This window comes from Arachis ipaensis, chromosome B7, assembly GCF_059453495.1.
Source record: "Arachis ipaensis isolate K30076 ecotype BB chromosome B7, ASM5945349v1, whole genome shotgun sequence".
NCBI lineage: Eukaryota > Viridiplantae > Streptophyta > Magnoliopsida > Fabales > Fabaceae > Arachis > Arachis ipaensis.
Window position 1 is genome coordinate 110,040,704 of NC_142442.1, and position 72,089 is coordinate 110,112,792.

The 72,089-nt window shown below is 40.6% G+C and overlaps 1 protein-coding gene and 1 non-coding gene across 2 annotated transcripts; both read left to right on the plus strand.

Annotated features, from left to right (window-relative positions):
* Positions 1-23,238: 23,238 nt before the first annotated feature.
* LOC148553713 (uncharacterized) lies at positions 23,239-45,907 on the plus strand. The gene is made up of 3 exons (XM_088494860.1): positions 23,239-23,615; positions 23,886-24,070; positions 45,807-45,907. The coding sequence occupies exons 1-3, from the start codon at positions 23,239-23,241 to the stop codon at positions 45,905-45,907; spliced, it is 663 nt and encodes a 220-aa protein (XP_088350986.1).
* Positions 38,383-38,490, plus strand: LOC148553714 (small nucleolar RNA R71). The gene has a single exon (XR_015892987.1). It is a non-coding gene; the product is annotated as a small nucleolar RNA R71 (small nucleolar RNA).
* Positions 45,908-72,089: the final 26,182 nt, after the last annotated feature.

Here is a 72,089-nt window from a genome sequence, read left to right on the forward strand (position 1 = left end):
CCCGAAAAATATGCAACTCATAACCAATAGCAAGGACACTTTATTGCAATTCCTAGGGAGAACGACCCGAGGTTTAAATACTTCGGTTTATAGAATTTAGGGGGTTGTTTTAGTGACAAACAAATTTTTGTATGAAAGGATTATTGATTGGTTTAGAAACTATATTGCAACGAGAATTCATTTGTGAAATTCTAAACCACACAAAAAGTCTAACTCATCACCTGCCTAAAGCCCGTACTGACTTAAGCATCGAAGTCTCTTGTAAGTACCTCCCCCCTCCGGGGATCGAGGACCAGCTGCATCTCAAGCTCCAACAAGTCAGGCATGGCAGCCTTGGCCAAACCAGAAGATCTCATCCGAGATCGACCTCCCTATTGAAACCCATGGAACATTGGCGCCATTGCCAGGAAATTTGGAAGTCATCCCATCACCATGGCAAACAACCCTACCAATGACCTCAACTCAGGATTAGAAGAAGGAACGCCACTTAAGAACACGAATGCCATTCGTGAACAGCAGGATCGACTCAAATAGCTCGAACAAGAAGCCGAACGTTAGCACAAAGCGGAGCAAGATCTCTGAAGAGAAACAAGACGACGTCGAGAGCTGGAAGACAAACTCTTGAAGCTCGAAATCGACCTCAAAACCAAAGCCGCTCGGTCCAACCGCGAAGATAGCCCCCACAAGGACCAAGACCCATTCACAAAAGAAATCATGAAGGCTAAAGTCTCGAAGGACTTCAAAACCCCTGACATGACCCCATATGATGGTACGTCCGACCCAAGTCATCACCTCAGCAACTTCAGAAGTCAGATGTACCTCATGGATGCCTCAGACGCAACCCGTTGCAAAGCTTTTCCGACCACCTTGACTAAAACGGCGATAAAGTGGTTCGACAGCTTGCCACCAAGGTCGATCACAAGCTTTGATGATCTCACCAAGAAGTTCTTAGCCAGGTTCCCCATCCAGAAAGACAAAACCAAGCACGCTCCAATCCTACTAGGGATTAAGTAAGGAGATCGGGAAAGCCTCCGCAATTATATGAAGAGATTTAATAAAGCATGCCTTGACAAACAGAATCTCCCTACAGAAGCAGCAATTATGGGACTCATCAATGGTCTACGGGAAGGACCCTTTAGCCACTCCATATCCAAAAAATACCCCACATCTCTGAACGAGGTACAAGAACGGGTGGAAAAGTACATCAATATAGAGGAGAACTCCTGATTAGGAGAAGCTTCAAAGGTCGGATTCTCCTACCCACCACGGGACAAGGATAAAGAGTCCAGGAAAAAAAAAGACCAACCCACTGAGAAACCTAGAAAGCACCATAACTACACCCCTCTTTGGGTGTCCCTTGTGGATGTCTACCAAGAGATATGTAACACTGAGAAGATCCCACCTCCTCAACCGATCAAACACAAAAGAGGAGGAAGTCGGACAGAGTATTGTGAATACCACCGAATCTACGGGCATCCTATGAACGAATGCTACGATCTGAAGAATGTCATAGAAAAATTGGCACGAGAAGGGAGACTAGATCAATTCTTAGCCAACAGAGCAGACGAACCAAAAAAGAGAAGAAGGGATGAAGAGGGCGAACAAGCTGAATGTCCCCCTCACACCCCTAAGAGACATATTCATATGATAAACGGAGGATTCGTAGGAGGAGGGATCTCTAAGTCTTCTCGTAAAAGACACCTTAAAGAGGTGTACCATGTCAGAGGAGGGGACAGGTCGGTTGACCTCCCCACTATTACCTTCACTCAAGAAGATGATGCAGGCATTATCCCGGGACATGATGACCCCGTGGTCATTACCATCATACTCGCCAATGCCAATCTCCACTGAACACTGGTAGACCAAGGGAGCTCTGCAGACATTCTATTCAAATTCGCCTTCGACAAACTCGGCCTACAAGAAAATGAGCTCAGATCATATCCTAATAGCCTATTCGGGCTCGGAGACACCCCAATCTAACCACTTGGGTACATCCAAATGCATACAACCTTCGAAAAAGGGACACGGTCTAGAATGCTAAGTATAGACTACATCGTAGTCGACGTGAGCTCTGCATAACATGCCCTCATAGGTCGGACAATGCTAAACCAGCTCGCTACAGTGGTCTCCACTCCACACCTATGAATGAAGTTCCCAACGCCAGAAGGAATCGCCACCGTAAGGGGAGACTAAAAACTCGCGCGACGCTATTATTACGAAAGTCTGAACCTTAAGGGTGATCCCAGGGGAAAAGAAGCCAACACTATTGAACTCGGGGGAACTCGAGCTCACGAAGAACTTCGGCCCCAACCAGAAGGAGAGACCGAAGAAGTTCAGATCAGAGAAACCCAAGACAAAACAACAAACATAGGGGTGAACCTAAAAGGAGACTTAAAGGAGCTGTTGATAAAGTTCTTAAGGGAAAATTCTGACCTATTCGCCTAGAAGGCCGCCGACATGTCCGGTATTGATCCTGGACTAATGTGCCATAAATTGGCAGTATACCCTAGATCTTGGCCAGTACAACAGAAACGCAGAAATCTTGACCCAGAGAGATCGCAAGCTGTGGAAGAATAGCTACAAGCCTTGTTAGAAGTAGGGTTCATAAGGGAGGTCAAGTACCCATTATGGCTGGCCAACATCGTACTGGTCAAAAAGTCAAATGGAAAGTGGCAGATGTGCACTGATTACATCGACCTCAACAAAGCTTGCCCAAAAGATCCCTATCCACTCCCGAATATAGACACCTTAGTCGACGTCTCATCGGGATACAAGTACCTTTCTTTCATGGACACCTACTCAAGGTATAACCAAATACTGATGCATCAACCCAACCAAGAGAAAACCTCATTCCTAACCCCAAAAGCAAACTACTGCTACGTAGTCATGCCATTCAAACTCAAGAACGCAGGGGCTACATACCAGAGGTTGATGAACAAAGTTTTTGCCAACCGTATTGGAAACCTGATGGAGGTCTACGTGGACGACATGTTGGTAAAGACAGAGAGAGAAGAAGCGTTACTACTTGACCTCGCCGAAGTTTTTGACACTATAAGAAAGCACAGGATGAGGCTAAATCCCACAAAGTGAACTTTCGCGGTAGAGGCCAGTAAATTCTTGGGCTTCATGCTCACCCAGAGAGGAATTGAGGCAAACCCAGATAAATGTCAAGCCATACTCAGCATGAAAAGCCCGACCTGTGTCATAGAGGTACAGTAGCTAAATGGAAGATTAGCGGCCCTATCTAGATTCCTAGCTGGATCAGCCTTAAGATCTCTTCCTTTCTACGCAAGAATGGACCCCAGAATGTGAACAAGCCTTCCATGACTTCAAGACATTTCTAGGACAGTCACTCATCCTAACTCGACCCCATCTAGGAGAGGAATTGATCTTTTACCTCACCGTGGAAAATCAGGCAATAGCCTCGGCCCTAGTCAGGGAGGACGAGAATGGACAACAGCCCATCTACTTCATTAGTAAGGCTTTACAAGGGGATGAACTAAACTACCAAAAGATAGAGAAGTTTGCCTACGTCCTCATACTCACCTCCCGACAGCCCCGACCATACTTTCAGGCCCACACCATCAGAATACAGACCAACCAACCCATAAAAGGTATCCTACAAGAAACTGACTTAGCTGGAAGAATCCTAGAATAGGCAGTGGAGTTGTCCGAATTTGACCTTAAATATGAAGCTCGGACTGCCATCAAGTCTCAATACTTGGCCGACTTCATCGCAGAATACATCGACACCCCAGGCCCCCCCACTAACTGGAACCTCTATGTCAATGGCTCATGAAACAAAGTTGGGAGCGAAGCGGGTGTTATCCTAGAAAGTAATCAGGGAACCCAGCTCGAGCTCTCCTTAAGGTTCGAGTTTCCCACTTCAAATAACCAAGCTGAATATGAAGCCCTACTAGCTGGTTTTGAAGCTGGCTAAAGAAGTCAGAACCCAAAAGCTCGCAAATTTCAGCGACTCACAAATAGTCACCTTGAAAATAGAAGGGAGCTATCAGGCCAAGGATCCCAACATGAAGAAATACCTGGAAAAGACTAAAGAACATCTCAGAAAATTCATGGGATATGAGATCCGACATATACCTCGGGAACAAAATGCCCGAGCTGATGCACTTTCAAAACTAGCCAGCACCAAACCAGGGGGCAATAATAGAAGCCTCATCCAAGAAACACTGCAAAATCCGTCAACCTCTGAGGAAGAGAAGGTCCTAACCATATTAGGCCAAGACCAAGGGTGATTGACTCTCATAATCAACTACCTCAAGTCTGAAACACTCCCAGCAGATAAAAAGGAAGCAAAAAGGCTCATAAAAGAGGCACAATACTACACCTTGGTAGACGACATCCTATACAGAAGAGGGATCTCAACACCCCTCCTCAAGTGCGTCCCGACCTCTGCCACAAAGGAGGTCCTGAAGGAAGTCCACAGTGGCATGTGCGGCAACCACCTTGGAGCACGAGCTCTTTCTAAGAAGGTGCTCCAAGCTGGTTTCTACTGGCCGACCTTACAAAAAGAAGCAACAGATTTTGTCAAGACGTGCCCCTCATGTTAGAAGCACGCCAACTTCCATTCAGCTCCGCCTGAAGAACTCATCTGCGTTACTTCACCCTGGCCATTTGCAAAGTGGGGGCTCGACCTCCTCGGACCATTCCCCCAGGGATCAGGGCAGGTCAAGTTCCTCATTGTAGGTATAGACTAATTCACAAAGTGGATTGAAGCAGAGCCATTAGCTACTGCCACCTCCCAAAGAAGTCGGAAGTTCCTGTATAGAAATATTGTCGCGAGGTTTGGAATCCCATGCTCCATCACCACAGACAATGGCACTCAGTTCACAGACACGGGCTTCAGAAACTTGGTAGCCGACCTGAAAATCAAGCACCAATTCACCTCTGTGAAACACCCGCAAGCCAATAGACAGGCGAAGGCCACCAACAAAGTTATATTGGCCGGGTTAAAACAGACGCTACAGAATGCAAAAGGAGCTTGGGCTGAAGTACTCCTGCAAGTCCTATGGGCATATCGGACGACGCCACATTCCACCACCAGGGAGTCACCTTTTCGACTTGCTTACAGAATGGAGGCAATGATCCCCATAGAGATAGAGGAAAGGTCCCCTAGGGTAACCCTCTACAATGAAGATACCAAATCCCAAACACAAAGGGAAGAGCTCGACCTACTTCCAGAACTCCGAGAAAGAGTTCGGATCAGAGAGGAAGAGCTAAAGCGTCGAATGACTTTAAGGTATAATCGGAAGGTAATCCGGCAAAGCTTTGCCACCAACGATCTCATCTTAATCTAAAATGATATCGGAGCAGGTCGGTCAGGGGAAGGGAAGCTAGCAGCCAACTGGAAAGGGCCATACCGAGTTACAGAAGTACTAGGTAAAGTTTACTACAAGGTGGCCGACCTAGAAGGGCGGGAGCTACCAAGGTCATGGCACGCCTGTAACCTAAGGTACTATAGCTGGAAAAAGGTAAAGATCTCAGGACAAGGTGCACTCTTTTTCCTAAAAAGGTTTTTTAATGAGGTGCCAGACCAAGATCTAAAAGCTTCCCGAAATGGAAGGGTAAGCACTTACTTGTACACACTCTTATTTATATTTTTATCTTACCATTTGAATAAAAGTTATCAATTCCCTAAAAAGTTTCCTACCAAGACGCATTAATTTATGCTAAAAAATGCAAAATTCATCGCCCAACCAAGAACAAAGAGGTCGGCAAGGTGAAGCCACAAAGCTCGAGTTAATGCAAGAAGTTATAAAAAGTAACCCATATAAAAGTGACCTAACGAGGTTAGACTAGAAATGGGATTGCTAAAAATAACTTGAAGAAAGCCCGACAGAGAAGTCGGCCGAATAAAAGGATCACTAAAAAGGGAACAACACTACAAAAAGGCCAAAAAAGGTTTAAAACCTAGGCCCGAAATGCTTAGCTAAAAGGTACTCATCTCGAAAAGAGACATTACTTAAAAAGTGAAAGAACAAATCGGATGAAGGCTAAAAATTCATCCAAACAAACTAAAAGAAAAAGGTTCCACACGAGAACACTACCTAAAAAGTTGTTTGGAATTCGACAAAAAAGCCCGGACGGCAAGTCGCAAAGACGACATAGCTAAGGATATCAATACGACCAAAGAAAAAGCATAATTTAAAAGGAAAAAAGGGGAAACCCATTGGGCAAACGCCACCTCAAAGGGTGTCGAACCAAGGAAACCCAAGCACCTACATAAGGGTTGAAGAGCAACCTCCAAATAAGGGTTAAAGAACAACCTCCAAATACAAGCACATCGACACAAGCAAAGTCAATACGTCATTCAATAAAATTAAAACATTAAAGGCTCAAAGGCTGCCTAACAGTAACCCAAGAGACCAAAGTGTTTTTTTTAAAAGGTTGCTAAAAAGCAACTAAGTGTCAAGAAAAGGTTATCAGAAACATTACAAAATCAGAAGTTCAAAAGGTCCACAAACCGGACCACAGCAAAATACCAAAGCAAGATATAAAGAGAATATTATAAAGGATCCAAGTTCGCTCCAGAAGCTACATCCTTAGGAGGAGGAGGCATGGTTGAGATCCGGGTGGCATTGAAAACTTCATCTGCCCCATTCAGAATCTCCATGTCAGGCTCAGGCACAGAAGGGACCACCTCGGCAGAAGGAGCTGCAGTAGCAGAAGCTGAGGAAGCCTTAGCTGGCGGCACAAGAGGAGGACCCTCATCATCATCATTTGGGGCAGGCATAATCTTTCCATCCTCCACCACATTGTCCATACTGAATAAAGAGAGGTCAACATCGGGAGCAAGAACCTGAACCTGTGCCTTCAGATTCTCAAACATGTCGGCCATGCTGCTCACTGTATGGCCTTAAAGCTTGGCCTAATCATCCTGAGCAGACTGAAGTCTCTCCCTAGTTTCCAAGAGCTCACCATATGTGCGAGTATAGCTCTCCTTGGACTTCTTGGCCATCTCCTCGGATAGATTGGCAGTCACTTCTGCAGTAGTAGCCCAAGCCTTCTCCTTCTCTACATCAATCTCCAATTTTGCAACCTTGGCGTCCAGCTCATCCTTCAGACCCTTCACCCTATTATATTCAACCTTGGCCGCCCCCAAAAAAGCCTTGGTAGCATGGACAGGGGACTCCCAGACAACCCGAGATAAGGCCACACTAAGATTGGCCATCCAAATACTGTTGCTTGATATAAAATCAAGATGATGCAGGATGGATATATCGTCCAGAGGAACTTTACCATGAGGAGCAATCAACTCGGTGGCAAAGTCCCACCAAGCTTTTGTCTTTTGGAAGGGGGACCAGCAAAAGTAGGGGAGGAGGCAGCACCCAAGGTTGACTGAGGCGGTTCAGAGGAAGCCGGCCAAACTCGTGGGTTCGGGATAATCTTCCTCGGCCCCTGAGAATCAGTTGCCGGTTTCTTTGGAGGCAACTGCTCCGAAGAACCCTCCCCCAAAGTCTTCTTTGACAAGTTCTGGGAAGCTACTGCCTTCTTTGCTTTGCGAAACATTTTCATTGAATTTGAGGAAGAAACCATCTCTGAAAAGAAGCCAGGAAAACAGTTACACAACAAAAGGACAAGATTGTAAATAGTAAAAGAAAACCTTTTCTATGAAAATGAAAGAGGTCGGATATTACCTAGTTCGGAACGGAGGAGGGAAGGATCTCCTAGAAATCTCTTTGTGTCCAGATGAGGAGGCTCCCTGATAAACCCCAATTTTGTGGTTTATATTGTGTAGAATTTGGGGGTTTTTGTCAATATTTCTCATACTTATTCACAAGAAATGCATGGTTTTGTGTTCCCTTCTCAATATTACTCCATGATGAAAAACATGCTTCTTTTGCCTTAAAATTGCCATATTTTAATCATCTTTTATTGTCATTCGATGTCGTGATGTATTTGTTGAGTGATTTCAGAAATTATAGGGTAGGAATGGCCTAGAAGAGAGAAAGAAAGCATGCACAAGAGGAAGGAACATGAAGATTTAGATTTTGGAAAATTCAGCATTGGCGCGCACGCGCACTCCACGCACACGCATGGATGAGGATAGCTAGAAGTGGTGCGCAAGGATGGACGCATCCGCGCAGATCAAAGAATTCCCACCAACGCGCACGCGCACCTGGCGTGCACGCGTGATCACAAAAGCAATCGGCGCGCACGCACGCATGGCGCGCGAGCGCAGAAAGCTGCACGTGACCTCATTAACGGAAATCGTGCCTGGCGATTTCTGAGGCTCATCAGGCCCAAATTCAAGCTGTTTCTGCATGGAAAAGACCCAAGGATACTAGGGGAAAAGGGGGGATTATTCATTTTACACTAAGACACAATTTTTAGTTAGTTTTTGGTTATTTGTTCTTCTAGAGAGAGAAACCCTTGTTCCTCTCTAGATCTAGCTTTAATTTGATCTTCCCTTGTTGAATTCTGAATTGGATCTTGTTGATTACTAGTTTTAATTATTTAAATTGAATTCCTTAGTATAATTTTGCTTAGATCTTGTGTTAGTTTTATGAATTCTTGTCAATTGTCATTTTATACCCATTTCATGAGTGTTGTGAATCTTGACTTGTTTGATGCTACATTGATGATTTCTATGATTAATTGTGTTGTTTGAGTGATTGTATGTTGATAATTGTTAGTGGGTACTTGTTAATTTCAATTTAATTGCAATTTGAACATGTCTTTTGATAATGCTTACCATGTGTTTGATGCATTGTTTACTTTCTGGTGCACGAAATTGGAAATCACAATTCTTCACAAATTCGCACAACTAACCAGCAAGTGCACTGGGTCGTCCAAGTAATACCTTACGTGAGTAAGGGTCGATCCCACGGAGATTGTTGGCTTGAAGCAATCTATGGTTATCTTGTAACTCTTAGTCAGGAAAATAATAAAATAATTCACTTATCAAATTTGATTGCAAGGAATAAAAGGGCAGAACACAAATTATACTTGTATGCAATGATGGAGAATATGTTGGAGTTTTGGAGATGCTTTGTCTTCTGAAATTCTGCTTTCCTCTATTTCTGATTCACGCATGCACGTCGTCCTATGGCAAGCTGTGTGTTGGTGGATCACCGTTGTCAATGGCTACCATCCATCCTTCCAGTGAAAAAGGGTCCAGGTGCGCTGTCACCGCACGGCTAATCATCTGCAGGTTCTCGATAGTACCGGAATAGGATTTACTATCCTTTTGCGTCTGTCACTACGCCCAGCACTCGCGAGTTTGAAGCTTGTCACAGTCATTCAATCCTTGAATCTTACTCGGAATACCACAGACAAGGTTTAGACTTTTCGGATTCTCTTGAATGCTGCCATCAATCTAGCTTATACCACAAAGATTCAGATTAAGAGATCCAAGAGATATTCATTCATTCTACGGTGAACGGAAGTGATTGTCAGGCACGCGTTCATGGGGGAATGATGATGATTGTCATGTTCATCACATTCATGTTGAAGTACGAATGGATATCTTAGATAGGAACACACATGTTTGAATAGAAACAGAAATGCTTACATTAATTCATCAGGACATAGCAGAGCTCCTCACCCCCAACAATGGAGTTTAAAGACTCATGCCGTCAGGGATTACAATGTTCAGATCTAAAAAATGTCATGAGAGATCCAAAATAAGTCTCTAAAAGTTGTTTAAATACTAGACTAGTAAACTAGGTTTACAGAAAATGAGTAAACTAAGATGGATAGTGCAGAAATCCACTTCTGGGGCCCACTTGGTGTGTGTTAGGGCTGAGACTTAAGCTAATAACGTGCATAGGGCTGTTTTGGGCGTTCAACGCCAGCTTTGGATCCTTTTCTGGCGTTGAACTCCAACTTGCAACTTGTTTTTGGCGTTGGACGCCAGACTGCAACATGGAACTGGCGTTGAATGCTAGTTTACGTCGTCTATCCTTGAGTAAGGTATAGACTATTATATATTTCTGGAAAGCCCTGGATGTCTACTTTCCAACGCAATTAGAAGCGTGCCATTTGGACTCCTGTAGCTCTAGAAATTCCATTCCGAGTACAGAGAGGTCAGAATCCAATAGCATCAGCAGTCCTTTTTCAGCCTGAATCAGATTTTTGCTCAGCTCCCTCAATTTCAGCCAGAAAATACCTGAAATTATAGAAAAACACACAAACTCATAGTAAAGTCCAGAAATATTAATTTTTCCTAGAAACTAATGAAAATAAACTAAAAACTAACTAAAACATACTAAAAACTATATGAAATTAACCCCAAAAAGCGTATAAAATATCCGCTCATCACAACACCAAACTTAAACTGTTGCTTGTCCCCAAGCAACTAGATAAATAAAATAGAATATTAATAATTCAAGAAGCAATAATGTCTCAGAGTTTTTGAGTGAAGCTCAGATTCTAATTAGATGAGCGGGACTAGTAGCTTTTTGCTTCCGAACATTTTTGGCACCTCACTTTATCCGTTGAAGCTCAGAGTGATTGGCATCTATAGGAACTTAGAATTCAGATAGTGTTATTGATTCTCCTATTTCAGTATGATGATTCTTGAACACAGCTACTTTATAAGTCTTGGCCGTGGCCCTAAGCACTTTGTTTTCCAGTATTACCACCGGATACATAAATGCCACAGACACATAATTGGGTGAACCTTTTTAGATTGTGACTCAGCTTTGCTAAAGTCCCCAATTAGAGGTGTCCAGAGTTCTTAATCACACTCTTCGTTTTGCTTTGGACCTTGACTTTAACCGCTCAGTCTCAAGTTTTCACTTGACACCTTCACGCCACAAGCACATGGTTAGGGACAGCTTAGTTTAGCCGCTTAGGCCATGATTTTATTCCTCTAGGCCTTCCTATCCACTGATGCTCAAAGACTTGGATCCTTTTCATTACCCTTGCCTTTTGGTTATAAAGGCTTTGGCTTTTTCTGCTTGCTTTCTCTTTTTCTTTCTCTATATTTTTTTTTCTGCAAGCTTTGTTCTTTGCTACTTTTCTTGCTTCAAGAATCATTTTTATGATTTTTCAGATTATCAATAACATGTCTCATGTTCATCATTCTTTCAAGAGCCAACATATTTAACAGTCTTAATCATCAAATTCAAAAGACATATGCACTGTTCAAGCATTCATTCAGAAGACAGAAAGCATTGCCACCACATGTAAATAATTAAAATTTTTTTCTTGTTAAAAACTCGAAATTTATTGCCTCTTATTCTAAAGATCTACTATTTTATTCATGTTTGCTGATGATGAGAAAAATAAATTATAACTTAATTGAAATTAAGATCAAAATAGGTATGCTGATTACTGCTACTTATATCTACTTTCTAAGGTAAACTCCTATGATGACAACTATCACAGAGTTAAAGCAAAAATTAGAATTTAACAACCTTTGTTCTGGGAAGTGGATGTTCCTCTAATCTGCGGGGTGCTTGGTCCTTCAAGAGATAATTTTTGGTGCTTCAATTCCCTTAAATCACGCCCTTGCTCCTCCTGTTCTTTAAGCAAATAGCAAAGAATGCTACTTTGTTCCTTCTGTTCTTTCTTTATTTGTTCCATAGCTTCTTGCATCTTGGTAATAGATGTTTCAAGATACTCCCAGTATTCAGATTGAGGGATTTCTGGGAGAAATTCCTGTGTTTTCTTCTTGATGGGGTCATCCTGTGCTTGTTGTTTTTCCATTGATGCTTTGGTGATTGACCGCTCAACTGAGATATACTCAGTTATTCCCATCCTTACTCCAGCGTCCTTGCAGAGTATAGAAATCAAGCTTGGATAAGCCAACCTGGCATCTTTGGAATTTTTGTTTGCAATTTTGTAGAATTCAGTTGAAATCAGTTGATGAACTTCCACTTCTTTTTCCATCATGATGCAATGGATCATCACTGCTCTTCTAATAGTGACTTCAGAATGGTTGCTAGTGGACAGCAGAGAATGCCCAATGAAGTCCAGCCATCCTCTGGCGACTGGTTTGAGATCTTCTCTTTTGAGTTGATTTGGGACACCCTTCGTGCTGGTGGTCCACCTGGCTCCAGGGATACATATATCCTCTAGAATCTTATCCAGGCCCTTGTCTGTTCTCATCATTCTCCTATTGAAGGAGTCTAGATCATCTTTCAGCTGAGGTAGCTTTAAGATCTCCCTGATCTTGTCAGGGTAGATATGAACAATCTTTCCTCTGACCAAGGTCCGATAGTCATAGATAGCAGATCCAGATAGTCTTTGCCTATCTGTTTGCCACATATTAGCATAGAACTCCTAGACCATATTCCTTCCCACTTTTGTTTCAGGATTAGCTAGGATCTCCCAGTTCCTGATTCGGATTTGTTCCTGGATCTCCGGATATTCGTCTTCTTTCAGATCGAATCTAACTTTCGGGATCATTGATCTTAGACCCATTATTTTGTAATAATGGTCTGAATGTTCTTTAGTTAAGAACTTTCCTTGATTCCAAAGTGGTTTTGGAACGCTCTCTTTCTTGTCTCTTGGAGTGGGTTGTTTTCCTTTAGGAGCCATGATCTTAGTGATCACGGATAGGCACACCAAACTTAGAGGTTTGCTTGTCCTCAAGCAAAAAGAAAAGAAAGGAGAGGGAGAGAAGGAGAGCTAGGTGCAATTGTGGATGGGAGGGGAGGGAGGCCGAACCCATATTTAAAGGGAGAGGGGGTGGGTTTTTTCGAAAATACAAAGAAAGATAAGATAGAAGATATGATTTAAAATTGAAAAGATATGAAAGATATTTGAAAAAGATAGATTTGGATTTTTGAAAAAGATAGTATGGAGATTTGAAAAAGATATTGATTAGTTGAAAAGATTTTTGAATGAAAAGAGATAGATTTGTTTTGAAAATTTTGAAAAAGAGTTGAATTGGATAAAAAAGAATTTGTGCTTATGGATTAAGATACATTTGATATTTTTAAAATAGGGTTTTTAGAAATTAGGGATTTTAGAAATCAGGGTTCTTAACATGTTTATGCAAGAAATCATGAATTGAAACATGAAAATTAAATTTAGAATGAAAAATATGAAGTAAAAATGAATTCACCTCCTCCCCACCATCCTGGGGTTTGAACGCCCAAACGCTGCATGTTTTGGGCGTTCAACGCCCAAATGCTGCCTTTCCTGGGCGTTCAACGCCCAACTGTTGCTTCTTTCTGGCGTTGAACGCCAGGAACTCCTTTGTCACTGGGCATTTTTCTGAACGCCTAGGACGCTGTAAATCTGGCGTTAAACGCCCAGAAGGAGCTTCTTTCTGGCGTTCAACGCCCAGAAGATGCTTCTTTCTGGCGTTTAATGCCCAGATGGCTATCCTTACTGGTGTTCAACGCCTAGTGGATGCTTCTTTTGGGCGTTGAACGCCCAAAACAGACTCTTACTGGCATTTTCTTGCCAGTGAGCTCTTTTTCTCTGTTTTGTGTGCAGAATCCTTCTGTAACCCTGTGAACTTATACAATTGACTCTTTACCTTAGTATCAGAGAACTTTATATAAACAAATAAAATCAAGAATAGGGCAAAATGCTTAGAGGAAGTGATGCCCCATGGCTGGGTTGCCTCCCAGCAAGCACTTCTTTATTGTCTTTAGCTGGACCTTGCTGAGCTTTTAATCTAGCTTCAGCCTTGAGCACTCTTGCTCAACATTGCCTTCAAGATAGTGCTTGATTCTCTGTCCATTAACAATGAACCTCTTGTCAGAATCAATATCTTGAAGCTCCACATAACCATATGGTGATACACTTGTAATCACATATGGTCCCCTCCACCGGGACTTCAGTTTCCCGGGGAATAGCCTGAGCCTAGAGTTAAACAACAGAACCTTTTGTCCTGGTTCAAAGATTCTAGATGACAGCTTTCTGTCATGCCACTTTTTTTATTTTTCTTTATAAAGCTTGGCATTTTCGAAAGCAGTGAATCTGAATTCCTCTAGCTCATTTAGCTGGAGCAATCTTTTTTCTCCAGCTAATTTGGCATCAAAGTTTAGGAATCTGGTTGCCCAGTAGGCTTTATGTTCCAGTTCCACGGGCAGGTGGCATGCCTTACCATACACAAGTTGGTATGGAGAGGTCCCTATAGGAGTCTTGAATGCTGTTCTGTAAGCCCACAGAGCATCATCCAAGCTTCGTGCCCAATCCTTTCTACGGGTACTTACAGTCCGTTCCAGGATTCTTTTTAGTTCTCTGTTAGAGACTTCAGCTTGCCCATTTGTCTATGGATGATATGGAGTCGCCACCTTGTGGCGAATCCCATACCGGACCATGGCAGAGTAAAGCTGTTTGTTGCAGAAGTGAGTGCCCCCATCACTGATTAGTATCCTGGGGACACCAAACCTGCTAAATATATGTTTCTGGAGGAATTTCAGCACTGTTTTAGTATCATTGGTGGGTCTGGCAATGGCCTCAACCCATTTTGATACATAGTCAACTGCCACCAGAATATAAGTGTTTGAGTATGATGGTGGGAAAGGCCCCATGAAATCAATACCCCATACATCAAACAACTCGATCTCCAAGATTCCTTGTTGAGGCATGGTGTAACTGTGAGGCAAATTACCAGCTCTCTGGCAATTGTCACAGTTACGTACAAACTCTCGGGAATCTCTGTAGAGTGTAGGCCAGTAGAAGCCACATTGGAGGACCTTAGTGGCCGTTCGCTCACCTCCGAAATGACCTCCATATTATGACTCATGGCAATGCCATAAGATCCTTTGTGCTTCTTCTTTAGGTACACACCTACGGATTATGCCGTCTGCACATCTCTTAAAGAGATAGGGTTCATCCCACAAGTAGTACTTTGCATCAGTAATTAATTTTTTCTTTTGTTGCCTGCTGTACTCCTTGGGAATGAACCTTGCAGCTTTGTAGTTTGCAATGTCTGTAAACCATGGTGTTTCCTGAATGGCAAACAAATGCTCATCCGGAAAGGTCTCAGAGATTTCAAGAGAGGGGAATGACGTTCCTTCTATTGGCTCTATCCGGGACAGATGATCAGCCACTTGGTTTTCTGTCCCTTTTCTGTCTCTTATTTCTATATCAAACTCTTGCAGAAGCAACGCCCATTTTATGAGCCTGGGTTTTGAATCCTGCTTTGTGAGTAGATATTTAAGAGCAGCATGGTCAGTATACACAATCACCTTTGATCCTACCAAGTATGATCTAAACTTGTCAATGGCATAAACCACTGCAAGCAATTCTTTTTCTGTGGTTGTGTAATTTTTCTGGGCATCATTTAAAACACGGCTAGCATAATAAATGACATGCAGAAGCTTGTCATGCCTCTGCTCCAGTACTGCACCAATGGTGTGATTACTGGCATCACACATTAGCTCAAATGGTAATGTCCAGTCTGGTGCAGAAATAACTGGTGCTATGACCAGCTTGGCTTTCAGCGTTTCAAACGCCTGCAGACACTCTGTGTCAAACACAAATGGCGTGTCAGCAGCTAGCAGATTGCTCAGAGGTTTTGCGATTTTTGAAAAATCCTTTATAAACCTCCTATAGAATCCTGCATGCCCCAGAAAGCTTCTGATTGCCTTAACATTAGCAGGTGGTGGTAATTTTTCAATTACATCTATTTTTGCTTGATCCACCTCTATTCCCTTGTTTGAAATTTTATGCCCAAGGACAATCCCTTCAGTCACCATAAAGTGACATTTTTCCCAGTTTAAAACCAGGTTGGTCTCTTGGCATCTTTTCAGAACTAGTTTCAGGTGATCAAGACAGGAGCTGAATGAGTCTCCATATACTGAGAAGTCATCCATGAAGACTTCCAGAAATTTTTCCACCATATCAGAGAAAATAGAGAGCATGCATCTCTGGAAGGTTGCAGGCGCATTACACAGCCCAAATGGCATCCTTCTATAAGCAAACACTCCAGATGGACATGTGAATGCTATTTTCTCTTGATCCTGGGGATCTACTGCAATCTGGTTATAGCTTGAGTAGCCATCCAAAAAGCAGTAATAATCATGACCTGCCAATCTTTCTAGCATCTGGTTTATGAATGGAAACGGAAAATGATCCTTTCTGGTGGCTGTATTGAGCCTTCTGTAGTCAATACACATGCGCCACCCTGTAACTGTTCTTGTAGGAACCAGTTCATTCTTTTCATTATGAACCACTGTCATGCCTCTCTTTTTGGGGACAACTTGAACAGGGCTCACCCAGGGGCTATCAGAAATAGGATAAATAATCCCAGCCTCCAGTAATTTGGTGACCTCTTTCTGCACCACTTCCTTCATGGCTGGATTTAGCTGCCTCTGTGGTTGAACCACTGGTTTAGCATTATGCTCCAATAAGATTTTGTGCATGCATCTAGCTGGGCTTATGCCCTTAAGGTCACCTATGGACCACCCAAGAGCTGTCTTGTGTGTCCTTAGCACTTGAATAAGTGCTTCCTCTTCCTGTGGATTTAAAGCAGAGCTTATGATCACTGGAAAAGTGTCACCTTCTCCCAGAAATGCATATTTCAGGGATGGTGGTAATGGTTTGAGCTCGGGTTTAGGAGGTTTTTCCTCTTCCAGAGGAAATTTCAGAGGCTCTTTCATTTCCTTTGAATCCTCCAAATCAGGCTGAACATCTTTAAAGATGTCTTCTGTCTTCTAACTCTGATTCGAGACTCACAGCCATGTTGATCTCTTCTACCAAAGAGTCAATAAGATCAACTTTCATGCAGTCTTTTGATGTGTCTGGATGCTGCATGGCTTTGACAGCATTCAATTTAAACTCATCATCATTGACTCTCAGAGGTTATTTCCCCCTGTTGGACATCAATGAGAGTTCGTCCAGTTGCTAGGAAGCGTCTTCCTAGAATGAGAGTGGCACTCTTGTGCTCCTCCATTTCCAGCATTACAAAGTCAGTGGGAAAGGCGAATGGCCCAACTCTGACAATCATGTCTTCAATCACGCCTGATGGGTATTTAATGGAGCCATCAGCAAGTTGGAGACATATCCGGGTTGGTTTAACTTCTTCAGTTAAACCAAGCTTTCTGATAGTGGATGCAGGTATTAGGTTGATGCTTGCCCCAAAATCACATAAAGCTGTCTTGATGTAATTACCTTCTAATGTGCATGGTATCAGAAAACTCCCAGGGTCTTTAAGCTTTTCAAGAAAGCTTTTCAGAATGACTGCACTGCATTCTTCAGTGAGGAGAACTCTTTCAGTTTCTCTCCAATCCTTCTTATGACTCAAGATCTCTTTCATGAACTTGGCATAAGAAGGTATTTGCTCAAGTGCCTCTGCAAATGGAATCTTTATTTCAAGAGTCCTGAGATAATCTGCAAAGCGAGCAAATTGCTTATCCTGCTCCTCTTGGCAGAGTTTTTGAGGATAAGGTATCTTGGCTTTATATTCCTCAACCTTAGTTGCTGTAAGTTTATTTCCTACAGAAGTGGTTGAAGAAGCCTTTTTAGATGGGTTGTCATCAGCACTTGTGTGTGTCTAATCCCTCACTGGCAATTGAGTGCCAGAGTTAGAAGCTGGAGTGACGTTAGACGCCAGCTCCTCATCTGTTTCTGGCGTTTGAACTCCAGAACTGTGCTTCTTTTGGGCGTTCAACGCCAGATCCTTGCTTGTTTCTGGCGTTGAACGCCAGTCCTGAGCATGGTCTGGGCGTTCAGCGCCAGCCTTCCACCCAACTTATGGCGTTTTAGCGCCAGAATTATTTTTCCCTGGGCTCTTACTGTCCTCAGATGGATTTTGGGTGGTTTGCTCATTTCTTGGTTTCCTGCTGCCTTGAAGTGGGGTATTTAGTACTTTTCCACTTCTTAATTGAACTGCTTGGCATTCTTCTGTTATTTGTTTTGACAGCTGCTTCTTTGTTTGCTTTAATTGTACTTCCATGTTTATATTAGCCATCCTTGTCTATTGTAGTTTATCCTTGAATTCAGCTAACTACTTTGTTAGAAAATCTAATTGCTGATTGAATTCAGCAGCTTGCTCTGCAGGACTGAGTTCAGCAGTTACTGTTTTAGCCTCTTCTTTCATGGAAGGTTCACTGCTTAGGTACAGATGCTGATTTCTAGCAACTGTATAAATGAGCTCTTGAGCTTCTTCATTTGTCTTTCTCATGTGGATAGATCCACCAGCTGAGTAATCTAGAGAGATCTGAGCTCTTTCTGTAAGCCCATAATAAAAGATGTCTAACTGAACCCACTCTGAAAACATTTCAGAGGGGCATTTTCGTAGCATCTCTCTGTATCTCTCCCAGGCATCATAAAGAGATTCATTATCTCCTTGTTTAAAGTCTTAGATGTCCAGCCTTAGCTGTGTCATCTGTTTTGGAGGAAAGTATTGATTCAGGAATTTTTCTGTCAGCTGTTTCCATGTCCTTATGCTAGCCTTAGGTTGGTTATTTAACCACCTCTGGGCTTGGTCTTTTACAGCAAATGAAAACAGTAATAATCTGTAGACATCCTGATCTACATCCTTATCATGTACTGTGTCAGCAATTTGTAAAAATTGTGCCAGAAACTCTGTAGGTTCTTCCTGTGGAAGACCGAAATACTGGCAGCTTTGCTGCACCATGATAATGAGCTGAGGATTTAACTCAAAGCTACTGACTCCAATGGAGGGTATGCAAATACTACTCCCATATGAAGCAGTAGAGGGGTTAGCATATGACCCCAGAGTCCTCCTGGACTGTTCATTTCCACTTAGATCCATGATGGAGAAAGGGAGATGATGTAAAATAAAAAATTTATTTTTATTTATTTATTTATTTATTTAATTATTTCGAAAATAAAATAAATTAAAATAAAATAAATAAAAATAGGTGAAGATTTTCGAAAAAATGAGGAGGGAGAAAGTGGTCAGGAAGTTTTGAAAAAGATATGATTTGAAAAAGATTTAAATTTTGAAAAAAAATCTGAATTTTAAAAATAAATTTTGAAAATTTGTTTTAAAATTAGAGAGAAAAGATATTTTTGAATTTAAAGAGGAAAGAGAGAAACAATAAGATAGCACAAGATTTAAAATTTTTAGATCTAATGCTCCTTGTTTTCGAAAATTTTGGAGGGAAAACACCAAGGAACACTAAACTTAAAAATTTTAAGATCAAGACACAAGGAAAACTCAAGAACAGTTTGAAGACTCACAAGAACACAAGAACATGAAGAAAGAACACCAAACTTAAAATTTGGCACGAGATTTAATAGAAAAAATATTTTTGAAAAATTTTTGAAAAAAAATAAAAGATTCTGATCCAAAAGACAAAAATTTCCTAATCTAAGCAACAAGATTCACCGTCAGTTGTTCAAACTCAAACAATCCTCGGCAACGGCGCCAAAAACTTGGTGCACAAAATTGGAAATCACAATTCTTCACAAATTCGCACAACTAACCAGCAAGTGCACTGGGTCGTCCAAGTAATACCTTACGTGAGTAAGGGTCGATCCCACGGAGATTGTTGGCTTGAAGCAATCTATGGTTATCTTGTAACTCTTAGTCAGGAAAATAATAAAATAATTCACTTATCAAATTTGATTACAAGGAATAAAAGGGCAGAACACAAATTATACTTGTATGCAAAGATGGAGAATATGTTGGAGTTTTGGAGATGCTTTGTCTTCTGAAATTCTTCTTTCCTCTGTTTCTGATTCACGCACGCACGTCCTCCTATGGCAAGCTGTGTGTTGGTGGATCACCGTTGTCAATGGCTACCATCCATCCTTCCAGTGAAAAAGGGTCCAGGTGCGCTGTCACCGCACGGCTAATCATCTGCAGGTTCTCGATAGTACCGGAATAGGATTTACTATCCTTTTGCGTCTGTCACTATGCCCAGCACTCGCGAGTTTGAAGCTTGTCACAGTCATTCAATCCTTGAATCCTACTCGGAATACCACAGACAAGGTTTAGACTTTTCGGATTCTCTTGAATGCTGCCATCAATCTAGCTTATACCACGAAGATTCTGATTAAGAGATCCAAGAGATATTCATTCATTCTACGGTGAACGGAAGTGATTGTCAGGCACGCGTTCATGGGGGAATGATGATGATTGTCACGTTCATCACATTCATGTTGAAGTACGAATGGATATCTTAGATAGGAACACACATGTTTGAATAGAAAACAAAAATACTTGCATTAATTCATCAGGACACAGCAGAGCTCCTCACCCCCAACAATGGAGTTTAGAGACTCATGCCGTCAGAGATTACAAAGTTCAGATCTAAAAAATGTCATGAGAGATCCAAAATAAGTCTCTAAAAGTTGTTTAAATACTAGACTAGTAAACTAGGTTTACAGAAAATGAGTAAACTAAGATGGATAGTGCAGAAATCTACTTCTGGGGCCCACTTGGTGTGTGCTGGGGCTGAGACTTAAGCTAATCACGTGCATAGGGCAGTTTTGGGCGTTCAACGCCAGCTTTGGATCCTTTTCTGGCGTTGAACTCCAACTTGCAACTTGTTTCTGGCGCTGGACGCCAGACTGCAACATGGAACTGGCATTGAACGCCAGTTTACATCATCTATCCTTGAGCAAAGTATGGACTATTATATATTTCTAGACAGCCCTGGATGTCTACTTTCCAACGCAATTGGAAGCGCGCCATTTGGACTCTTGTAGCTCCAGAAATTCCATTCCGAGTGCAGAGAGGTCAGAATCCAACAACATCAGCAGTCCTTTTTCAGCCTGAATCAGATTTTTGCTCAGCTCCCTCAATTTCAGCCAGAAAATACCTGAAATTACAGAAAAACACACAAACTCATAGTAAAGTCCAGAAATATGAATTTTTTCTAGAAACTAATGAAAATAAACTAAAAACTAACTAAAACATACTAAAAACTATATGAAATTAACCCCAAAAAGCGTATAAAATATCCGCTTATCACTTTGATTAAAGAGTAGTTCTCTTTACTCTTGGCCTAGGCTAAGGGGATTGGGTAAACTTGAGTCATTGGGTCTAATGAATTTGATGATTTGAGAACCCTTAGTTGTCAATTTGATAACCATTGACTCTAAGCTACTACTAAGTCGATTAGTAGTGAGGTTAGAACTTATGGGTTGATGTTGACCAAACCATTTGACGTACTTCAAGTATAGAAGTAGACTTAATGAGTTTGGTTCCTCATAATTGTCAAGATATGGTTATTAGACAAGGATGGTGACCCCAATTCCCATGCCTAGCCAAGAGTTGCTTTTATTATTCATATTTGAAAACCCAAATTCTTGATTACTTGTCTTAGTTATAGTTACTTGTTTAGTTTAGAATAGAATTATATTGGATGTTACTTTGTTAGTTAGGAATTGCTCACATCTTGCTTAGTCATTTGAATTAGTTTCTTGCAATTTAAGATTACTTGCTTGTAAAGATTCCTAATTTAAATTCTTGCTCATGACTCACAACCCCGGATTTCCAACCAATGTTAAAGCACATGTTTGCCCATTCCTTGTGAGACAACCCGAGGTTTGAATACTTCGGTTATTTCTATTAGGGTTGAACTTGTGACAACCAAATCCCTTCTAAATTTGATACTCAAGGATTGTTGTTGGTAGAGCTACAGTTACAACGCGACTTTATCGAGAAATTCTTTACCGACATAAACCTCAAGCGCATCAAATTTTTGGCGCCGTTGCCGGGGAATGGTTGCAACATATGTCTTGATATTGGTTATGTGAATATGTGAATATTGTAGATAGCTTACTTTCTTTCAGTACTTAGCTATAGTTTAGGTTTCTTTTGTATTTGTGCTATGACTCTCAAGTTTGATGACTCGGTCTCAACCAAATTCTAGCTTAGCCGATTTTGATCCCGAGATTGAAAGAACTTTGTTACATACTCGGAAAGCTAGACAGCGGCTGGATTATACGACTAGTACTTCAGCCTCTCTTGAGGAACATACCGAATCACTAGGCGGTACCAAGAGTGACTTGGAGTCCACTACTTCCTATTCTTCTGTTGGTACTAATAATACATCTTTGCATCCTACAGGTGAGCCACACATGGCGGAGCCACGACGGATCACTTTGCATGAGCAAGGAGCTCCGGATATCATACTTCAACCATTGCAAGCAAGGTATCCTAACCTTGATCAAAACTTTGAGTTGAAGAGTAGCTTGATACATCTACTTCCTAAATATCATGGGTTGCCGGGTCAAGACCCTATTCGACATCTAAAGGATTTTCAAGTTGCTTGTTCTACGGCTCGAAGGCATGGAGCCGATGAGGTGGCTATCATGGTTTTTGCCTTCCCTTTCTCTCTTGAAGGGCAAGCAAAAACATGGTTTTATTCGCTACCAGATGAGATTGTGACCAATTGGAATTTCTTGAGAAGAGAGTTTCTAGATTAATTCTTTCCACCGGAGAAGACCGACTACATCTGAAAAGAGATTTCGGGTATAATGCAAAAAGACCAAGAGAGTTTGTACGAGTATTTGTCTCGGTTCAAGAGGCTATTGGAATCTTGTCCACACCATGGAATGAACACTCACTTGCTCATTAGCTACTTCACCGGAGGTCTTTGTGTGGAAGATAGAAGATTGCTCACCGCTTCTAGTGGTGGTTCCCTTTTGAAAAACAAAACGGATGGAGAAGCTTGGAATTTGGTAAAGGATGTTGCTGAAGCTACACAACATACAAGGGTGAGAAGTAATCCTCTCAAGGGTGTGGTAGAACCGTCCCCTTCCGAATCAAGCCTAACCAAAGCACTTGGGGATAATGACCACCATCCTTACGCAAATACAAAAGGATCAAAAGGAATACTACTCCATCCAAGCCGTCCAAGCCCCACCTCCAGTTGCTCAACTTGAAGGTCCTCCTAGGATTTGTGGTTTGTGCTCTAGCACCACACATTCATCGATCAATGCCATCAAATTCAAGAGGAACATGCTCTTGTAGTAGCCAATGTGAATTACAACAACCGTCCACCCTATCCTTCTCAAGGTCAAAATAACTACCCTCATGGTAGTAATCAACATCAAGGGTGGAGGGATAATGCACAAGGGAGCAATCAAAACCAAAGATGGAATAACTCTTCTTCTCATCACAACAACAACCAATATTCATCCCAATACCACCATAACAACACCAACTACCAAGCCAACCAAGGCCACTCCAACCAAAACCAAAATAACTACACCAAATACCAAGCACCACACCATAGACAATAATCCAACCAAACTCCTCCATCTTCCACCAATCAAGTTGATGAGCTTAGAGCCGCCATGGAGAAATGGGACGAGAGCAACAAGGCTCAATTTGATGCCTTGGGCACTCAATTGGCTAACCTCACCAACATACTTTCAAAGATGGCCATGTCAAACCAACCATCAACCCCCAACAACAACACCAACCAACCCTTAAGCTCTTCTAACCTTCTATCCCAACCCCAACCGAACCCAAAGGGCGGTCTCAATGCCATCACTCTACGGTCGGGGACTACATTAGAGGAGATACCTCCAAGGGTTATGGGAGACATTCATGAGGAAGAAGTGGTTGTTAAAGCTCCCCATGAAGAAGAGGTGGTAGACAAAAGGCATGAGGAAGAAGGAGTAAGCCTCAAGAAGCCCAAGAGGAAAGCTATAGTAGATGAGTCCATTCTTATTCCATTCCCATCCATGATGAAGAAAGCAAAGAAAATACTGGAATTTGATTTAAACATGCATCATGTGTTCAAGAAGGTTGAGGTAACCATACCACTTCTTGATGCTATTCAACAAATTCCAAAGTATGCAAAATTTTTGAAAGACTTGTGTACACACAAAGATAGGATAGGAGAATTGGAGACATTATCCTTGGGTAGTTCAATTTCTTCCTTGATGGAACCTATTCCAAAGAAATGTGGTGACCCTAGACCTTGTTTGGTGTCTTGTTGTATTGGTGGGTGCACTTTTCATGATTGTATGTGTGACTTGGGAGCTTGTGTGAGCATCATGCCGCTTTCTATCTATGTGTGGTTGAATTTAGCTCCATTAAAGAAGTCGGCGGTGAGGTTTGCCTTAGCCGATAAAAGTGTGATCACGGTGATGGGAATAGCAGAAGATGTACTTGTAGCGATCAAGGATTTGGTTTTGCTAGTTGACTTCTACATCCTAGAAATGCCTCCAATAGAAAATAGAAGCTCATCCTCTGTTCTACTTGGTAGACCCTTTCTCAAGACCTCTAAATTCAAGTTAGATACCTTTACCGGCACATATTCCTTTAAGGTTGGAGACAAGACTATCAAGTTCAATTTAGAAGAAGCCATGAAGCATCCTCCTAAAGAGCATTATGTGCTCCGATGTGATGTAATTGATGAAGTGGTGGCAGAAGTGCAAGAAGAAGACCACAACAAGTTACGCTACCCTATTATTGAGGAGACGGATGACCAAGAGGATGAACATGAGAAAGTTGTTAAGAATGAACTCCATGAGCTTGATAAAAAGGAACCTCAGTTTGAGGCAAAGAGTGAACTGAAGCCCCTCCCATCTCATTTGAAGTATGCTTTTTTAGAGGAAAACCAAAGGTTTTCGGTCATTATTGCTAGTGAGCTTTCAAGTGAAGAAGAAGAAAAACTCCTAGATATTCTAAGGAAGTACAAGAAGGCAATTGGATGGAGCCTAGCGGATATTGTAGGAATTGACCCTCGCAAGTGCATGCATCGGATATTTCTCCAAGACGGAGCTAGGCCGGTTAGGCAACCGCAAAGAAGGCTCAACCCAATTATCCTGGATGTGGTAAAGAAGGAGGTCACTAGACTACTTGATGCGGATATCATATACCCAATTTCTGACAGTGAGTGGGTGAGCCCGGTCCAGGTTGTTCCCAAGAAATCGGGCATCACTGCGGTTAAAAAGGATGATGGTGAAGTGGTCACCAAGAGAGTACAAAATGCGTGGCGAGTGTTCATAGATTATAGAAGATTGAATGCCGCTACAAGAAAGGACCACTACCCTTTACCCTTTATCGATCAGATGTTGGACCGTTTGGCAGGTAAATCCCATCATTGTTTTTTTGATGGATTCACTAGTTACTTCCAGATTCACATTGCTCCTGAAGATCCGGAAAGACCACATTTACTTGTCTGTTTGGTACCTTTACCTATAAAAGGATGCCATTTGGACTATGCAATGCACCTGCTACTTTTCAGCGGTGTATGACAAGTGTCTTTTCCGATCTAATGGAGAATTGTCTGGAAGTCTTTATTGATGACTTCAATGTTTATGAAACTTCATTTGATTGTTGCTTAGAGAACTTGGCCAAGGTCTTAACTAGATGTGTTGACACTAACCTTGTCTTAAATTTTGAAAAGTGTCACTTTATGGTAAGATAAGGTATCGTGTTAGGACATGTAGTATCTCATGAAGGCATTTCTGTGGACCCGGCCAAGGTCAATGTTATCACCACTTTACCTCATCCCTCATCTGTGAGGGAGGTCCGCTCGTTGTTAGGACATGCAGAATTCTATAGGCGCTTTATCAAAGATTTCAGCAAGATTCCTTTGCCATTGTCGCGCCTACTCCAAAAAGATGTGGATTTTGAGTTTGACAGTGAATGTGTGAAGGCTTTTGAAGAGCTAAGGAGAGTTCTTACCATGGCACCGATTGTGCGAGGCCCCAACTGGACGTTGCCATTCGAGATAATGTGCGATGCGTCAAACCATACTGTAGGTGCCGCACTTGCACAACGCGATGGTAAACTCCCTTATGTCATTGCTTACTCTTCTAAAACACTGGATGCAGCACAATCCAACTATACCACTACTGAAAAGGAACTCCTAGCTATTGTTCATGCTTTAGATAAATTCAGATCTTATTTACTAGGATCAAAGATAGTGGTATACATGGATCATGCAGCTTTAAAGTACTTATTGACAAAGAATGAGTCAAAGCCTAGACTCATACGTTGGATCTTGCTTTTGCAAGAATTCAACATTGAGATTAGGGACCGGAGTGGATCTCAAAACCTGGTTGCGGATCATTTAAGCCGCATTGAGAATTTAAAATTTGACCCATTTCTGATCAATGACTCATTCCCATTGGATAGTTTGCATGCTGTGTCAGATAGTTTTCCTTTGTTTGCCCCAATGGCGAACTACTTGGTTGCGAAACTCTTCCCTCCCAACTTTTCTAAACACCAAAGGGATAAGTTGAGGAGTGATTCCAAATACTATATTTGGGATGACCCTCACTTGTGGAAGAGGAGAGTGGACCAAGTAATTCGAAGATGTGTCCCAGAGTCTGAAATCCAACCCATTCTTGAAGCTTGCCATTCGTCCGAATGTGGTGGCCACTTTGGCCCACAAAGGACCACTAAAAAGGTGTTGGATTGTGGATTCTGGTGGCCAACCTTATTCAAGGATGCTAACTGGTTCTGTGTGTCTTGCCATCAGTGTCAGAAGTCGGGAAACACATCCCAAAAGGATGAAATGCCTCAGCAACCTATGCTGTTCTGCGAGATATTTGATGTATGGGACATTGACTTTATGGGACCATTTCCTAACTCCAGTGGATATCTGTATATTCTGTTAGCGGTTGATTACGTGTCAAAGTAGGTAGAAGCAATACCTACCCGCCTTGATGACGCCAATACCGTCATTTCTTTTATTAGGAATAACATTGTATGCCGTTATGGGTCGCCACGAGCAATCGTGAGTGACCAAGGATCCTACTTTTGTAATAGGAAAGTAGAGGCATTGCTCAAGCGCTATGGAGTGTCACATAACGTTGCTACTGCTTATCATCTACAAACTAATGGACAAGCGGAAGTGTCCAACCGGGAGATTAAGAGAATTTTGAAGAAAGTGGTCAATCCACAAAGAAAGGATTGGAGCCTCCAGTTAGGAGATGCACTATGGGCGTATAGAACGGCCTACAAGGCTCCGTTAGGGATGAGTCCCTTCCGGATCGTCTATGGTAAGGCATGCCACCTTCTGGTGGAAATTGAGCAAAGAGCCTATTGGGCGGTAAAGCAGTGCAACATGGATTTGACCAAGGCGGGTGAAGCCAGAAAATTACAGCTAGAGGAGCTTGAGTGTTTAAGGAACGAGTCATATGAGAATGCCCGGATCTACAAAGAAAAGACTAAAGCATTTCTTGACCATCACATCTGGAAGAAGGACTTTCAAGAAGGTGATGAGGTTCTTCTCTACAACTCGAGACTTCGATTCATGCCTAGCAAGCTCTGCTCTAGATGGGAAGGACCTTTCAAGGTGAAGGAGATAAAGCCCTATGGAGTGGTGGAGTTGTTTAATCCTAAAAGTGAAGCAACTTTCAAGGTGAATGGACATAGAGTGAAGAAGTACCATGGCTACAAGCTCCCAAAAGAGCTAGAGGTGTTCATATTGGAGGATGCACCAAAGAGAGAGGAAGCTTAAGCAAGGGACCGTCCAACTTAAGGACGTTAAAGAAAAGTGCTTGGTGGAAGGCACCCCACCGTGGTAAGATCTTCCTTGTGTATACCATCTTGTTCGTAACCTTAAATTCTTGTGAATTTTGTGATTTCTTGGTGATTGATTGATTGCATAGGATTACTAGTCTTATTATTCTTGTTGGATAGATAGGATGTTCATATAGTTTTCATCATTTTGGTATGGATGAATTGTTGAAGTAGAGAGAATGCTATGTTTTGAATAATACATGAAATTGTGAAGTGTTCTCTTTGACTACTAGCTTAAGCACCTACCAAAAATGTGTTAGAATAGGTCTTGTTATGTTGTGAAAGAAAAAAAGAGCAGAGAAAAAGGAAAAATGGGCACCGACGCGCCAGCGCACTGTGCGCACGCACGCCGGTAGTGCACTTCTAACTCTTGGGCCAAAAACCCGAGAGTCATGCCCACTTTATGCCCATCTCGCGCCAGACACCCACGCGTCCGCGTGCTTGCTGCCTGCGTGTTGATGATCGAACTTTTGTTGATATAGAATTTCCTCAATTGATTGAATTCTCGTTGCAAGTATAGTACTACACCAACAAAGAGTCCTCACATACAAAAATTTAGGTTGTCACATGTACAAACCCAAAATAAGAATTAACCGGAGTATTTGGACTCCAGGTCGTCTCACGAGGAATTGAAATGAAGTGAATGATTATTGGCTATGAAGGAACATGGGGGTATGATTGATAAAGGGGCAAGGAAGTAAATGGACAAGAATTTAAATGACAAGAAGAGTAAATCAAGCAAATAACTAAAGAAAGCATGTAATAAAGAGAGACATTCATGGTAAGAATTGAGATCATAGGCTTTCTATCCTAGTCATACATTGATTAATTCATCTTATTTAGTCAACTCCAACAAACGGAAGAAGGTATCATGTCATCTTCACATAGGGAGAATGTCAAACAAGACTAATTAATCATGTCACAAATATAAACAAGAATTTATCTCATTACATCATCCTCGACGATGGAAGAAGGTATCATATTATCTTCACACTCGAAGAAAGTTTAACAAGACTAGCTAATCTCAATCCAAAAATCCTAATCAACTTACTAATTAAATTAGCAAAAGATTAGCGTCAATGGAAACAATATTAGCCAAGAACTCTAAGTCACCAACATAGGTTGGGTTTTCATGACTCAAGATCACCTAATTACCCTTTCCAAGCCAAGAATACTCAAAAGCTACTCTAACATCCAACCAAGCATTTTGTCAAACACTTGGAAGGCATAAAAGGAAAACATAGTAAATTGCAAGGAAAGAAAATCTACACACTCAATTGCAAGGAATTAAACAACAATAAAACAAATCAATAATAAAAGAACATGAATCAGAAATTGCATTAAAAGAAAATAGAAGAAGAAAGAGTGCATCAACAACAAAGTAAGCAATTACAAGAATGAAACACAAAATTAGAGAGAGAAAGAGTAGAGGAACAAGAAATTGTAAAGGAAAAGAAAATCAAAGCATGAATAAAACCTAGATCTAAGAAATTCTAATCCTAATTCTAGAGAGAAGAGGGACCTTCTCTCTCTAGAAACTAAAATACATGATGCAAAAACTTCAAACAATTGCTCCCCCTTTGCTTGGACTTTAATTCTGCATGAAATACACTCAGAAACAAGTTGGATTTGGGCCTGGGCAGCTCAGAAATCGCCCCCAGCGTTTTGCCTTTAAGTAGGCCATGTAAAAGTATTGGCGCGTGCGCGCCATGTGCGCGTGCGCGTCAATTGGCAAATTTTCCATCCACGCGGACGCGGCATGTACGCGTGCGCGTCTATGGGCGAGACCTCTTTTGCGCGTGCGCGTGCGCGTCCTTTGATATATCCCCAATATTTGTTTCGTCATGCATTCTCCCCTTCGTATGATTTTCTACTCATTTCTTCCATCTAATACTTGCCTTATAAACCTGAAATCACTCAACAAACACATCAAGGCATCGAATGGAATTAAAGTGAATTAAAATCACCAATTTTAAGGCCTAAAAAGCATGTTTTTACACTTAAGCACAAATCAAGGGAGAATTGCAAAACCATGCTATCTCATTGAATAAATGTGGGAAAAGGTGATAAAATCCCCTAAAATAAGCACAAGATAAACCAAAAAATTGGGCTTTATCACGCGCCCCTTGCAAATCGCACATCGACGCGCAAGCGTACTGTGCGCGCGCGTGCCGATGACGCTGTGTGGACTACCCGGTACAAAAACCAGAGAATTATGCCACATTTGTGCCTAGCCTATGCCCACACCGATGCGTCCATGCACTACGTGCATCCGCGCCGGTCGCCAACTGACTCAAGCATGTGCTTCCACACTGTGAGCGTCCGCGCACCTGCGCTACATGCCAACTCTGGTATAAAAACCAGAGACTTCAACTTTGTGTCAGTTCTGTGCCAGGGGCATAGCTGTACTCGTGCGTATGCACCAATGACGCGCACGCATCCCTCGATCCACCTTCACCGACGTGCCAGCGCACTGTGCGCGCGCGCGTCGGTTGCGCGAATCAATTTTTAAAGCTGCGCGCCCTGTTCTGTCCCTCTCCCATCTTCTTTTCTTATTTCTTTCTTCTTCTTTCTCCATCACCTCCATTCTCTTCTTTTTCTTCCACAACCCACCACCACCGTCTCCGGCCACCCACCGGTGACAACCACCTCTTCTAGTGGCACTACATATCTTCTATTTCTTTCTCATCTTTACAAAAGAAAATTCAACCTTGTTCTTTTACACTTCTCAAGGTTCTACTTCCTCCATAGCTCATCTACTACTTTCTTTGCATTATTTCTCCTTCTAGTTAGATTCTTCTTATTGATTTACTTAGTTTCTTTTTTAGTTGCATGATTACATTACTTACTTTTTGTTTGCTTACTTTTCCTTTACCTTATTTTTCCATGGATGTTGAATTTGAGCTTAATTTGCTTTAATAGATCTTTTGTCATTTTTCCTTATCTTTGCCAATATGTGATGCTTATGTGATGATTGATATTTCATTTTGGGCTTTAAATTAGTTGAGTATCTCATAATTGCTCTTTGCTTGATAATTGTACACCAAGTATTCGAGGAATTGCACGAATGCCATTTTGGTTCATTTTCATCATGTATTTTCAATTTGGTGCTTCCTCCTCACTCACTTGTTGTCTTCTATACGCATTGAGTCTACTTTGCTTGCTAATTAGATACTCATTGAACATGACTTGCTTTTTTGTTATGGATGCTTGAGATCATTCTTCTCATGCCCTATTGCATGCTTTATTACCTCTTGCATCCCATGTCAAGTGTTGTGACCCATGCCTCTATAATCACTTTGTTGCACTACTTCTTTTAGGCACTATCTTTCACTTGAATATTTTTGTTGAATTAATTCTTTGGGTTTAATGTTTCCCTCTTTCCCTTCCTTTTTCAGGATGGCCACTACGAAAGGCAAGGAGAAAGCTTCAAGGAAATCGGCCGCCAAAAGGGCACCCCAAAGGCCAAATTCTAAGGCGCACTCTTTATTAGGAGCCAAACCCCTATATAAGAAGGCGAAGACACCCGCTCCTATTGATGAGAATGAAAAGAGAAAACCGGAAAAAGATTCTTCAAGGTTCTCCAACCCCTTCTGTGAACTTATGTTCCCCTCCAGAGCTGTGAGAAACTATCATCCTGAGCATCTACTCGCTCCGCTGGACAAGGTTACTCCTTATATTCTACCCCACATTGAACGGCGAGGATGGGAGTTTCTTTTGAGAAAACCAAGGGAGATCAACCTCTCTTGGGTGGAAGAATTCTACGCTAGCTACCATCTTTCCTTTCTTCAATCGGTATACATGCGCTGGAAGCAAGCCTCAGTTTCAGAAGAGGCTATTCAGCAAGTGCTTAATTTCCTACCGGTACCAAGTGACATGGATGGCTACCAAGAAGTCTTACGTCAGCGAGTGAAGTTTGGATTTGATTGGGACTTGATCCTCCGAGTCATTGCTAAGCCAGGGACATTTTGGACCCAAGGTCGACTCCGGATGCGGCCCAAGTGCATTGACGCTCGCTTCCTCACTGAAGAAGCTAGAGCTTGGGCCCAGATCCTATCTCACTATGTGCTACCTAGCACCCACAAATCGTCCTTCACGGCAGATCTCGACTTGCTTGTTTGGTGTGTTCTCACGGAGGGACAGGTGAAGATTCTGTTTCTTGTCAAGCAAGCGATGAGTCAAGTCCACGCCCGGGGTAATTTGCCATTTCTAGCATTGGTATTGAAGAACGGAAGTTTGACTGTTTAGAATTCAGAATAAATTCCCGTTGCAAGTATAGTTTCTAAACCAAGCAATCATCCCTTCTTACAAACGTTTTGGTTCTCACAAGTAACAAATCCCTTAAAAATTGATAACCGAAGTATTTAAACCTCGAGTCGTTGGTGCTCGAAATTGTGATTCATACTTAAATTGTTGTTCGAAATTAATTCCCTAGTAATGGCGCTAATAACTGGTGCACAGAACCATGGTCCAAACATAACTTCACAACTTTGCACAACTAACCAGCAAGTGCACTAGGTCGTCCAAGTAATAAAACCTTACGTGAGTAAGGGTCGATCCCACGGAGATTGTTGGTATGAAGCAAGCTATGGTCACCTTGTAAATCTCAGTCAGGCGGATATCAAATGGTTATGGAGTTTTTGAATAATAATAATAAATAAACAGAAAATAAAGATAGAAATACTTATGTATATCATTGGTGAGAATTTCAGATAAACGTATAGAGATGCTTTCGTCCCTCTGAACTTTTGCTTTCCTGCTGTCTTCATCCAATCAGTCCTACTCCTTTCCATGGCTGGCTTTATGTAAGGACATCACCTTTGTCAATGGCTACTTTTTATCCTCTCTGTGAAAATGGTCCGATGCGCTGTCACTGCATGGCTAATCATCTGGAGGCATCACCGTGGTCAATGGCTGCGTTCTATCCTCTTGTGAAAATGGTCCAAATGCTCTGTCACAGCACGGCTAATCATCTGAGGTTTTCGATCATACTGGAATAGGATTCACCCTCCTTCTGCGTCTGTCACTACGCCCAGCACTCACGAGTTTGAAGTTCGTCACAGTCATTCAATTCCAGAGTCCTACTCGGAATACCACAGACAAGGTTTAGACTTTCCGGACTCTCATGAATGTCGCCATCACTCTAGCTTATACCATGAAGATTCTGACTAAGAGATCCAAGAGATACTCATTCAATCGAAGGTAGAACGGAAGTGGTTGTCAGGCACGCATTTGTGGGGGAATGATGATGATTGTCACGTTCATCACATTCATGTTGAAGTGTGAATGAATATCTTAGAAGCGAAATAAGTTGAATTGAATATAAAACAGTAGTACTTTGCATTAAATCATGAGGAACAGCAGAGCTCCACACCTTAATCTATGGAGTGCAGAAACTCTACCGTTGAAAAATACATAAGTGAATACAGGGTAAGCATGGCCGAGTGGCCAGCCTCCCATGGAGGTCTAGAGATCTAAAAATGATCAAAAGATGTCTAATACAATAGTAAAAAGTCCTATTTATACTAAACTAGTTACTAGGGTTTACAGAAGTAAGTAATTGATGCATAAATCCACTTCCGGGGACCACTTGGTGTGTGCTTGGGCTGAGCTTGAATGTTACACGTGCAGAGGTCATTCTTGGAGTTGAACGCCAGTTTGTAACGTATTTCTGGCGTTCAACTCTGGCTTGTGACGTGTTTCTGGCGTTTAACTCCAGACTGCAGTATAGAACTGGCGTTCAACGCCCTTTTGCGTCGTCTAAGCTCCGGATGTCTACTTTCCAACGCAATTGAAGGCGTGCCATTATGAGTTCTGTAGCTCCAGAAAATCCACTTTGAGTGCAGGGAGGTCAGAATCCAACAGCATCAGTAGTCCTTCTTCAACCTCTGAATCTGATTTTTGCTCAAGTCCCTCAATTTCAGCTAGAAAATATCTGAAATCACAGAAAAACACACAAACTCATAGTAAAGTCCAGAATTGTGAATTTAACATAAAAACTAATGAAAACATCCCTAAAAGTAACTAGATTCTACTAAAAATATACTAAAAACAATGCCAAAAAGCGTATAAATTATCCGCTCATCACAACACCAAACTTAAATTGTTGCTTGTCCCCAAGCAACTAAAAATCAAATAGGATAAAAAGAAGAGAATATACTATAAATTCCAAACTATCAATGAAACAAAGCTCCAATCAGATGAGCGGGACTTGTAGCTTTTTGCCTCTTGAATAGTTTTGGCATCTCACTTTATCCATTGAAGTTCAGAATGATTGGCATCTATAGGAACTCAGAGTTCAGATAGTGTTATTGATTTTCCTAGTTCAGTATGTTGATTCTTGAACACAGCTACTTTATGAGTCTTGGCCGTGGCCCTAAGCACTTTATTTTCCAGTATTACCACCGGATACATAAATGCCACAGACACATAACTGGGTGAACCTTTTCAGATTGTGACTCAGCTTTGCTAAAGTCCCCAATTAGAGGTGTCCAGGGTTCTTAAGCACACTCTTCTTTTACTTTGGACCTTGACTTTAACCGCTCAGTCTCAAGTTTTCACTTGACACCTTCACGCCACAAGCACATGGTTAGGGACAGCTTGGTTTAGCCGCTTAGGCCAGGATTTTATTCCTTTAGGCCCTCCTATCCACTGATGCTCAAAGCCTTGGGATCCTTTTTATTTACCCTTGCCTTTTGGTTTTAAGGGTTATTGGCTTTTTGTGCTTGCTTTTGTTCTCTTTTTTTTTTTTTGCTATTTTTTTTGCAAGCTTTGTTCTTTGCTGCGTTTTCTTGCTTCAAGAATCATTTTTATGATTTTTCAGATTATCAAATAACATGTCTCCTTGTCATCATTCTTTCAAGAGCCAACATATTTAACATTCTTAAACAACAACTTCAAAAGACATATGAACTGTTTAAGCATTCATTCAGAAAACAAGAAGCATTGTCACCACATCAATATAATCAAACTAAGTTCAAGGATAAATTCGAAACTCATGTACTTCTTGTTCTTTTGAATTAAAACATTTTTCATTTAAGAGAGGTAATGGATTCATAGGACATTCATAACTTTAAGTCATAGTTACTAACTACTAATGATCATGTAATAAGACACAAACATAGGTAAGCACTTAACACAGAAAACGAAAAACAGAGAATGTAATAACAAGGAATGAGTCCACCTTAGTGATGGTGGCATTTTCTCCTTGAGGAATCAATGATGTCCTTGAGCTCTTCTATGTCTCTTCCTTGTCTTTGTTGCTCCTCCCTCATTGCTTTTTGATCTTCTCTAATTTCATGAAGGATGATGGAGTGCTCTTGATGTTCCACCCTTAATTGTCCCATGTTGGAACTTAATTCTCCTAGGGAGGTGTTGATTTGCTCCCAATAATTATGTGGAGGAAGATGCATTTGAGGCATCTCCGGAATCTCATGGTGATGAGCTTCATGCGTCTCTTGAGATCCATGAATGGGCTCTCTTGCTTGCTCCATCCTTTTCTTAGTGATGGGTTTCTCTTCCTCAATGGGAATGTCTCCTTCTATGAAAGCTCCAACTGAGTAACATAGATGGCAAATAAGATGAGGAAAAGCTAGCCTTGCCATGGGGGAGGACTTTTCGGCTATTTTGTAGAGTTCAAGGGAGATGACTTCATGAACCTCTACTTCCTCACCAGTCATGATGCTATGAATCATGATGGCCCTATCCACAGTAACTTCGGATCGGTTGCTAGTGGGGATGATGGAGCGTTGTATGAACTCTAACCATCCTCTAGCTACAGGCTTGAGGTCCAGTCTTCTTAGTTGAACCGGCTTGCCTTTGGAGTCAATCTTCCATTGAGCTCCTTCCATACATATGTCCATGAGGACTTGGTCCAACCTTTGATTAAAGTTGACCCTTCTAGTGTAGGGGCATACATCTCCTTGCATCATGGGCAAGTTAAACGCCAACCTCACATTTTCCGGACTAAAATCTAAGTATTTCCCCTGAACCATGGTGATATAATTCTTTGGGTTTGAGTTCTTACTTTGATCATGGTTCCTAGTGATCCATGCATTGGCATAGAACTCTTGAACCATTAGGATGCCGACTTGTTGAATGGGGTTTGTTAGAACTTCCCAACCTCTTCTTTGGATTTCATGTCGGATATCCGGTTACTCATTTCTCTTGAGCTTGAAGGGGACCTTGGGAATCACCTTCTTCTTGGCCACAACATCATAGAAGTGGTCTTGATGAGCTTTGGAGATGAATCTTTCCATCTCCTATGACTCGGAGGTGGAAGCTTTTGTCTTCCCTTTCCCTTTTCTAGAGGATTCTCCGGTCTTGGGTGCCATCAATGGTAATGGAAAAACAAAAAACTTATGCTTTTACCACACCAAATTTAGAATATTGCTCGCCCTCGAGCAAGAGAAGAAAGAATAGATGAAGAAGAAGAAGAAAATATGAAGGAGATGAGGGAGAGGTGTATTCGGCCAAGAAGGGGAAGAGAGGGTTGTGTTGTGTGAAAATGAGGAAGAATGGAGGGTTATATATAGGGAAGGGAGGGGGGGTAAGGTTCGGCCATAAGGTTGGGTTTTGGGTGGGAAATTGATTTTGAATTTTGAAGGTAGGTGGAGTTTATGAGGTAGGTTTATAGGGAAGAGTGGATAGATGTGAGTGGTGAAGTGGTGATAGGGAAGAGAGATTGAGGTGATTGGTGAAGGGTTTTGGGGAAGAGTGTTTATTGGGAAGAGAGGATGAACATTGAGAAGAGGGAAGAGAGTGAGTGGTGGTAGGTGGGGATCCTGTGGGGTCCACAAGTGCTGAGATGATCCTGTGGGATCCACAGATCCTGAAGTGTCAAGGAATTGCATTCTTGCACCCATTAGGCATGTAAAATGCCTTTGCATGCAATTCTGGCGTTTAAACGCTGAATTGATGCTTGTTATGGGCGTTCAGCACCCAGATGCAGCATATTTCTGGCGTTGAACGCCAGCCAGATGCTTGTTTCTGGCATTCAGCGCCAGCTCTTCTTCACTGTGCATTTCTGGCGTCTGAACGCCAGGATGCTGCTTTTTTCTGGCATTCAACACCAGAAACATGCTCTGTTCTGGCGTTGAACGCCAGACAGATGCTCCTTACTGGCGTTTAAACGCCAGTAAGATCCTCCTCCAGGGTGTGATTTTTCTTCTGCTGTTTTTTTTATTTTCTTCAATTTTTTTTTCTCAGTTGTTTTTGTGACTCCACATGATCATGAACCTATGAAGACATATAACTAATAAAAATATTATTAAATAAAAATTGGGTTGCCTCCCAACAAACACTTCTTTAATGTCAATAACTTGACAGTGGGCTCTCATGGAGCCTCACAGATGTTCAGAGCATTGTTGAGACTCCCCAACACCAAACTTAGAGTTTGGATATGGGAGTTCAACACCAAACTTAGAGTTTGGTTGTGGCCTCCCAACACCAAACTTAGAGTTTGACTGTGGGGGCTCTGGTTGACTCTGTTTTGAGAGAAGCTTACTGTGCCTCTTTTTCATGTTTACAGAAGGATATCCTTGAGTTTTAAACTCAAGGGAGTCCTCATTCAATTGAAGGACTAGTTCACCTCTGTTAACATCAATCATAGCTCTTGCTGTGGCTAGGAAGGGTCTTCCAAGGATGATGGATTCATCCTCATCCTTCCCAGTATCTAGGATTATGAAATCAGCAGGGATGTAAAGGCCTTCAACCTTTACTAACATGTCCTCTACTTGTCCATAAGCCTGTTTTCTGGAATTGTCTGCCATCTCTAATGAGATTCTAGCAGCTTGTACCTCAAAGATTCCCAGCTTCTCCATTACAGAGAGGGGCATGAGGTTTATTCCTGACCCAAGGTCACATAGAGCCTTCTCAAAGGTCATGGTGCCTATGGTACAAGGTATCAGAAACTTTCCAGGATCCTGTTTCTTCTGAGGCAATCTCAGTTGATCCAATGCATTTAGTTCATTGGTGAACAGGAGAGGTTCATCTCCCCAAGTCTCATTACCAAATAAATTGGCATTCAGCTTCATGATTGCACCAAGGTACTTGGCAACTTGCTCTTCAGTAACATCCTCATTCTCTTCAGAAGAAGAATACTCCTCAGAGCTCATGAAGGGCGTAAGGAGGTTCAATGGAATCTCTATGGTCTCTAAATGAGCCTCAGATTCCTTTGGTTCCTCAGAGGGAAACTCCTTGTTGATCACTGGACGTCCCAGGAGATCTTCCTCATTGGAATTCATGTCCTCAACCTCCCTTACAGGTTCGGCCATGGTAATTAATTCAATGGCCTTGCACTCTCCTTTTGGATTCTCTTCTGTATTGCTTGGGAGAGTACTTGGAGGGATTTCAGTGATCCTTTTACTCAGCTGGCCCACTTGTGCATCCAAATTTCTAATGGAGGATCTTGTTTCATTCATGAAACTCACGGTGGCCTTAGATAGATCAGAGACTAAATTTGCTAAGCTAGATGGATTCTGCTCAGAATTCTCTGTCTGTTGCTGAGTGCATGATAGAAAAGGCTTGCTATTGCTAAACCTGTTTCTCCCACCATTGTTAAAGCCTTGTTGAGGCTTTTGTTGATCCTTCCATGAGAGATTTGGGTGATTTCTCCATGAGAGATTATAGGTGTTTCCATATGGTTCACCCATGTAATTCACCTCTGCTATTGCAGGGTTCTCAGGATCATATGCTTCTTCTTCTAAAGATGCCTCTTGAGTACTGTTGGATGCAGCTTGCATTCCATTCAGACTCTGAAAAATCATATTAACTTGCTGCATCAATATTTTATTCTGAGCCAATATGGCATTCAGAGTATCAATTTTAAGAACTCCCTTCTTCATAGGCGTCCCATTACTCACAGGGTTCCTCTCAGAAGTGTACATGAACTGGTTATTAGCAACCATGTCAATGAGTTCTTGAGCTTCTGCAGGCATTTTCTTTAGGTGAATGGATCCACCTGCAGAAGTATCCAATGACATCTTTGATAGCTCAGATAAACCATCAGAGAATATATCCAGGATGGTCCATTCTGAAAGCATGTCAGAAGGACACTTTTTGGTCAGTTACTTGTATCTCTCCCAAGCTTCATAGAGGGATTCACCTTCCTTCTGTCTGAAGGTTTGAACATCCACTCTAAGCTTGCGAAGCTTTTGAGGAGGAAAGAACTTGGCTAAGAAAGCCGTGACCAGCTTATCCCAAGAGTTCAGGCTATCTTTAGGTTGAGAGTCCAACCAGATTCTAGCTCTGTCTCTTACAGCAAAAGGGAAAAGCATGAGCCTGTCGACTTCAGGATCTACTCCATTAGTCTTAACAGTATCACATATCTGTAAGAATTCAGTTAAGAACTGAAAAGGATCTTCAGATGGAAGTCCATGAAACTTGCAGTTTTGTTGCATTAGAGAAACTAGTTGAGGCTTAAGCTCAAAATTGTTTGCTCCAATGGTAGGGATGGAGATGCTTCTTCCATGTAAATTAGAATTAGGTACAGTAAAGTCACCAAGCATCCTCCTTGCATTATTATTATTTTCGGCTGCCACTCCTCTTCTTGTTCGAAAATTTCTGAAAGGTGCTTGCTGGATTATTGTAATTTAGCTTCTCTTAGTTTCCTCTTCAGAGTCCTTTCAGGTTCTGGATCTGCTTCAACAAGAATATTCTTGTCCTTGCTCCTGCTCATATGAAAAAAAGGGAACAGAAAAATAATAATAGGGATCCTTTTTACCACAGTATAGAGGTCCCTGCGTGAGTAGAAGAAAAGAAGAAGAAAAGAATGTAATGTAAGGAAAGAAACACAAGGGTGAGGAGAGCAGATATGTGAGATGAAGAGAAGTGTTAGTAGATGAATAAATAAATAGAAGGAGATGAGAGAGAGAGAGAGAATTTTCGAAAATTATTTTTGAAAAATGGTTAGTGATTTTCAAAAATTAAAAGAAGAAATAAATTAAAATTGAATTTTGAAACAATTAGTTAATTAAAAAGAATTTTTGAAAAAGAGGGAGATATTTTCGAAAATTAGAGAGGGAGAGTTAGTTAGGTAATTTTGAAAAAGATAAGAAACAAACAAAAAGTTAGTTAGCTAGAGAAGATATTTTAAAGTCAAATTTTTGAAAAAGATATGTTTTAAAAAGATATGATTTTGAAAAAGATAAGATAGAAAGATATTTTTGAAAAGATATGATTGAAATTAATTTTGAAAAAAGATTTGATTTTTAAAATCACAATTAATGACTTGATTCACAAGAAATCACAAGATATGATTCTAGAACTTCAAGTTTGAATCTTTCTTAACAAGCAAGTAACAAACTTGAAATTTGTGAATCAAAACATTAATTGTTGATGGTATTTTCGAAAATTATAAGAAAAAATTAAGAAAAGATTTTTGAAAAATATTTTTTAAAATTTTCGAAAATAAATAAGAAAAATGAAAAAGATTTGATTTTGGAAAAAGATTTTGAAAAAGATAAGATTTTTTTTAAATTGAAAATTTGATTTGACTCATAAGAAACAACTAAATTTTAAAAAGTTTTGAAAAGTCAACTCAAATTTTCGAATTTATGAGAAGAAAAAGGGGGAGATATTTTTTTTTTCATTTTTGAATTTCTTTTTTATGAAAGAGAAAAACATGAAAATAATGCAATGCATGAAAGTTATGGATCAAAACAATGAATGCATGCAAGAATGCTATGAATGTCAAGATGAACACCAAGAACACTTTGAAGATCATGATGAACATCAAGAACATATTTTTGAGAAATTTTTTATACAAAGAAAACATGCAAGACACCAAACTTAGAAATCTTTAATGCTTAGACACTAAGAATTCAAGAATGCATATGAAAAACACCATACAACACAAAACAATATAATATGAAGATCAATCAAGAAGGTTTATCAAGAACAACTTGAAGATCATGATGAATGCAATGCATGAATGCAATTTTTGAAAAATGCAAGATGAGTATGCAATTGACAGCAAACTTAAAAATTGACTCAAGACTCAAACAAGAAACACAAAATATTTTTGATTTTTTTTATTTTAAATTTTTTTTTCGAATATTAATTGGGAAAAACGAAAAAGAAGAAAATATTTTTGAAAAATTTTTGAAAAATTTTTAAAAACAAAATAAGAAGAAAATTACCTAATCTGAGCAACACGATGAACCGTCAGTTGTCCAAACTCGAACAATCCCCGGCAACGGCGCCAAAAACTTAGTGCTCGAAATTGTGATTCATACTTAAATTGTTGTTCGAAATTGATTCCCTGGTAATGGCGCCAATAACTGGTGCACAGAACCATGGTCCAAACATAACTTCACAACTTCGCACAACTAACCAGCAAGTGCACTGGGTCGTCCAAGTAATAAAACCTTACGTGAGTAAGGGTCGATCCCATGGAGATTGTTGGTATGAAGCAAGCTATGGTCACCTTGTAAATCTCAATCAGGCAGATATCAAATGGTTATAGAGTTTTCGAATAATAATAATAAATAAACAGAAAATAAAGATAGAAATACTTATCTATATCATTGGTGAGAATTTCAGATAAACGTATAGAGATGCTTTCGTCCCTCTGAACTTCTGCTTTCCTGCTGTCTTCATCCAATCAGTCCTACTCCTTTCCATGGCTGGCTTTATGTAAGGACATCACCTTTGTCAATGGCTACTTTTCATCCTCTCTGTGAAAATGGTCCGATGCGTTGTCACTGCATGGCTAATCATCTGGAGGCATCACCGTGGTCAATGGCTACGTCCTATCCTCTTGTGAAAATGGTCCAAATGCTCTGTCACAGCACGGCTAATCATCTGAGGTTCTCGATCATACTGGAATAGGATTCACCCTCCTTTTGCGTCTGTCACTACGCCCAGCACTCGCAAGTTTGAAGTTCGTCACAGTCATTCAATTCCAGAGTCCTACTCGGAATACCACAGACAAGGTTTAGACTTTCCAGACTCTCATGAATGTCTCCATCACTCTAGCTTATACCACGAAGATTCTGACTAAGAGATCCAAGAGATACTCATTCAATCGAAGGTAGAACGGAAGTGGTTGTCAGGCACGCGTTCGTGGGGGAATGATGATGATTGTTACGTTCATCACATTCATGTTGAAGTGCGAATAAATATCTTAGAAGCGAAATAAGTTGAATTGAATATAAAACAGTAGTACTTTGCATTAAATCATGAGGAACAGCAGAGCTCCACACCTTAATCTTTGGAGTGCAGAAACTCTACCGTTGAAAAATACATAAGTGAATACAGGGTAAGCATGGCCGAGTGGCCAGCCTCCCATGGAGGTCTAGAGATCTAAAAATGATCAAAAGATGTCTAATATAATAGTAAAAAGTCCTATTTATACTAAACTAGTTACTAGGGTTTACAGAAGTAAGTAATTGATGCATAAATCCACTTTCGGGGCCCACTTGATATGTGCTTGGGCTGAGCTTGAATGTTACACGTGCAGAGGTCATTCTTGGAGTTGAACGCCAGTTTATAACGTATTTATGGCGTTCAACTCTGGCTTGTGACGTGTTTCTGGCGTTTAACTCTAGACTGCAGCGTAGAACTGGCGTTCAACACCCTTTTGCGTCGTCTAAACTCGGCCAAAGTATAGACTATTATATATTGCTGGAAAGCTCTGGATGTCTACTTTCCAACGCAATTAGAAGCGCGCCATTTTTTGTTCTGTAGCTCCATAAAAGTCACTTTGAGTGCAGGGAGGTCAGAATCCAACAACATCAGCAGTCCTTCTTCAACCTCTGAATCTGATTTTTGCTCAAGTCCCTCAATTTCAGCCAGAAAATACCTAAAATCATAGAAAAATACACAAACTCATAGTAAAGTCCAAAAATGTGAATTTAACATAAAAACTAATGAAAACATCCCTAAAAGTAACTAGATTATACTAAAAATATACTAAAAACAATGCCAAAAAGCGTATAAATTATCCGCTCATCAGTCGTCTTCTCAAGGAACTGCAGGAAGGTGTTCTTATTAATGGTTATGAGTTTTGTAAATTGGAGGTTTTGAATGTAAGGTACAAGTAATTTAAATAACAAGTAATATAAATAAATAACGATAAAATAAACTCTTGGCAGGGTATAAAAATTCGGAAGTCCTATCCTAGTTACTCTTATGAGAATTGAGTTTAACCCCACTTAGTTAACCTTTACAAAAGCAATGGAAAGTCAAATGGACTAATTAGTTAGATTCCGAAGTCCTAGCCAACTCCTAAGGAAAGACTAGAGTTAGTAGAATTCCAGTCAATTAGAGAAATTAATTAACAATCACGATAAGTTTGATAACTCAAGAGCCTCCAGTTAATCAATTAAAGCCAAGAATATAAAAAAGGCTAAATAAAAATTATAAATCTTAAATACCTCAATTGCATTAATAAGAGAAAATCAACCTAACATAAAGAGTTCATAAGCCAAATTGGCAACATAAGTAATTAGAGAAAAGCATTGAAGTATCTGAAAGTAAAAGAGAAATATAAAGTAAAAGAAATATTGAACCTGATGAAGAGTTGAAATCCTAAATCCTTTAAGAGGAATCCAAATCCTAAAACCTGAGAGAGAGGAGAGAACCTCTCTCTCTAAAAACTACATCTAAACTATGAAAAGTGAATAATGATCGACCTCCCCTTGAATGGATACATTCCCCTACTTTATAACCTATAATCTATGCTTTTTGGACTTGGATCTGGGCCAAAAAGGGTTTCAGAAATCGCTGGGAGTATTTTCTGAAGTTTCTGGTGCGTGGCGTCTGTCACGCGTCCGCGTGGGTCACGTGGTCGCGTCATCTGGAGTTTTCCTTATCACGCATTCGCTTTGGTCACGCGTATGTGTCATTTGTGTTCTGCTCAAGGCACGTGTCCGCGTCAGTCACGCATTTGCGTCACTGTCTTTTCGCACTAGGCATGCGGCCGCGTCGTCCATGCGTTTGCGTCGCTGCTAGTTTCTTCAAAAACTCCGTTTTATGCTTTCCTTCCATTTTTGTATGTTTCCTTTCCATCCTTTGAATCATTCCTGCCTTAGGAGATCTGAAAATACTTAACACACAAATCACGGTATCGAATGGTAATAAAAGGTAATTAAAATAAATATTTTTGAAGCATAGGAAACATGTTTTTCACATATATCACATAATAAGGAAGGGAAAGTAAAACCATGCAATTTTACATGAATAAGTGGGTGAAGGATTGAATAAATCACTTATATTGAGCATAAAACATATAATAAAATATGGGTTTATCAACCTTCCCACACTTAAACAATAGCATGTCCTCATGCTAAATCCAAGATAAAGAGTAAGGTAAAGTGGTGGAATTTCATGCAATGCAATCTATTCTAAATGCAACTACCTAAATGAATCATACAGTTCTAGTTATTATTCACTTGTATATAAAACTTACATGTAGTTAAAAATTAATTCATATCCAAAAGGAATCATATATGCATAGCCAAACCTTAGATAATGTTAAAGCACTTTTACAATTGAGATGGGTAAAAATATTTCACAAACTTACAAGACAATTAACAATTAAGCTGAGATATATGGTGATGAGCTATTGAACCCTCACTGGATTTTGTGTTTACTCTCTAGTCACTCAGTGTTTATTGGGTTAATCACTCTATTCTTTTTCTATCCTTACTTTCTATAACTTTGTTCTTCGTCTAACCAATCGACAAATATGGAATACAGACATACAAAAAATCATGATGTCTTTTTCAAGGTTGTAATGGGTCCAAGGTAAAGGTAAGGGTATATGTATAAGGCTAAGTGAGTTAATAAGTAAATCCTTGATTAGTCTAAGATCTCACCTAACATACATACTTCATATAAATTAAAGTTTCTTAACCTATTTGCCCAAATTTTCCTACTTTGTATTGCAGACTCATGCATTTTAATTCTGTCCCATGTGCATTGATTCTTTTTATTTTGCAATTGGAGAATTTTTGTATCCCCTTTATTTAAATACTGAAAAATTTTTATATATGTATATTATTTTATTTTATTTTTTTTTTTATTATTATTATCAATGCACATGGTAATTCAATTGTTTTGATTTCACATGAGCATGCTTCCCAAATTTTGTTTTTGAAACAACTTATTCTTTTTAAATTTCTACTTTTTTTTCTATCATCCCATGTTCCCATAAAATTCCCTACTCTTAAATTGTACACAATATCTATCTTAAGCTAACCAAGGATTCAACTTGGGATTTTTATTTTATTTTTCTGCTCAAGGCTAGTAATGTGGTTTATAGAACAAGAGGGGATTAAAAAGCTCAAGGGGGCTAACAAGGGTGATGTAAAAGGTAGGCTAATTTGGGATAAGTGAGGAAAAAGTTAAATGATGGCCTCAATCATCTCTTGGTATGTATCTATATTCTATATTGGACATATAGATTAAAACAAAGTAAAGAATATCAGAATGAAAAAAAGAAGGGTAAAACACACAGGAATGGAAATTATGGTTTGAATGTAACCATACAATTAAGCTCAAAACTAACAGGCCGTGTGTTCTCTAGCTCAAAAAGCATATATCAGTTATACATGTCATGCAAGTAAAATTTAAGAGTTCCCATTATTCTCAATGTAAATCTTAGGGTGGCCCTTAAAATCTTAGTGTTCCTCCTTGATGAAATGTTGTTAACTAACTAACATGTTATGCTATATATACAAGGTGTGTGGATTGTTTTAATTTACTAAAGTTTCTGGTTTACTCCTTTTATTTTCAATTAAACCAAACTATCATATGCTAAAAGGGTAAACTATACTAATTAATCCACATATTCTATAACTAATAAGTTTAGAATTGCAAACTAAACTAGATGTCTAAGGTATAAACTAAAGTGCAAAATGCGGAAATAGAGTAAAAATATAGCAAAAGAGCAATGTGCAAGTACTGAAAGATAAAAATAAAAATAAAGATAAAAATACAGAAAAATAAACAAAATAAGATAAAAAGAGTCTGTAGTGGTTCACCAAAAAGATACGCTAGGGATTGCGACCTCCCCACACTTAAAATATAGCATCGTCCTCAATGCTGACTCAAGCTGGGTGTGAAGGGGTGTCATCACCGGAAGGATGGGCTGCTGGAGTCTCTGTGGTGGCCGGAGTGTCTGCTGACTGGATAAGTATAGGAGGATCTGTCTGGTGCAGTGGAGGCACTGACTGTAGAGGGATCTCTGGGTCTGCGGCCTGAATCTGGTGTGGCTCCGCATGCTGTGGTGCAGCCTGCTCTGGTCCGGCCTGCTCAGCCTGGGCATGTGTCTCCTCCTCATGATCGCTCGCCTCCGCCTCAGATATATCAGAAGAGGTGTCAGGCTCGGAGGGGATGTCGCTGCTGGATCGGATCATCAACTTAAGGTGCGCATAGCACCGCTTGTTGCGACACTCCATACGATCCAGGCGGGCAAAGAGTCGATGTACCAAATGATAAATGGGCTCAAGAGCAGGTGGATGTGCAGTAGATAAGGCTGGTGCAGCAGTGGAGGCAGAAGGGGCAGCTGAAGATGTGGCTGCTTCACCAGAAGCGGTGAGGAATAGAGGTCTATAGCCTAAAGCCTGAAACTTCCTGCTGTGAGGAATGATCTTCTTGCAGTCTGCAGCAGTCAGCTTCGCATCAGCCAGCTCCCAAGGCACATCAGCTCAATGGCCTAGCTGGGTGACCAAATAAGGGAAAGGGAGAGTGCGTCTGACATAGGCCCTGGCCATGTAATATCGGATGAAACGTGGCAGATACAGGTCCTTACCCTCCATCACACACCAGATGAGGGTGATCATAGCAACAGGCAGCTCCGTCTCATGAGTGCTTAGCATAACAAAGTTGCTCAGGATCTGGTGCCAGAGCCGAGCCTTATCATTCAGATACATCAGCTTGATTCCATTAGGCATTGCTGTGTTCTTTCCCATGACCCATGGGACAGTAGGATCAAGAGCTATCCTCTGCTTGACAGCATCCCAGTCAAATCTCATAAAGCACATGTCCTCTTCAGCCTTTTGGTAACCGTCAGGCTAATCTGATTTAGGCTGAAGGTGGAGGATGTCCTCAATGGCTTCCTCAGTGACCAAAATCTGTTTCCCTCTGAGGTGCACTGCATCCAGGGTAGTCTTGAAATAGTTGCAGTAAAACTCTTTGACCCAGGAAGCATTGACCTCTTTCAAGTTTCTCTCCAAGAAGAACCAGCCTCTGTGTTTGATCTGATCGGAGGTGTACTGCTGTAGTTCTTCTGGAATTTTCTGAGTCCTTTCCAGGTACAGGTTCCTAGAGGTGGCAAACACTGAATACTTCAACTCACAGTATCTGTTTGCAACTTTAACTGGATCATTGGCAGTGAGGAGCTGGTCAGCCTTCTCCTGAGGGGTAAAGTGCTTCTCCCGCCAGGAGTCATCATGCATAATGTCGAGGATGGACATAGAGGATTCGCCTTTTTTCCATTTGCCAGTGGTTGCTTTGCCTTTTCCCTTGCGCTGAGGATCAGACATCCTGGAAAGCAGAAATTCCAGGGTATAATTGAAGAACAAAGCAGGAAAACAAGTAGACAAATAGAATAATAACAATATAAGCACAGAGTGGCAAAATAGCAGTAGAATTATGAAATGAGCTAAGTATATGTGCATTATGGACTGTATATGAGTTAGAAATCTGAGATGAAAAATCACAATCCAAAATATAATATAAGTAGAATTCATGTTAATTAGGAAAAACAATAATCATGCCTTGAGTTAGAAAGTTAAAGTAAATAGTTAAAAACCAAAAAGAGAAGTTTGAAAGTTAGATCGGTTAAAATTGAAAAAGAGGTTAGAAGGTGGAAATCAGTGAGTTAGAAGAAAGAAAATTAAAGTGAGTGGCATTGAGAAACGTTTAGGTAACAATAAATTCACAATTTTAAAGAATAATCAACTCATATTCAAGCAAAAATTTCAGTGTATTGATGATAATTCAGATAGATACAGAAGTTGGCAAAAATTAAAATGAAATCATCAATAATGCAAGTTTAGTAACCAGGGAATCGAAAGGAATAAGAATGCGAGCCTGTGTATTCATGAATCGGTTTGGTTATAGCTAAGTGATGCAAAATGCAAAATTGCCAAAACCAATACATGAATGAAAATGAAACAATAAGCAGAAAATTGGGCAGCATTCTGGCTAAAATTGGATGATCCCGGAAATAAACAGCAAAGAAAATAGTTCATATGAATTTCAATAAAGCTGCAAATAGACACAAACAGTAGGAACAGTAAAGAACAGTCTTAACAGTAGCATGAATAGTAAGAACATCACAGCAAAATCAGAATTTCGAAATTGATAAAACAAGTAGCAAGAACGTTTGCCGGCATGCCAATAAACACCTTGCATTTAATTGTCATCATATGCACTTGCTATATTTCCATTGATGAATTTTCACATGTAGTCATGACCATGTGTTAACATCATTCATCTTTAATGTGCATTGATTACTACCTTTTCCATTCTCTTCCTTGCTCTATCCCTTGAAGTTTTAACATCCTTACTCTTCCCCTTTCAGGATGGCCACCAAGAAAGGAAAAGAGAAAGCTACTCCCAAATCACCGGCAAGAAAATGAACAAAAAGAGCACTAGCTACGGAGCCACCCGTCCACTTATACATCTTAGCATGCACTGAGGACGGTGTAATCTTTAAGTATGGGGAGGTCGATACCGATCTCCATGGGTTAGTTACTTTCTTTTCAACACCAATACTCTATTTTCTTTGTTTGTTCAATGTTGCATTGCATAATAGATTGCATGTGTAGTTGATTGTTTGCATTTAAGTACTACTTGGTTGAAAAATAATAAGTTTCTTTTTAAGACCCTATTTTTTGAAAAATTTCACTAATTTAAATTAAAAAAATTAAAATTTTCTATGTGTTAAATTTGTTTGAAGATCGTAAATTGGAACATGGTTTTTGAGCCAAAGAACACACAACCCGTGAGATTTTGAGCTTATTTACATGGGTACATTATTTAACCATAAATTTTTATTCTTGTGTATTTTCTTCTCTATGATTGCAATCTTTGCTTTATTTCAGTCTATATGTCCAATATTTAGTGTATTTACATGCTTGCATATGATTGAGATTAGCTCACTTATCCCAAATAAGCCTAGCTTTTACATCATCCTTGTTAGCCCCTTGAGCCTTTTCTATCCCTTTTTCTATTTTATAACCACATCACTAGCCTTAAGCAGAAAAACAAAAGTAAAAATCCCAAATTGAATATTTGGTTAGCTTAAGATAGGGATTGTGTAACAATTAAGTGTGGGGAAACTGTGGGAACATGGGTGAATAAGGGAATGTGTTATGTTTTTACTTTGATAAAATATTAGGAATTTGGGTACCTACTCATGTGAGACTAGAAAAATTAAAAATCTATGCGCATTGATAAGTTATTTTTATTTTTTCTATATAAAAAAATCCAAAAAAAAATATTCAATAAATAAGTAAATAAATAAGAGGACAAAATTACCCCAATGTTAAGTTAATGAAAAATCAATGCATATGTGAAAAAATTAAAGAAAAGTTGATACATGACTATGATATGCAAAAATGGGAATTTTGGGTAGCTAGGCATGAATTTAAAATATAGAATGTGTGTATAGGTGAGAGCTTAGGTTAATTAAAGATTCTCACTTGGCCATACATATATCCTCACCCTTACTTTAGCCCCATTACAACCCTGAAAAGACCTCATGATGTTTGCATTGGTATACTAAATATTTGTTGATTGGTTAGATGAAGAACAAAGTTTAGAAAGCATGATTAGAGAAGAGTAGAGTGATACGCACAAAACTTGTCTCTCAACAAATTTTCTTCAGCAAGTGTACCGAATTTGTCGTCAAGTAAAAACTCACAATAGAGTGAGGTCGAATCCCACAGAGATTGATTGATCAAGCAACTTTAATTAGAGGAATGTTCTAGTTCAGCGAACCAGAATTTGATTTGAGATTTGCAGAAAATTAAATGGCGGCAAAGTAAATAGCAGAAACAGTAAATGCTAGAAATAAAGAGCTGAATGTAAATGGTGGAAAGTAAATTGCAGAATCTTAAATGGGAATGGGGTAATTGCTCATAAAAGTAAATGGAAGAAATTAAAGAGAATGGGTAAGATCAGAAATGGGGAGTTCATTGGGCTCAGGAGATGTTGCATTCTTCGGATCAAGTTTATTTTCATCTCTTCCTCAATCAATGCATTCATTGATCTCCTTGGCAATCTTAAGTGATCGAATTCCAATTTCTTGGTAATTCAATCTCTCAAATCTTGATCAATAGCCAATTCCTTGGTCAATTGCTCATGAGAAGAGATGAAGTATGGTCACTGATTATACCACATGCATTTCCCAAATCAAGTGTTGGTAGGATTACAGTCACATATCCATCCAAACCCAATTTGGTCCAGCATGAGAAAGCATTTCTAGCATGATCTCTTCATTCCTCTTTCAAGGTTCAGAAGAGATCCAAGTATGAATAGCTTCTTTTCCAAGATAACTACCCAATTGGATGAAGATCGAAAGCTTTCTAGTAAAATCAAGAGAAAAGATAGAAGAAGGAGAATGAAAACTAATATTGATCCATCAAATTACAACAGAGCTCCCTAACCCAATGAAAGGGGTTTAGTTGTTCATAGCTCTGAAAAATGAAAACCAAGATGGAGAATACATGATGAAAGTAAAACTAGAAGTTTAGAGAAATTAAAATACAGAGAGTAGTTCTATGCCAAAGGCTCCCTAAAGTTTCCAACTCTCTTAAACTAATTCAAAGCTACTTTTATATATACTACTCTTCTGATCTTTTAGTTGGATCTTCAAGTCTTGGGTATGGGCCTCTGAATCTTGAGTTTAAAGCAGTTATCCTTTTCATTGGGCTTAGCTTTGCTTGCAGAGAGAAAAGGTGAAGTAGGCAGGGACTTTGACTCAAGACGTTAGTGGTGTCAACGTTAAGTGAAAGTGTGGGTTCGAGAACGTTAGTGACAATCACCTTTTTCTCTAACGTTCCTAACCCAAATATGATCACGTTGACTTCAATGTTAGTGGCACTAACGTGACCATTAACTTTGCCTCTTGGTCCTTTGCACACGTTATTGGGACTTACCTTTCCCAATAACATGGAGAGTCCTCCCTTGTCCCTACGTTAGCATCCACGTTAACTAGGTTAACGTGGCTTCTAACGTAGTAATGCCAATCCTTCGAGAACGTTAGTGACACTTACCTTTGTCACTAACGTTCCAATGTGCCCTTATTTCCCACGTTAGAATCCACGTTAACTAAGTTAACGTGGCTTCTAACGTAGTCATGCTAGCCATCTCCAACGTTAGTGACAAAGGTGAGTGTCACTAACGTTGGCTCATCATCTCTTTATCCACGTTAGCTTGGCTCATCATCTCTTTATCCACGTTAGCTTCCACGTTAACTAAGTTAACGTGGGAGTTAACGTTGCTCACGGTGGCTCTTGGTGGTTCACCCCAACGTTAGTGACAAAGGTAAGTGTCACTAACGTTGGCTATCAATTGCTCTCTCCACGTTAGCTTCCACGTTAACTAAGTTAATGTGGGAGTTAACGTGGCTTATGGAGGCTTGGCCAACGTTAGTGACAAAGGTGAATGTCACTAACGTTGGCTTCTCTTTTGCTTCTTAATGTTAGAGTCCACGTTAACTAAGTTAACGTGGCTCTTAACGTGGCCACTTATGAGCTTGGTCCAACGTTAGTGACAAAGGTAAGTGTCACTAATGTTGGCTCCATTTTCTTTCTTCCACGTTAGAGTTCACGTTAACTTAGTTAACGTGACTCTTAACGTGGGTTATGATGGCTTTGAGGGCCTTATTGGCGATTACTTTTCTCATTAACATTGCGAGCTAGCTCCCATTCCACATTAGTGGTCACGTTAGTTAGACTAACGTGGCTGCTAACGTGGTTCTTCCTTACTTCCTTTGTCCTGAAATCAAGCAATAAAGTGCATCAAAGTTCTAATCCAAATTATGAGACATGCATCATCTAATTTGTCATATAATTCATGCAAAATTCTCATGAAATCATGTAAAGTGCACAATGTATGCTTGAATCAAGATGTAAGTGAATATCTACCCAAAACTAGCTTATTTTTTAAGAAAATGTATGAAACTACCTTAAAAACAGTAAAGAAAAGGTCAGTGAAACTAGCCAAAATGCCCTGGCATCACGACACTAAACTTAAAGCTTGTTTGTCCCTAAGAAAGTACTGGAACAAGAGAAAGATGAATGGAATGCCAAGAGAAAATGAGTCATTCTTGTGGAAGTCATGTCCCTGGTTTTATGGTGGTTTCATGCATAGCAACTTAGGTTCATTCCTTCACTGGCTTTCAGAACTTTATTATGTCCTAGAATACTCACTTTGCTTGCATCCCGTGAGACTTTTATTCATTGATCCCTTTTGTTTCTTGTCAATTCAGGGCTTATTTGTGTTCTTAGGCTAAGTGCTCTGTAAGGGGGCAACTCTTTAAAATAAGCTTTCAGCAAACACTCCCGAACCGGTTGGTTCAAGGTGCTAGGTGTTGAAACACCCCTAAGGACTTACTTCCTCAAGTCTCTCCCCCATACATACACACCACAGGCACATGGTTTGTTTATTTTCTTTCCTTGAGGTCTTGGTGTCCAGCACCTCTTTGGGCTACTAAATGTTCTGTAGCAAAGATTGCTCTTGATAGTGGACTTTCAGCTGATAATCCCAGGTTAGTTAACCCAAGTTACTAGGTGATAAAGCACCCCTGAGAGCTTAGTAATCCAAGCAGATCCTTGGTACAAGAACACCACAAACACATCCCTCAAAACTCAAACCCTTGGTGCCCAGCCTCTTTTCTTGCTATTTTTCTTTTATTCTTCACTTTAATTATTTCTTTCCCTTTTTCTTATTAGGATCTTGTTATTTAGCTAGTCTCATGGGGTGTGTTCAAAGCATATGATTTAGGACAGATAGTTGTCTTCCCACCTTGTTGGTGAACCAACTTAGCTAACTTATGACTACACCACAAACTTAGGAACTTACTCCATAGTATGAACTCTACTCTGGCCTTTTATAAAACACTCATTCTCTTTTCATTTGATTCAAAAGGACAAGCATACAAGTAAGTAAGGAAATGATGCAGTAATGACATTCAGACTAGCAAACACAGCCCTAATCAACAAAAAGTTTAAAAGACAGAATTGAAAAAGGTTCAAACTAACATGGAAGCATGTTCTATTTCATACAAGATCTTCCTTATTTAAAGCATAGAAAAAAAATGGATCAAAGAGGGAACTCCACCACCTTTTACTCATGTGGATGCCCGTGCTCCCCTCCTTGTTTGTCTTCTTTGTGTCCTCTTGCATTTCCTCGCATCCGTGCCAATCTTGCTTGCTTCCAATCCTCAAGTGCCTTCCTCACTGATTCATGACTCTCTTCCACTTTTTGTCTTTCTTCTCGTGCTAATTCATCCTTCATTTCTTCATACCTTGCGATTCCCGGATGCAATATAGGCAGCTGTCCTGCTAAGTATCTGAGCCTGGCTTGAGTGTTTATATGATGCCCAATCTCGCTCATGTAAACTCCTTCTACAAATGCCCTTTGCTCATCCAATAGTTCTGCATGTTCTATGTGTCTTCGATGCATCTCATGTATATGTGCACCTTGATGTGCTTGGATGTTGATTAGCTTCTGGATGGATTCTTGTTATTCATTTTGCCTTTGTTCTATCATGTGGAATGTTTCACTCCATTGTTGTCCTTGACTCAATTGCTGCTCCATCATTTGCTTTTGCCACTCCCCTTGTTGAGTCATCCATCTTGAGAGTGATTCCTCTTGCTGCCCCATCATCTGTAATTGAAGCTCTTTCTGTGCTCCTTGGCTTTCCAAATATTGTCTAGATAAGCCATCAATGGCTTCTTGTAGTTGGTACATATCCAAAGTGGCTGGTGTTTGCCCCTCTAAGACTTGTCCTTCTACTACTTGAGGGGATGGCCTCTTCCTTTGCTTCCGTTGAGGCAGGGGGGATACGGCAGCATGCATCCGTCGAATGGTTATTGGAATGCCCTCTTTTATCCACACGAGGTCCTCATCTTCAAACACCACCCCAGCTTTCTTGCATAGTCGGTAAATAGTGCTGGGGTAACCTAACTTTCCTCTTGAGTCGATTTTCTCTACCATCTTTCTAATGCCTGCAGCTATGAGTTCATGAACCTTGATCTCTCCTCCTTTGAGTATACAGTGCACCATTGTGGCTCTCTTGAGGTTCACCTCCGAGTTGTTCCCTGCTGGGAGGATGGATCTCCTTACAATTTCGAACCACCCCTTTGCTTCCGGAGTGAGGTCTGCTCTCTTGATGAACCTTGGTCTCCTATCTGCATATCTTTCCCAGTCAGCTCCGGGTACACAAATATCTTGCACAATCTGGTCATAATTGGGGTTGTTGTCCATTCTTGAATGATAACTCTCTTCTTCAAATGGTATGGACCGTAGCTTTAATGCCCTCATGACACTCATGGGATTGAAACCCACAATCTTTCCTCTCACAAAGCTTGTATATGACTCATCGGCCTTATCATATCGGACCGCATTTGCATAAAACTCTCTTATAAGATTTGCATTTACCTTAACAACCGGATTAGTGAGAAGCTCCCATCGCCTCTTTTCTACCTTTGTCGTGATTTCCGGGAACTCATTCTTTCTGACTTGAAATCCAAGTTCATATATTATTTCCTTATCAACCATCCACCCGTACTGCAATGCATGGTGCAAGCTTCTAAATTTCTTTTCATCATATAGGTGTTGCTCCATAGGTTCCTTTCCCTTCCTTCTTTTAGAGCTCGAAGATGCCATGAATGGGAGTTAATGTGTGAAGGTGGTAAAGGTGTGGAGACTTTTGGTTGTTTGGAATTGAGTGCAATGAAAGGAGTGAGGGGGAATGTTTTTAATGTGGTAAGAATGGTTTGGTTCTGAGAGGGGGATGTTAAGCTGGGCGTTTGGAATGTGAAGGGGGTATGGAGGGAGAGCTACTTATATATGGAAGTGATGGGCAAATGAAGGGTTTGGATAGATGATTTGAGTGTGAGATGGACGGATGGGGTTCAGCACGGAGAAAGGACAAGGATCATCAACTTTATGAAGGGTGTTGTTCGATCTTCAAAGGTCTCATCCTTTTCAATGTTGCATGGCAACATTTTCCCAATGCATTCCCCCTTGAGACACGTGTGAAATATTCTCCTTTTGTGTTATCCGAACCTTCCTCATTTAATTATCCAATCAATCCCCTTCAATGCTCATTTCCCTTTTCCTATAAAAATAAAATAAGAAAAATTAATATTATTGAGAAATTAAACTTTATGGCTAGAATAATAAAGAAAAAGAACTAGATTGTTTATTCATGAACACCAACTAACTAACTAACTGTGTATCCTTATATGCACATTGGTGGCACCTTGGGTGACACCAAACTTAGTTTGTAGCACTGTGATGAAAAAGTTTTGTTCAAGGCTCCAAGACTAGCATGCTCTGAATTGCATTCATGCTTTCTTGGCATGCTTTGAACACCACTTATTCTTCACTATATATTGCATAATAAGAATTTCACCAAGTGTTTGTCAAGTTTGGGTTAGAATTCATGAATATTGACTTATTCACTATTTTTTAAAAGCATATAAAACATGGGTTGCCTCCCATGAAGCGCTTTTTTAGCGTCACTAGCTTGACGTTTCTCCTTCATCAGGGAGGTTGATAATGCTTCAAGTCCTCCCCTCTTGCTGTGGACCTATATCCATTGGTTGTATCAATGATCTCTACATGTTCCAAGAAGAGAACTCTGTTGATAGTGAAGACCTTAGGTAACTGAGATGGTACAGTGGGGAGATCAGGGGGGATATCTGGGAAGTAAGCTGAGATCACTTTATCCCCTGGAGAGAAGTCCTCGGTAGGGATCTTCTTGTTCCTCCACCTCTTTGGTACCTTCTTCTTTGTTCCTTGTGATGTTGTCTTACTCTTTGTGACCTCCTCCTCTAAGGAAATGTGGTTACTGGTCTCATATGATTCTGGTGGTTTAGGTTCCTCCTGATTTTCTTTGAGTTGTGGCAGTTGCTGTTTGCCTTGTTCATCAATCAAGGGAGTTCCCAGATGTGCTGGTTGTGCTTCAGTGCTTGTTTCTTCCTTCAGTATCTCACTATGATTCTTCCTTAGTTCCTTGTTCTCTTGATCTGTTTCTTGTGAGAGTTTGAAGACATTAAAGCTGAGTTGTTCATCATGGATCCTCAAAATTAGCTCCCTTCGCTCTACATCTATGATTGCTCTAGCTGTAGCTAGGAATGGTCTTTCCAATATGATTGGGTGAGTGTGACTCTCTTCCATGTCCAATATGACAAAGTCTGTTGGGAGGAAGTATTTCCCAACCTTTACCAACACATTTTCCACCACTCCTATTGCTTGTTTTTGAGTTTTATCAGCCAGCCTGATGACTACATCTATGGGCATTATCTCATTGATCTGCAGCCTCTTCATAAGGGATAAGGGCATTAAGTTGATGCTTGCTCCCAAATCACAGAGTCCCTTATCAAACATGGTTTTTCCGATGGCACAAGGAATGTAGAAACTCCCTGGGTCCTTTCTTTTTGTAGGCAACTCTGGCTGAATGAGGGCGCTGCACTCCTTGTTCATCACTATAGTTTGGCCTCCCTTGAGTGAACTTTTCCTGGGAAGCAGCTCCTTCATATACTTGATGTATTCAGGCATTTGTTGGATGATCTTGATGAATGGTATGTTTACATGCAGAGATGCAAAAAAGTCAAGAAATCTTGAGTATATTCTCTTCTCCACAGCACCATTGAGTAGTTGGGGAAAGGGTGTATAGAGTCTCAGTAGCTCCTGTTGTGAGATTTTTAGCTCTTGGTGATCTTTTTCCTTCTTCTCTGCTGAGGTATCTCCAGGTTGTTCTGGCGGCCTGTTTGGCTTGTCCTCAGTCTCCTTATCACTTGTAGTGACCATCTTGCAATCTTCCCATCTTACTTTCTTTGTTTCACCTCTCGGATTTTTCTCTGTGTCACTTGGGAATCCATCTGTAGGTTTGGGAATCTGCTCAGAGAGATACCCCACTTGAGATTCCAACCTCTTGATGGTGTCTCCCTGGTTCTTAAAATTGGCTCACACTTCCTCCTTGAATACCTTGTTGTCTTGAATCTCTTTGCATATGCCTTCAAGTAGGTTTTCAATCTTCGAGAGTCTGTCATCAGATGATGGTGGGTTGGGGTTGGATGGATGAGAAAGGTTAGTTTGGCCTTGGTAGAAGTGTTGAGAGGGGTGGTTATGTGGGTGCTGATATGGTCTAGGTGTGGCATGTTGGTGAGCTAAGTTGTTGGGATTTGGACGTCTTTGATCTATGCCTTGGTCTTGTTGATTTCCCCACCCAAAGTTTGGGTGGTTCCTCCATCTAGGGTTGTAGGTTTTAGAGTATGGATCATGGTTTTGCCTAGGTGAATTCCCAATGTAGTTGGCTTGCTCTTGACTACCCTCTGCTTCTTCATTCACTTCTTCTTGGGTCGTTGATGAGGTGGTGATTGCTGCTACTTGGTTCCTCTCCATCTTCTTGGTGAGGTCAGCCAACTGCTTGATTATGAGCTTGTTTTGGGCCAGCAGTGCATCCACATTGTTTAGCTCCATCACTCCTCTAGTGTTCCCTCTTTCGGAGGCATAGAAGTAGTCATTCTCTGCTACAGTTTCAATGACATCTATGGCCTCCTCAATGGTCTTCTTCTTGTTCAGAGATCCCCCGAATGAGTGGTCCACTGCCTTCTTTGATTCATAGGAAAGGCCTTCATAGAAAATGTGTAGCTGCACCCATTCATTGAACATATCTGGTGGACACCTCCTTGTTAGGTCCTTAAACCTCTCCCATGCTTCATATAGAGTCTCACCATCCTGCTGCCTGAATGTTTGCACCTCAGCTCTCAGCCTGTTAATCCGTTGAGGAGGATAGAATCTTGCCAAGAATTTGTTTACCACATCTTCCCAGGTTGCTAAACTCTCCTTTGGGAAGGATTCCAGCCATTTAGATGCCTTGTCCTTGAGTGAGAAAGGGAACAGAAGTAGTCTATAGGTGTCAGGATGAACACCATTAGACTTCACAGTATCACATATCCTCAGGAAGGTGGTTAGATGTTGATTGGGGTCTTCTTGGACACTCCCTCCGAATGAACAGTTATTCTGAACAAGGGTGATGAGCTGTGGCTTTAGTTTAAAGTTGTTGGCATGTATGGTTGGCCTTTGGATGCTACTCCCACAGTTTCCTGGGTTTGGGTTGATGTAAGAACCCAGAACTCTTCTCTCTTGCCCAGCATGATTTGCTAGACCCTCTCTGCCATGGTTGTGAGCCTCTTCTTCATGATGGTTCTCCATGTTTTTATCCATGTCTGGTTCAAAATATTCTTCCTCTTCCTCAGCACCAACTACTCTATTTCCTCTTGCTTCCCTCCTTAATCTAAGGAAGGTCCTCTCAGGATCAGAATCAAAGGAAGTTGAAGCCCCGCTTCTTCTCCCTATCATACAACCTACAAGGCGCAAGCAAGGAACTAGATGCAAAGACTATTTTAAAAAAAATGCTGTTAGTGTGAGTGATGCAATATATCAAACAGTTAGTGGGTGAGTGAAACAGAGTGTAAACAACTGAAATAAAGGGGTTAAAGGGATGGGAATACAAAACAACTGAAACCGAAAGTAAAGTGCTCAAACAGAAATTTAAATTAACAGAATAACAAATGCTCAATCTAGTGATCCTCCAACTTAATCATTGTTGATACAAAATCAATCCCTGACAACGGTGCCATAAACTTGATACGCATAAAACTTGTCTCTCAACAAATTTTCTTCGGCAAGTGTACCGAATTTGTCGTCAAGTAAAAACTCACAATAGAGTGAGGTCGAATCCCACAGAGATTGATTGATCAAGCAACTTTAATTAGAGGAATGTTCTAGTTGAGCGAACCAGAATTTGATTTGAGATTTGCAGAAAATTAAATGGCGGGAAAGTAAATAGCAGAAATAGTAAATGCTAGAAATAAAGAGCTGAATGTAAATGGTGGAAAGTAAATTGCAGAATCTTAAACGGGAATGGGGTAATTGCTCATAAAAGTAAATGGCAGAAATTAAAGAGAATGGGTAAGATCAAAAATGGGGAGTTTATTGGGCTCAGAAGATGTTGCATTCTCCGGATCAAGTTCATTTTCATCTCTTCCTCAATCAATGCATTCATTGATCTCCTTGGCAATCTTAAGTGATCGAATTCCAATTTCTTGGTAATTCAATCTCTCAAATCTCTATCAATAGCCAATTCCTTGGTCAATTGCTCATTAGAAGAGATGAAGTATGGTCACTGGTTATACCACATGCATTTCCCAAATCAAGTGTTGGTAGGATTACAGTCACATATCCATCCAAACCCAATTTGGTCCAGCATGAGAAAGCATTTCTAGCATGAACTCTTCATTCCTCTTTCAAGGTTCAGAAGAGATCCAAGTATGAATAGCTTCTTTTCCAAGATAACTACCCAATTGGATGAAGATCAAAAGCTTTCTAGTAAAATCAAGAGAAAAGATAGAAGAAGAAGAATGAAAACTAATATTGATCCATCAAATTACAACAGAGCTCCCTAACCCAATGAAAGGGGTTTAGTTGTTCATAGCTCTGGAAAATGAAAACCAAGATGGAGAATACATGATGAAAGTAAAACTAGAGGTTTAGAGAAAGTAAAATACAGAGAGTAGTTCTATGTCAAAGGCTCCCTAAAGTTTCCAACTCTCTTAAACTAATTCAAAGCTACTCCTATATATACTACTCTTCCGATCTTCTAGTTGCCTCTTCAAGTCTTGGGTATGGGCCTCTGAATCATGAGTTTGAAGCAGTTATCCTTTTCATTGGGCTTAGCTTTGCTTGCAGAGAGAAAAGGTGAAGTAGGCAGGGACTTTGACTCCGGACGTTAGTGGTGTCAACATTAAGTGAAAGTGTGGGTTCGAGAACGTTAGTGACAATCACCGTTTTCACTAACGTTCCTAACCCAAATATGATCACGTTGACTTCAATGTTAGTGGCACTAACGTGACCACTAACTTTGCCTCTTGGTCCTTCGCACACGTTATTGGGACTTACCTTTCCCAATAACGTGGAGAGTCCTCCCTTGTCCCTACGTTAGCGTCCACGTTAACTAGGTTAACGTGGCTTCTAACGTAGTAATGCTAATCCTTCGAGAACGTTAGTGACACTTACCTTTGTCACTAACGTTTCAATGTGCTCCTACTTCCCACGTTAGAGTCCACGTTAACTAAGTTAACGTGGCTTCTAACGTAGTCATGCTAGCCATCTCCAACGTTAGTGACAAAGGTGAGTGTCACTAACGTTGGCTCATCATCTCTTTATCCACGTTAGCTTCCACGTTAACTAAGTTAACGTGGGAGTTAACGTTGCTCATGGTGGCTCTTGGTGGTTCACCCCAACGTTAGTGACAAAGGTAAGTGTCACTAACGTTGGCTATCAATTGCTCTCTCCACGTTAGCTTCCACGTTGACAAAGGTGAATGTCACTAACGTTGGCTTCTCTTTTGCTTCTTAACGTTAGAGTCCACGTTAACTAAGTTAACGTGGCTCTTAATGTGGCCACTTACGAGCTTGGTCCAACGTTAGTGACAAAGGTAAGTGTCACTAACGTTGGCTCCATTTTCTTTCTTCCACGTTAGAGTTCACGTTAACTTAGTTAACGTGACTCTTAAGGTAGGTTATGATGGCTTCGAGGGCGTTATTGGCGATTACTTTTCTCATTATCGTTGCGAGCTAGCTCCCATTCCACGTTAGTGGTCACGTTAGTTAGACTAACGTGGCTGCTAACGTGGTTCTTCCTTGCTTCCTTTGTCCTGAAATCAAGCAATAAAGTGCATCAAAGTTCTAATCCAAATCATGAGACATGCATCCTCTAATTTGTCATATAATTCATGCAAAATTCTCATGAAATCATGTAAAGTGCACAATGTATGCTTGAATCAAGATGTAAGTGAATTTCTACCCAAAACTAGCTTATTTTCTAAGAAAATGCATGAAACTACCTTAAAAACAGTAAAGAAAAGGTCAGTGAAACTGGCCAAAATGCCCTGGCATCATAGAGTGATTCACCCTAGACACTTGAGAGATTAGAGTGATATACACTACCAGTAAGGGTTCAATGCTTGATTCTATGTTTCTTGCTTTCATGAGCTATCTTCTTACAAGTTTACTTGTCTTTTTTTGTATAATTTGAATTAGTGAAATCTGATTTATATTTGTCTTGGAAGACTTATTTACTTTTAACCAAGTAGGTAGAAACATTTTTGCATAGAGTTGCATTCATATAGATAGGTTGCATTTCATACATTCTATCATTCCTCTTCACTCCTTTATAGCTTCTCTTGAGCTTAGCATGAGGACATGCTAATGTTAAGTGTGAGGAGGTTGATAAACCACTATTTTCTGGTTTATCTTGTGCTCAATTAAGTGGATTTTATCAATCTTTCATACACTTATTCATATGATTTGCATGAGTTTATGTTTTCCTTCCTGATTTTGTGCTATGATTGAAAACATGCTTCTTTGGTCTTAATTTTGATATGTTTAACCATCTCTTATTACCATTTGATGCCTTGATATGTGCGTTAAGTGATTTTAGAGATTACAGGGCAGGAATGGCTCAGAGGATGGAAAGGAAGCATGCAAAAGTGGAAGGAATACAAGAAGTTGAAGGAACTGCAAAGCTGTCAGCCTGACCCCTCTCGCACTAGAACTGTCATAACTTGAGCTATAGAGGTCCAAACGACGCGGTTCCAGTTGCGTTGGAAAGCTAACGTCCGGAGCTTCAATTTCATATATCATAGGCCATAGTTGCCCTAACGCTAAGCGATGCGAACGCACGCTCCACGTGGACGCGTTGCAGTGACAAAAATCAGCGTGGCAGATTTCTTCTCCAGCGATTTCTGGGCTGTTTTCGACCCAGTTTGTGGCCCAGAAAACACAGATTAGAGGCTATAAAGTGGGAGAATCCATTCATTCATGATCATGCTTTCATAATTTACTTTTCATCGTTTAGATGTAGTTTTTTAGAGAGAGGGGTTCTCTCCTCTCTCTTAGGATTTAGGATTAGGATTCCTCTTAAAGGAATTAGGATCTCTGATTATTTCAACTTATTATTTCAACTTTCTCTCAGGTTCAATATTCGTTTTACTTTATATTTCTCTTTTACTTTCAGATACTTTAATGCTTTTATTTAATTACTTATGTTGCCAAATTGGCTTATGAACCATTCATGTTAGGATTTTCTTTATTTGATATAAATTGAGGTATTTCAGATTTATGATTCTTATTTAGCTTTTTATATTCTTGGCTTTAATTGATTAACTGGAGGCTCTTGAGTTATCAAACTTATCGTGATTGTTAATTGTTATTTTTGCTAATTGAATTGAATTCCACTAACTCTAGTCTTTCCTTAGGAGTTGGCTAGGACTTGGGGATCTAACTAATTAGTTCACTTGACTTTCCCTTACTTTCGTAAAGGTTGTTCTAAGTGGGATTAAACTCAATTCTCATAAGGATAACTAGGATAGGACTTCCAAATTTTTATACCTTGCCAAGAGTTTTATTAGATATTAATTTATTAATTCCTGCAACTTATTTTCCTTGTTGAAACCTTTCAAAACCCAAAAACACTGTTTTCCATAACTAATAATAAGAACACCTCCCTGCAATTCCTTAAAAAGACGACCCGAGGTTTGAATACTTCGGTTTATAAATTTATTGGGTTTGTTTTTGACTTTGTTTTATTTTATTTTATTTTACCTAGAATTATTCATAACATCTGCATCAGCATTGCATTCTGCACTTTCCTTGCATAAAAAAAAAAATCGCACGCGACGCGACAGCGTCATTTTTTATCAGGGTGTTGTTGCCTAAAGGGTTGATCAAGGCCTCTTGACTCCATCCATCTTTGATTGCTTAGACCTTGATGCATATTACTGTTATAGTTTCCACTCCTTTCAACAGATTTAGAACCAAACTCAAAGCGAGAGGGGTGAGAACTCATAGTAGCTAATAGAAATAAAAGGGAAAAACAAAAACAAATAAACAAGTAAAAGAAAAATATTTACAATAACCAATAATAAGGCACACGTTTGCGATTCCCCGGCAACGGCGCCATTTTGAAGAACGGAAGTTTGACGGTTTAGAATTCAGAATAAATTCCCGTTGCAAGTCTAGTTTCTAAACTAAGCAATCATCCCTTCTTACAAATGTTTTGGTTGTCACAAGTAACAAACCCCTTAAAAATTGATAACCGAAGTATTTAAACCTTGGGTCGTCTTCTCAAGGAAGTGCAGGGAGGTGTTCTTATTAATAGTTATGAGTCTTGTAAATTGGGGGTTTTGAATGTAAGGAACAAGTAATTTAAATAACAAGTAAAATAAATAAATAACGATAAAATAAACTCTTAGCAGGGTATGAAAATTTGGAAGTCCTATCCTAGTTACTCTTATGAGAATTGAGTTTAACCCCACTTAGTTAACCTCTACAAAAGCAAGGGAAAGTCAAGTGGACTAATTAGTTAGATTCCCAAGTCCTAGCCAACTCCTAAGGAAAGATTAGAGTTAGTGGAATTCCAGTCAATTAGAGAAATTAATTAACAATCACGATAAGTTTGATAACTCAAGAGCCTCCAGTTAATTAATTAAAGCCAAGAATATAAAAAAGGCTAAATAAGAATTATAAATCTGAAATACCTCAATTGCATTAATAAGAGAAAATCAACCTAACATAAAGAGTTCATAAGCCAAATTGGCAACATAAGTAATTAGAGAAAAGCATTGAAGTATCTGAAAGTAAAAGAGAAATATAAAGTAAAAGAAATATTGAACCTGATGAAGAGTTGAAATCCTAAATCCTTTAAGAGGAATCCTAATCCTAAAACCTGAGAGAGAGGAGAGAACCTCTCTCTCTAAAAACTACATCTAAACTATGAAAAGTGAATAATGATCGACCTCCCTTTGAATGGATGCATTCTCCTACTTTATAACCTCTAATCTGTGCTTTTTGGACTTGGATCTGGGCCAAAAAGGGTTTCAGAAATCGCTTGGAGCGTTTTCTACAGTTTCTGGTGCGTGGCGTCTGTCATGCGTCCGTGTGGGTCACGCGGTCGCGTCATCTGGAGTTTTCCTTATCACGCGTTTGCTTTGGTCACGCGTACGCGTCATTTGTGTTCTGCTCAAGGCACGCGTCCGCATCAGTCATGCATTCGCGTCACTGCCTTTTCGCACTAGGCATGCGGCCGCGTCGTCCATGCGTTCACGTCGCTGCCAGTTTCTTCAAAAACTCCATTTTGTGCTTTCCTTCCATTTTTGTATGTTTCCTTTCCATCCTTTGAATTATTCCTGCCTTAGGAGATCCGAAAATACTTAACACACAAATCACGGCATCGAATGGTAATAAAAGGTAATAAAAAAAATATTTTTAAAGCATAGAAAACATGTTTTTCACATATATCACATAATAAGGAAGGAAAAGTAAAACCATGCAATTTCACATGAATAAGTGGGTGAAGGATTGAATAAATCACTTATATTGAGCATAAAACATATCATAAAATATGGGTTTATCAGGTATCTGACTTAGTTGCTGCTGCGGGTGTTCCTTGGGAAGCCAAGGACAAGAAGATTATAATTCTGGCTAAGGGCGATGTGGTCCCAAGCGGAAAATACTTACATCTTCCCATGAACAACCCAAGCCTTGACATAGCCCTTCCATCTACTATTCCTTCCACCTCATCATCACCACCACGGCAAAGATCCACACATAAAAGGATAGAAGATCTACACCAGAAGCTTGATAGATATGAGCGGCGCAACCAACGTTCATACACCTACATTAAGAAGCTTCTGCGTTGTGTTACCCCTAGCATGGAAGAACCTGAAATATTCACATCCACCTCAAACCCAAGTGATGGGAGCTCTGAAGGAGAGGATAATGAGGATTCTGGTCCCGACTGCCCTTTGCCCATTGTTCATAGCACGGAGGACCGTGCTAAATTCTAAGTGTAGGGAGGTCGTTCGACCGATCTCCATGGGTAACAATCTCTTCCTTTCAATACCCATGGATTTATCTTCTGCTTAGTAGTTAGTACATTGCATGTGTAGTTAGTCTTGCTTATAAATACTCCTTGCATGATAGTAAGCTTCTATAGAGTTGCTTGGTCAAAATAATAACTTCTTACCCAAGAAACTGTGTTCTGGGGTACCCTACCAAATTTTGAAAAATTTTTGCAGTAAACTTGCTTTAAGAATATATTTTGAGCCTATTGCATGGTTACATCTTCTAACCATTAATTCTTATTCTTGTGTGCATATCTCTCTCTATGATTGTAATCCTTGCTTTGTCTGATTCTATATGTCCATTACTTTGTGTATGAATGCATTTACATGATTGAGGCCATCATTTCAATAGTCACTTTCCCCAAACGGCCTTAACCCTTTTATCTACCATTGGTAACCAATTTTGAGCCTATGATAAATCCTCTTTGTTCTTAAAAAGAGCACATCAACAACCCTAAGCGAAAAACAATGAATGTCCCTAAATTTGGATCCTTGATTAACTTAGGTAAGTAGAGGTGTGTATCATTAAATTGGGATGGTATACTTGAGAAATTTGGGTAGATATAGAGGTGTGTAATTGTAGTTGTAATTAAAAATTCTAGGATTTGGAAACATACTCATGTATTGAATGATTGAACCATATGCATTAAAATTTTTGTACATGAACCCCAAGGAAAAAGGGGACCCAAAAAAAAAACACCAAACAAAGCAATAAAAGGGGACAAAGAAATCCCAAGACAAAGTAACAAAAACAATGCATATGGGATGTGAATTGAAATGAATGCATGGGTATGTAAAAAAAAGTGAAACTCAAGGGTAGCTAGGTAATGTATTATAGTTGTATAGGTTGTTCTATGTGTCTAGTGAGATTTTAGGTTAATCAAGGACTCAAATTTTAAGCTCACTTGACCATATACACCCTTACCTTCACCCTAGCCCCATTACAACCCATGAATAAGACCTCATGATACTTGTAAGCATGCATTAAGTAATTGTTGATTGTTAGATGAAAGCCAAATCTTGGAAAGTATGATTAGGAAGGGATTGAGTGATGAACCCTATACACTTGAGCGAATAGAGCGGATACACTTTCGGTGAGGGTTCGATGCTCAACTCCTTGTTCCCGGCTTTCACAAGCGTTCATCTTGCAAGTTATATGCACCTCATAGTGATGTTCAATTTGGTAGGATTCATGAACTACATATCATTTTCACCCTATATGCTCACATGTGTTCTTGGAGGATAGATTTACCCTTGACCAAGTAGATAGATGATTTTACATTAGTTGCATGCATCTACTTAGGTAGTTTGCATTTCATAAACCATTTCTAACCATGATCTTTGGTCTTTTTATTTTAAGCATGAGGACATGCTTGGTTTAAGTGTGGGAAGATATGATAAATCCCAATTTTGTGGTTTATATTGTGTAGAATTTGGGGGTTTTTGTCAATATTTCTCACACTTATTCACAAAAAATGCATGATTTTGTGTTCCCTTCCCAATATTGCTCCATGATGAAAAACATGCTACTTTTGCCTTAAAATTGCCATATTTTAATCCTCTTTTATTGCCATTCGATGCTGTGATGTATTGTTGAGTGATTTCAGAAATTATAGGGTAGGAATGGCCTATAAGAAAGAAAGAAAGCATGCACAAGAGGAAGGAACATGAAGATTTGGATTTTGGGAAATTTAGCATTAGCGCGCACGCGCACTCCACGCGCATGCGTGGATGAGGATAGCGAGAAGTGGCGCGCAAGGATAGACGCATCCACGCAGATCAAAGAATTACCACTGACGCGCACGTGCACCTGGCGTGCACGCGTGGATCACAAAAGCAATTGGCGCGCACGCACACATGGCGTGCACGCGCGGAAAGCTGCATGTGACCTCATTAAAGGAAATCGTGCCTGGTGATTTCTGAGGCTCATCAGGCCCAAATTCAAGTTGTTTCTGCATGGAAAAGACCCAAGGATGCCAGGGGAAAAGGGGGATCATTCATTTTACACTAAGACACAATTTTTAGTTAGTTTTTGGTTCTTTGTTCTTCTAGAGAGAGAAACCCTTGTTCCTCTCTAGATCTAGCTTTAATTTGATCTTCCCTTGTTGAATTCTGAATTGGATCTTGTTGATTACTAGTTTTAATTGTTTAAATTAAATTCCTTAGTATAATTTTGCTTAGATCTTGTGTTAGTTTTATGAATTCTTGTCAATTGTCATTTTATACCCATTTCATGAGTGTTGTGAATCTTGACTTGTTGATGCTACATTGATTATTTCTATGATTAATTGTGTTGTTTGAGTGATTGTATGTTGATAATTGTTAGTGGGTACTTGTTAATTTCAATTTAATTGCAATTTGAACATGTCTTTTGATAATGCTTACCATGTGTTTGATGAATTGTTTACTTTGATTATGGAGTAGTTCTCTTTACTCTTGACCTAGGCTAAGGGGATTGGATAAACTTGAGTCATTGGGTCTAATGGATTTGATGATTTGAGAACCCTTAGTGGTCAATTTGATAACCATTGACACTAAGCTACTACTAAGTCGATTAGTAGTGAGGTTAGAACTTATGGGTTGATGTTGACCAAACCATTTGACATACTTCAAGTATAGAAGTAGACTTAATGAGTTTGGTTCCTCATAATTGTCAAGATATGGTTATTAGACAAGGATTGTGACCCATGCCAAGCCAAGAGTTGCTTTTATTATTCATATTTGAAAACCCAAATTCTTGATTACTTGTGTTCATACCCTGGGTCGAGCTATCTGACCTGGGATGATCAACGATGCAGCGACCGACCTGTTAAGGTCAAGCGGACCGACTTCGTTACAAAGAACTCGGCCATATCGACAGGAAAGCCCAATAAAGGGCCCAAATAGAGGAACACGACCCAAATCCAAAGGCAATCCCAGCCTATAGAGATAAAGGCGGTTCCCTTGAAGATAAGCTGACTTCATCCAAAACAGGATAAGATAAGATAAGATAACTAACTTATCTTATCAGAAAGGTCAGCCCACACTACTATAAATACACTGGAGCACCCAGGTATAACTCATACTCTGATTCTACATAAAACCTGCTTAATACCCATGCTAACTTAAGCATCGGAGTCTCTTGCAGGTACCCCCCACCCTCCGGTGGCCTAGGATCAGCAGTGCAGCAAGTCCAACAAGTCGGACACAACAGCTCCGGCCGCTGCCAGCCAGCCGGACACGTCATCTCCAACTAGTACCAAGGATCTCATCCGAGATCGACCTCCAGTTTCAGGTAACCCTCGGAATATTGGCGCCGTTGCCGGGGAACCTGAGAGTCATCCCAAAACCATGGCAGACGGCCATGACAACGACCACGACTCGGATCTGGAGAACAGAACACCGCACAAGAACGCCGACACTACGCTAAAAGATACTCCGGAATCCAACGGAGACAAAAACTCACCAAATCCGGGAGCCATGGAAGCACTTCAAAATCGCTTAAAGCAACTTGAGAAAGAAACCCAGCAACAACGGGAGATCGGAAAGGATCTACAAAGAGAGGTACAGTGACGCCGAGAACTGGAAGAAAAACTACATCAATTAGAGGCCGACCTCAAATCAAAAGCTCCTCGGACCACTCCTGAGGAAAATTTGCGCAAAGAACAGGATCCATTCACCAGGGAAATCATGAAGACCAAAATCCCAAAGGATTTCAAGCTCCCGGATATGGTTTTGTATGATGGCACTACAGATCCCAACCATCATCTCAGCAATTTTAGAAGCAGAATGTACCTCACCGATGCCTCAGATGCCGTTCGCTGCAAAGCTTTCCCAACAACTCTCACGAAAACGGCGATCAGATGGTTCGACAACTTACCGCCGAAATCCATCTCAAACTTCGACGACCTGGCCAAAAAATTCCTGGCCAGATTCTCCATCCAGAAAGATAAGGCCAAGCACGCACCCAACTTACTAGGAATCAAGCAAGGAGATCGGGAGAGCCTCCGGAACTACATGGAAAGATTCAACAAAACATGCATGGACATACAAAATTTACCAACAGAAGCCGCCATCATGGGGCTTATTAATGGCTTACGAGAGGGATCTTTCAGCCAATCTATATCAAAAAAGTATCCTACCTCCTTAGATGAAGTACAGGAGCGAGCAGAAAAATACATCAACATGGAAGAGAACGCTCGGCTGGGAGAAACCTCAAAATCTGGGGCCTCCTACCGAGACAAAGATAAGGACTCCAAAAGGAAAGAAGATCGACAGGGTGAGAAAATCAAAAAATACCACAACTACACTCCTCTCAGAGCATCCCTGGTCGAGGTGTACAAAGAAGTCTGCCATACAGAAAAAATCCCCCCAGCGCGGCCACTCAAAGGCAAAAGGGGAAGAGGAAATCGGAAGGAATATTATGAATACCATCGAGTTCGAGGGCACTCTACCAACGAATGCTTCGACTTGAAAAATATCATAGAAAAATTGGTAAGAGAAGGAAAATTAGATCGATTTCTAGCCACCTGGGATGATGACCAAAGAAAAAGACGAAGAGACAAAGATGATGGACGAGCTGAACGGTCACCTCGGACACCAGAAAGACACGTCCACATGATACACGGTGGATTCGCAGGAGGTGGGATCTCCAAATCATCCCGAAAGAGACATCTCAAAGAAGTATATCATGTTGAGGGAAAGGAGGAAGCACCCGACATCCCAGCGATAACATTTACTAAAGAGGACGCATCCGGCATCATCTCGGGACACGACGATCCCATGGTCATCACTATTATACTGGCAAACGCCAATCTACACCGCACACTAGTAGACCAAGGGAGTTCTGCCGACATCTTATTCAAAACAGCTTTCGACAAGCTCGGCTTAGACGAAAAGGAACTTAGAGCATACCCGAACAATCTGTTTGGACTAGGAGACACTCCGATACAACCATTGGGATACGTATCGCTACACACTACTTTTGGAAAAGGGAACCAATCTAGGACCCTCAGAATAGACTACACTGTGGTCGACGTAAGTTCAGCCTACAATGCTCTCAAAGGTCGGACAACACTCAATCAACTCGGCGCAATAGTCTCAACTCCACACCTATGCATGAAATTCCCAACTACAGAGGGGATAGCCACGATAAAAGCAGATAAAAAGATGGCACGTCGCTGTTATAACGAGAGCTCAAACCTCAAAGGCAGAGGAGAAGAGTTTCATACAATTGAGCTTGGTGGTAGAGCTCAGCGTCGAGAAGAACTCCGTCCGCACCCAGAAGGCGAGGTAGAGAAGGTCCAGATTGGAGACACCTCGGACAAAACGACCAATATCGGCACGGTCTTAAGAGGAGATTCAAAAGAATTACTAATACAATTCTTACGAGATAATGTTGACCTCTTCGCATGGAAAGCCGCAGACATGCCAAGCATAGACCCTAAGTTAATGTGCCACAAGTTGGCGGTCTATCCAGGATCTCGGCCGGTGCAGCAGAAGCGAAGAAAACTCGGACCAGAACGATCCCAAGCTGTGGAAGAACAAGTACAAACGTTACTGGAGGCAGGATTCATAAGAGAAGTCAAGTACCTACTATGGCTAGCCAACGTCGTCTTGGTGAAAAAATCAAACGGGAAGTGGCGCATGTGTACCGATTACACCGATCTCAACAAAGCCTGCCCAAAAGATCCATACCCACTCCCAAGTATTGACGCTCTGGTAGATGCTTCCTCTGGATATAGATACCTCTCGTTTATGGATGCCTATTTGGGATACAACCAAATCCCTATGTATCCACCAGATCAAGAAAAGACCTCGTTCTTAACACCAAAGGCGAACTACTGCTACATCGTGATGCCTTTCGGTCTCAAGAATGCGGGAGCTACCTATCAAAGGCTAATGAATAAAGTCTTCTTGGATCACATCGGAAAAATCATGGAAGTCTATGTGGACGACATGTTGATAAAAACACAAAGCGAAGATGCATTATTGTCCGACCTGGCTCAAGTGTTTGACACTATAAGGAAGCATAACATACGACTCAACCCCACAAAATGCACCTTCGTAGTTGAAGCAGGCAAATTCTTGGGTTTCATGCTCACACAAAGGGGAATTGAAGCAAATCCAGACAAATGCCAAGCTATACTCAACATGAAGAGCCCAACCTGTGTCAAAGAAGTACAACAACTCAACGGGAGATTGGCCGCCCTATCCCGATTCTTAGCAGGAGCTGCGATAAGATCTCTCCCCTTCTATGCTACGTTAAGAAAGGGAAAACAGTTCGAATGGACGACAGAATGTGAGCAAGCTTTCCGAGACTTCAAGGAATTCTTAGGACGGCCACCTATCCTATCTCGACCATGAGAAGGAGAACCACTCATATTATATCTCGCAGTAGGAAGCCGGGCGATAGCTTCAGCACTAGTCAGAGAAGACGAAAATGGGCAATAGCCCGTCTACTTCATTAGCAAAGCACTACAGGGATCTGAGCTGAACTATCAGAAAATAGAAAAATTTTCCTATACTCTCATCCTAACATCTCGATGACTCCGCCCGTACTTCCAGGCTCACACCATTAAGGTTAGAACTAACCAGCCCATAAAAGGAATATTGCAGAAAACAGATTTAGCAGGCAGAATTCTACAATGGGCAGTCGAGTTGTCAGAATTCGACCTCCAATATAAAGCTCGGACGGCCATCAAATCACAGTATCTGGCCGACTTCATCGCAGAATTCACAGATACCCTGGAAACCCCCACAGAATGGAATCTATACGTGGACGGTTCCTCAAATAAAACTGGAAGCGGCGCAGGCGTGATAATAGAAAGCAACCAAGGAACCCAAGTTGAGCTCTCCCTCAAGTTCGGGTTCCCAGCCTCCAATAACCAAGCAGAATATGAAGCATTATTAGCTGGTTTGAAGCTAGCTAAAGAGGTTGGAACTAAAAAACTCAACATTTACAGCGATTCACAAGTGGTCACATCACAAATAACAGGGAGCTATCAAGCCAAAGACCCCACCATGAAAAAATATTTGGATAAAACCAAGGAACTACTCGGACAAATCGGGGAATATAAGGTCTGCCACATACCCTGCGAACAAAATGCCCGAGCTGATGCACTCTCAAAACTAGCCAGCACCAAACCAGGGGGCAACAATAGAAGCCTCATCCAGGAAATGTTGCAAAACCCGTCAATCTCGGAAGAGGAAAAAGTCTTGGCCATAACAAGTCAGGACCAAGGAAGGATGACCCCCATAATCAACTACCTCAAAGAAGGAACACTCCCCGCAGAAGAAAATGAGGCAAAGAAGTTAAAAAGGGAGGCACAGTACTACACCATCATAAACAACATCCTGTACAAAAGAGGAATCTCAATACCTTTACTAAAATGCGTGCCGACCTCCAACACAAGGGAAGTGCTAGAAGAAATACACGGCGGCATTTGTGGCAATCATCTCGGAGCATGAGCTCTCGCCAAAAAAGTACTTCGGGCGGGATTTTATTGGCCAACTCTACAGAAAGAAGCCACATAATTTGTAAAGACATGTCCACCATGTCAAAAACATGCCAACTTTCACATCCCCCCGCCAGAAGAGTTCATC

Coding starts and splice junctions, on each gene's coding strand:
- LOC148553713 (XM_088494860.1), top strand. CDS start 23,239: ATGGCCATGTCAAACCAACCATCAACCCCCAACAACAACACCAACCAA. Junction 23,616..23,885: donor CATGTGTTCAAGAAGGTTGA/GGTAACCATACC, acceptor TATCTATGTGTG/GTTGAATTTAGCTCCATTAA. Junction 24,071..45,806: donor CTCATCCTCTGTTCTACTTG/GTAGACCCTTTC, acceptor GCTCAAGAGCAG/GTGGATGTGCAGTAGATAAG.